The following is a 72,089-nucleotide window of genomic DNA, read 5'->3' as shown; positions in this document are numbered from 1 at the left end:
TTTCTCCTATGTATTCAAACATGAGCAATGCACAAAATTGATTGGTAGGATGTGGGTAATGGTCTGATGTTTTGTGTATACTTCATTCCTCACCTTTGCTTTCTTTAAATTTCCTTATTTTTGGGGTAGGGATAATTAAATTACCAATGGAGGTCATTAAGTTCTTGGATTACACATTGCAAAAAACATATTAAGAACCAAGACTCTTGTACTCAAAAAGGCAGATTTCTAGCTCGATATGAGACCGACAAGTAATAGTAGCTTATGAATTCTTGCTGAAGGTTGTAATAATAACTTAGAAATCTATCTCTAATTCTCACCAACTTCAAAGTTGCTTGGATACCAATTCCTTCCATTTAAGCCAATTCAATTAAGCATTAGTTTCAAAAGCATACAATTGAGTCCCATGAATGAAATTTAGCTTTGGCTAAATCACTGAATCTATTCAACTCAATCTTGAATGAGGCAAACCAATCATGAGTAAGACAACTTTCTTATTTGCAGTGAGTAATATAAAACAAAGACTAGAACTTAAGCTAATTTGTTGAAGATCTACTTAACCTGGTTTTGAGCCTCAATACTCACATTCTCAATCTTACTAAACATTTGAACAACATCAAGACTCAACACCCATTTCCAAGCTCAAGCTCATTTACACACCAAGTTCAGACAAAGTTCATTAAAACTTTACATTTATCTGAAAAAATGTATCAGCCTAATGTAATGTACTAATGTCTTTACCACTGAAACAATTCTAAATGTAAATTCACACCAATAATACTTTAACAACAAGCTCTTAGTTCTTCGTCCCAAACATTAAATCAAGAACTACTACCAGGAAAAAGAAGGGCTTAACAACTTGTGAAGAAGCATTTCACTCACATATATCATATCAATAAACCCATATGAACTGCATGACTAAAATCAATGTTAAAACAAACCAAAGCACCAAAAGGCACAATATAAGCAACTTATGGGCAAAAAATTGAAGCTTTAAGTAAGCAGTAGAAGTAGAATCACATACCTTTGGACCATTTCGAAGCAAACCTAGAAGCCATCTTTGTACTTATCTATTATTCCCCATGAATATAAATTATATTACCATCAAAAGCATTCAATTAAATGATTTCTCATTGAAAAAAAATAGTGATAGATTAACAATGAGCCAAGTGAACCAAACAACCATAAGAACAAATCCAAAGAGAATAAGGAGATGGGACACACACTTCAAGTAGATCGAATCTCAACCAAGCGCAGGCCCTTTTGTTGCACAAGAGTGAGAGGGGAAATTCTTAGCTTGCTGACCTTGTAGATCTCATCGAGCTTGGGCTTGAAGCGTGCAATCTGAGAACTGAAGGAGGAGAGGTGGACTAGGGACAGAGAGTAAGTTCTTGGAGTTTTGAGGCACAATGAAAAATATAATTTGAAAGCTTTGGGATCGTTTGGTACATGTGTTTATACATATGTTTTCAGTATTTAAACAACATTACACGTATTTTTACACATTTTTTCACTCACACGTATTTTCACAAAATACAAATAACGTTACTAGAACAACATTATCAAACGGGCCCTTGAGTTTTGAATTTTGAGACTGAAAGTTTTTACTAACCTGCCCAATTCCCTTCTAAATTTTGAATTTGATATTCAGATTTTGACGGGTTAGGTCCCTTCCATATAAGTGTTTTAAACATTGAAAATTTGTTTAAAAACGTATTTTCATACACTTTTTTATCTATATGTATTTCTATAAAACTTAGAAAACTGTTACTAAAAAATCTCTTACTAAACAAGTGATTACCATCTTCAAACTTTTATATTGACCAGAGATTAGAGAAAAAATAATTGCTTTTACCTTTTAGGGAAAAAATGTCAAGAGAACCCCTAAACTTTGAGGCAAAGGCCATAACACCCTAAACTTTTATTTTGACCCATTTGCTCCTTCAACCATACAAGCCTGCCTAATAGAGCCATCCGTTAGTCTGTCTGTTAAGCGACTAAAGGAACACAACACACACGTGCATTTCATTTAAACCAAAGAAAAAAAATCCACCACATTCTAATACAGAGAGTGTATCGCCTGAGTTTATGGTTTTGCCGTCGTTTGTCGTTTGTAAATCTACAGCCATTATTGCCATCCATGAGGAAGAGGAAAGAAAGTACGCAAGCTTGACAGATAAACCCAAATTAGAGAAATCTATGGATTAATTTTTAGAGAGAGAGAGAGAGAGAGAGAGAGAGAGAGAGAGAGAGAGAGAGAGAGAATGAGATGTGGAGATTAGATTTTAGATTAGTTTTGACTTCTGAGAGGTTAGAGATTGAGAGTTTTTGGCTATGGAGGCTACGGTTTGGCTAGAGAGAGAAAACTGCGAGAGAAAGAAATAAAGAGAAGTTAGAGAAGAGAGATGGCTTGGTCTTAGGAGCCACTGCAGGCAGTGGTGGTAGTGGTCTTGATTTGTGGGTTTAGAGAAATTGCACAAAGAAGCTTTGGTTTAGGCTTTGAGACTTTGCTGAAAACCTAGGATGGTACTTGTCCAACAAGATCCAATGGTGGTGCATACCTCCGGCAATTTCGCAATCTCCCAGATGCTTCTTGTGCTTGCTGATACGGCCATGTCTGGCGCTCACTATTTATGGCCTTAAACAGGATGCTTCTCTTTCTTCTCTTTTCATTCTGGGAAGTGATATAAAGAACATTAAAGTAGCCATGACAGAAGGATTAGAAGCTTGGGACAAGGAAGAGAGTGTTAGAAGTGTACCAAGTGATTTGAGACAAGAAAAGGCCGAAAAACACTTGGGTTGAAGGTTTTGTGAAATTTTTGGGATGGGTTTTGTGTAAATGATCCTAAATGTTCGTGCATTGCATCACAATTGCATTATAACAGTGTTTCATGCATTTTAGATGTGTGTTTACTTTGTTACAATGTTATGTGCTGATAGGTTTGGATTGGGCTGAGCGCATGATGTATTTAAGTTTGCATGCCACATTTTCATGCATTTTTCATGCATATGTACCTTCAATTCTCTATATTCTTATATATTGTCTTGTTTGTACTTTTCTGATTGTCTCTCTCTCTTTCTTGTGTTAGTCTGCACTATGACACCCAAACGCAAATCCACTCCGTCCCAGAACCCTATTCATTCTGGGGCATCCACTTCTTCTTCTAACCCTACACCTTCTCATGTACGGTTTCGTGATGATAAAGCCTGAAAGGACTTTTGGAGAACTTTTCTCGACGAGGCATTCATTTGGAACGCCAAGTCATCCTATCGGATTACCTACCCACTGTCATCTATAATAGGGGTTGGGGGTCACTATGTGACATCCCGATCACTTGTCCTTCGATGATCATATAAGAGTTTTACTCCAATATGCACGGATTCGATACTTTTGTACCTCATTTCTTCTCTCGTGTTCGAGGTATGCGCATAGTAGTTACTCCGGATATTGTATTTGAGGTACTACATGTTCCTAGGGTAACGCATCCTGACTACCCTGGCTGCGTTCATCTGAGGACTGTGTCTAAAGATGAACTCTCGTCTCCTTTTTGTGAGACACCTTCTTTTTGGGGTGACCGTCAAAACACCCCTTGCTCGGGCTTTGCAAAAGGTCTGAGGTTCCTTAACATGGTAATGACATTCAGTCTTCATCCTTTGTCTTACTATAACTCCATTACAGAGTCTCGTGCTCGATTTTTGTTATTCCTTTTAGAGGATATCTCTATTGAATTCCTTTCTCACTTCATTCTATCCCTTATAAATGTCTATAAGGATATGATGACCCATGATAAGCTCATTTTTCCTTCGGCTATCACGTGGATCCTTCGCCATTTTTCTGTCTCCTTTCCAGAGTCTCCTCACTTCACTTTTATGAGTGCCATAGATGAAGCTACCATTCGACGGAGCGAGGCATAGCTTAGACTGAGGCAGCCTTGGACAAAGACAGCGACTCTTTTAGCTTCTACCGCTCCATCCACCTCCACTCCTTCGTCTTTTGCGGGTGGAGTGACATTTGAGGCCATCATGGCATAGCTTGTGTGCATGGATGCTCGCCTTGACATACTCAGTGATGAGTTGTGTCAAGTGAACACTCGTGTTGGTTGTATTGTACAACGACATGCTGTCATAGGTGGTTTCACTGTTGCTTCTTCTCCATCTCCATCGGCCTCCGAGAATGAGAGTGATGATGGCTCCGGCAGTGATGTTGCTGATGAGGATGATGGTGCTAGCTCACCCAGTAATGATGAGATGTCTACTTGATGTACTTACCCTTTGTCACTTATGACAAAAATAGGAAGTAGTATTGATATATGAGAGTAGTCATATACATAGGGGGGGTTAGCATAGGAGATTTTTGTGATAGGGGGAGTGTCTATGAGGGATGTAGTGAGGACTTTTTGTATCTTTTCTCTTTTTTCTCTTTCAGATACATTGTTTTTGTACTTCGATCTTGTGACCACTTAGTGATAGCAAATCTTGTACTTATGTTGATATATATTGAGGTTGTTATTACTTTTTTTCACCTATCTTTACATGTGTTGTTTCTTTTCTCTCTTTATGCACATGATTCTTATATATTGTATGCAATCTATTATTTCTGTTTCACACTAATATGCCGTGATGAGTTTTGTTTAAAGTGTTTTAGAAATACAGGTTGTCAAAGTCTTCTTGCCATAAACTCTCTTCTTGCAAAATTTTTCAAAAGTTTGTATTAGGATAGATTTTATTGTAATTCAACAAGTGAGCATGAATTGAGTGATTTATGACTTCTTTCATATGTTCATTTGTTTGTTGTGATTTTGTCACAGATTGTCAAAAGGGTAGATTGTTAGGACATGTGTGATTTAATGTTAGGAACATATGTCAAATTAGAATTGACTAATCCTTTAACAAAATGCACTTTACTTGTAATTTGGTAGATCTAGGATGTGTTTAATACTTCTAGGAACAAGGTTTCAAGAATAAGTGTTAAAACCATGCAAGTTTATCCAAGAAACAAGTAAAGAAGTGTTGGTTTTTAAAACTCGACAGCTAGTATCTATCGAGATTTAAAAGCTGCTGAAGCCCGATGCTCGACAGCTATCTCGACAAATAAGCTATCTATCTAGGTTTATGAAAAATAGATTTTCAGCTCTAATTTTCATCCAATCCGTGTCTATATGTTTGGGCTTTCTTTTCTCACAACCCTAAACATATATAAGGATTATTTTAAGGGCCGTCAAAGGTTGCGCAAGTGTGAAGTAAAGTTGTGTTCATGCAAATTGTGACAGAAGACAAAATTTGTCCTAGTTCATCTTTCTCTTAAAGAAGTTGTTGTGTTTGTACATCATAGAGTTTTGTAACCAAGGGGATTCGTGATCTTCATCATGTGATGAACTGAAAAACTTTGCAACCAATATCTTTCTCAAGTTAGTGAGTAAGACACGTACCGGGATCCGCGCATTGAATTGGTTAGTCACGTACTAGGAGCCGTGCATTGAAAATGAGAAATTGTCACTATAGAACAAGTCCAATTGGGTATTGGGGTAAAGGTTCAACTGTAAGTTGGTATAAGGTACTAGGATTCCTTTACTTGTAACCGCTTGTTGTGATAATAGTGAATTCTCGGGAGTGGTGACCTTAAAATCATCCGATTGGGTTTTTGCCGTGTTGGTTTTCCCCATTCGTAAACAAATCACTGTGTCAATTTAATTTTCGCTACATTTAGTTAATTGGTGATTTATTTGTGCTACCACGCATATTGCATGCTAATTGAATTAATTAATTAACTTGACTAATTAATTTGTTAATTCATCATAAGGAGTCAATACATTCTTGATCTATTAGTGAGGAACATGTTAGAAGTACAATTGTAGTGTCTTCACAAATGTGCTCATCTTTTGACTTAAACGAAGAAGCCAGTAGTAAAGAAATAATATTGCCAAGGTAGGTGAACTCATATTGAAGATGATGTGATGTGTCTTCTTCATGTTCCTCGTGATACGTGTTGCCATTTTTGAGATCTCTCTCAACCAGTTTGGATAGTTTTTTTTTTTTGGATGGGATAGTTTTCTTTGGAAAATCAACCATCTATTACATCAAATATAAATTTAATTTAACTGTCAATTTGATTTTTAACTTTTTCAATGTCATGTCAATTTAGTCCATATATTTATTTTTAGATAAAAAATGTTGATGTATCAAACAAAATAATAAAAAATTATTTTTCATACCACATTAAGCTAACTGTATATTTATGTCAGATTAAAAGAAAAAACCCAAATTAAAATATGCTCACGTGAGATTGGATTCATCTCACTAAAATTAAAATCCCTAAAAGTTTCGCTCTCTCTCTCTCTCGTCAATATCATCTCCATAGCTGCCGTTATACAAATTTCTCAAAAGTTTAAGTGTTGGTTAACAGTTTGTTTAATTTTCTTCTACAGGCTTGCTTCAGGAGCTTGGGCTATAAAAGAATGCAAAGCACCTTGTGAAACCACTATTTGCAACTCATAAAAAATGGATTCCTTTTTCTTTTTATTTGGCAGGTCTACATGATGATTCTATAAAATCTAGAAAGTAAAAAAGAGTGGTTGCAAATCACTCGTTTGCAAAGGGATCTATGGCACTACATAGTATAGGTTTGATCCTATTGGACTAACTCAGATTTTTTGAGTTGGTTTCTAGACCAGCTTTCTTAAATGGGATTGTTTCTTTTAAACGAGAGAGAGAGAGAGAGAGAGAGAGAGAGAGAGAGAGAGAGAGAGAGAGAGAGAGAGAGAGAGAGAGAGAGAGAGAGAGAGAGAGAGAGAGAGAGAGAGAGAGAGAGAGAGATTATTTTAGAACTATTTAGGGGGTGTTTGGTAGAGTAGTTTGAGAATTATTGTTTGGAGTTTTTTGAAATACGTGTGGGTAAAAAAGTGTGTGAAAATATGTGTAATGTTATTTAAAATGTGAAAATGTGAGTTTTAACTCACTCACCAAATAGGCCCTTAGTGAGAAAAATCATATTTGTGTGCAGATTTTAATTTGGGTTTATTTATTTATTTATTTTTAAATCTAACTAGTCCGAATGGGAAAATTATTAGGTACTCTCAGAAAACTATAAATGCGTACTCCTTTCTCTCACTTGAATGGTAGGTCCCACTACGAATTTAATTAGTGGGACCCACCATTTATGTGAAAGGAGAGAGTACGTATTTATGGTACTCTGGGAGTACACAATAATTTCTCGTCCGGTTGGTAGTTGACTTGGCATTAAAAATGACTTAAATGATTTTTCACTATTCCGTTTGACACATCAGTTTTTTTCATTCAAGAGATAACGGCAACGATTAAATTAACACAATACTAAAAATGTTAGAGACCAAATTGACATAATTAAAAGATTAAGAATCAAATTGACATTTGGTGTAAAGGATAGGGACTAATTTTGTAATTTACTTTTTTTTTAAAAATGAAATACACGTGAGTTTGTTTGTAACTTAACAGACAAACTAACGAATAACTCTATTTGGCAGGCTTGTATAGTTCAATGAGCAACTTGATCAAAATAAAAGTTTATGGGGTGTTTTGGCCACTACTTTAAAGTTTAGGAGATCTCTTGAAATTTTTCTCTACTTTTTATTAATTTACTTTTTAAATACATTTTTCTATGGATTTTCTATCTTCCATCTGTCTCATTTAAAAAATATTATTATTTTTTATTTATTCTTTAACGTTTCCTTATTCTTTTTTAATTTTTTTTGAGAAGATTAATATTTGTTTATTCATTCCTAACTAATATATTTTTAAATTGTTCGACGGTATTTTCTTAGCAAATCTTGTGGAGAACTTGAGGCAACCATAGAGTGGGTTGGTGGTATCATATACTTTTAATTTATTAAATGCTTGATTATTTTTTATATTATACTTTATTATAATTTGAAATTGATCAAATTTACTTAGTCTTGTGCATGTCTTTGAAAATTTCTATCTATCTCATTTAAAAAATATTATTTTTTTATTCATTCTTTAACGTCTCTTTATTCTTTTTTAATTTTTTTTGAGAAGATTAATATTTGTTTATTCATTCATAACTAATATATTTTTAAATGGTTCAATGGTATTTACTTAACAAATCTTGTGGAGCACTTGAGGCAACCATATAGTGGATTGGTGTATTATGTACTTTAATTTATTAAATGCTTGATTATTTTTGTATTATACTTTATTATAATTTGAAATTTATCAAATTTACTTAGTCTTGTGCATGAATTTTAAAATTTCTATCTATCTCATTTAAAAATATTAATTTTTTATTCATTATTTAATGTTTCTTTATTCTTTTTTAATTTTCTTTGAGAAGATTAATATTTGTTTATTCATTCCTAACTAATATATTTTTAAATTGTTTGATGGTATTTTCTTAACAAATATTGTGGAGGACTTGAGACAACCATATAGTGGGTTGGTGTATCATATACTTTTAATTTATTAAATGCTTGCATTATTTTTTATATTATACTTTATTATAATTTGAAATTTATCAAATTTACTTAGTCTTGTGCGTGTCTTTTAAAAATTTTATATAATTTGATATTCATCTCATCTATCTTAGTCTTAAAATTTATCAAAATCTTTGTGATTTGAAATGAATTTAGCCCAACCCAAAAGCGTTTTCTTTTTCTTTTTCTTTTTTATTTTCTTTTTTCCCTCTAGATTTTTTCTCCTCCACATACGTATCCACTCTTCTCCTCTCTATCTTCATCGTATACCCACACACATGCCCCCATTCTTTCTTATTTTTGTTTTGGATAGCTCTATGTTTTACCAAAATTCATTTTAGTCCTCTAACTTTCAAGTTTATTCAATTAAAATTTTTCCATCAATTTTTGTTATATGTTATGGTTAATTTTTCAATTTTTTAAAAATTTTTCTTCAAATTTTTATAGTTAAAAATTTTTTCAATTTTTTTAAAAAAATAAAAGTGACAAAAATGCCTTAATTAAATAAATCTGAAATTTAGAGGACTGAAATGAACAAAAGAAAGTTAGATTACTGAAATAAATTCTGAAGAAACTTAGAGGGTGATTTTTGCATTTTTGCATCTTGTTTTTGTTGTTCTACTTCTACCCCTTCATTTACCAGTAAATTAAATCGTCTCTAGTCTAGAGAGTGAGAGAGATCACTAGCGGAGATCAAAGGCCAGGGAAGAGAGTCATCCGCTTGAGTTTGAGACATTTGAGGGAGAAAGGAGGTGAATTTGATTTGTATCCATTGAAATAAAAGTTGAATATTTTAATTGATTGTGCTAATTTCTTATTTTGTTTTATTCTTTTGCTAATAAACAGTAGCACATTAGGAAAATAGAATGACTGCTCATCAACAAAAAACTTTTTGAATTTTAAAGGGGCTGTTGGAGCACTATTTTATGGTTAGAATCTCCAAAATAGAGATGATTTTGTGTTTGCTGATGCCGATGGAGATGCTCTAACAGATGTTACAATGGGTGGGGTTTATTTAGCTAATGTGGCATACAAATCTATGTAAGCAAATTTGAATGAGGTGTCTTAAGGTTGTGTTTGGAATTATAGTTTAAAGTCAGTTTATTCTACTATTCAACTTATTTTTACTATTGTATAGGGTACGATCCCAGGCCCACTGGACCTTGGGCCTTGGCCTTATTGTACGGGGTACAATCCCAGACCTATTGGTCCTTGGGCCTTGGGCCGAACATTCTTTAAGGCCAAATCTGAGCCCAAGTACTGTAGTAGGTCCTTTTTTTTTTGAACATATGATAAAGAAGCCCATATCGATCAAATTATGACTTGATCGGGAATGTGCTTGCTCGGAATAGCTCATGTCCTCGGCAGCTCAGTATTGCCTTAGGGAGTATTGCTACCGTGTAATCTTTTGGGGGCTGGAACCAGTTCCAATGCCATTACTATTGTTTCCAATAGAGCATATTCCTTATCAGGAATAATCAAATTGGACCTCACACACACGAGTGAGACCAGAGGGTAATCAAGGAACCTTCACCAACCTTAAGCTATAAATAGCAAAAGTGAGTGAAGAGAAAGGGTTGGCAATTCTGGGAAGAAAATAGAGAGTAAAAGGAAGAGAGGGTTGGTATCACCAAGAGAGGGAGCAACTTAAAGAGGAAAAGAGAGAGTATTCGTAAGGGCTGAGAGGTGTCACTAGGGAGCCTAGCGAGGAACTACCCATAGTAGGAAACATTAAACCCATAATACAAATAGATTGTGAGCCCAATTACGAGCCTTGTCCATTAAGGGAATTTTGGGTACGCATAACTACTATTCAGTTTATTTTTGCTACTATTCATGAGTCTCATTACACAGTTTGGTACTATTAATGGGTCTAATTGTACTATTTTAGTTAGTTTTTACCTTTATTTATAGTATTTTCAGTAAAAAGTTTTCAGTTTTAACTAAATAAGTTGTTTCCAAATGAATACTAAATCTATTAGCTGGATCTACAAGGTCAGGAATTCAGAAAGTCAAACGGTGCAATGGAAACGAAGGGGTGGGGTTTGAACAAATTTTAGGGACAGATTAGTCTTTTCATTCGAGTTGGTGGAGTAAGTTGAGGTGGTTTTTTTTTGACAAGTGTCAATCATTTATTGGGATCAAACACCAAACCAAATGCTTGAGGTCTACGAGTTAAAGGTCTCTCTTCAAGGTCTATGCAAAGACATTAAGTATATTTTTTTAATTGCAAACTACACCCTTAAAGTTTGAGAATCATTGGATTATACACCCTTAAGTTTTAGAATTTGGATTTTACCATTTGAAATTTTATTTCGTTTGCATCAGCAACTCCTCCATCCATATCTTTTTGTTAAATGTCACATAAATTTGCCAAACATGTTTAGTTTGTCTAATAAAATAATGCCACATCATTTTTGTAGCATAGAAAATTTTAAATAATTAAAAAGACATGGGAGTGAAAAAGTGGAGGAATAGAAAAAATGAGTTTGAATAAATTTACTCATATACCTTTGTTAAAGAATAATGCCCAATTAAAACAAAAAAGTGATAAATATCCATAAAAAAGCAATCACCGATATTTATTAAAAAATAAAAATTAAGTCCAAAAAAAAATGAATAGAAAAAAAAAAGAGGCAACATTCATCAGATAAAAGAAAAAAAGGCACGCCTAAAAAAAAAAAAAAAAACATAAACAAAGCGTAACATTACTGTCCCAGGGAGAAAGAAAAAAAGAAAATAGAGGGAGGATTTTGTTATTTTTTACGTTTTTACTTGTATTTGATAGAAATGGTCTATACAGTTATAGGCGGGTAGCCTCTACTTTGGCCTCAGTGGCCAGTTTGTAGCTTCTTTTATTGTTTAATATTATGCCTATTAACCCAAAAAAAAAAAAAAAAATATTATGCCATGTGCCTTGTATTTTTGTCAATCAAGTAAAAATTCATTACTACTTAGTTTTCTCTCTATTTTAGAGTGAGAACTTTTTGGTAGGCCCATAGAGAAAATACTTGGGATCCATCATTTTTTTTTTTCCTATCTAACCAAACACACTCTAAAAGGATTTTCTTTCCTATTTTCTTTCTAAAGTTTTTCATCTAGTCTGTTTCACCTCCAAATAAACACAATCTAAATTTTAAAACTGGTGTAAAATTCAAACACTCCTAAACTTTAGAGGTGTAGTTTGTAATTTAACAATTTTTTTTTTTTTTAAGAAACAAGAAGACTTGAAAAGGAGCAGAGACTTGGTGTGTATTTATTTTTATTTTTTATTTATTTAAGAGAAGAAGCTGAGACCTTTGGGGGGGTGTTTGGTAGTGTATTTTGAATAACAGGTTTCAGTGTTTAAATAACATTATACATATTTTCACACATTTTTTTACTCATACATATTTTCAAAAAATACAAACAACATTACCAAACGGACTCTTAAACTAAACTTTTTATTTTTTATTTTAAGAAGTATAGACGTTAACTTGTTCCTGGTCTACGAATAACAACAAAAAAACAAAAAAGAAGCAGAGGCTTGACTTGACCTCTCCAGGTCTATCATTTTTTTTTTTACAAAAAGAAAAAGAAAAAAGAAGGTAGAGACCTTGAGATCTCCAGGTCTATGAATTAAGATCTTTGAAGGGAGAGACTTTGAGGTAGACCTAAACCCTCAAGATATAAAAGAAAAAGGAAGGCAGAGACCTTGACATCTCCAGGTCTACGAATTAAGGTCTATGAAGGGAGAGACTCTGAGGTAGACCTCAACCCTCATGATATATGATACCCCTTGCTCGTGGCTTTTCCAAAATGTCCCTTTTAATTCCACCGTTTATTTTATTTTATTTTATTTTTATTTAATTTAATTTATTTTTATTATTATTATTTTGATAAAGCCTTTCTCCTCTATTTCAGTATTAAAAATTACTAAAAATTATGAGTTTTGTTAATAGCCCCTTCATGTGTGTGTGTGTATATATAAACCCATTTATTAAAGTATTAATTTATTTTTTTAATATTCAGTTTTTTTTGGTCATTTACAACTTATTAATTTTAAAAGCCTTTAAACTATACATTCATTAAATATAAGTAAATCTCTTTAATGAAATTTCTTATAATTTTTTTTTCCTTTTCCTTTTCTTATAAAAACTTGAATTCATTTTTTTTTTTTCATTAAAAAAAGACATCGTTATTTATTTTGTTTATATTAAATTGATCTATGTTAAGACATGTGAACTATAAACACGAAAAATATAATTTAAGGAATAATTATCCTTTGGACTCATGTAATTAATATAATTTAAAGAATACTATCTTTAAACGTTGCATGCTATTTTTTTTTTTTTTTTTTTTTATATGTGAATTATAACAAATCTACTGTTAGATTAAATTTTCTTTTTATGCTTTGCATGTTTGGAAAATTTTAAAGATAATCTAAGATTAATATATAACAATATTATCGATTAAATATTTAAATTTGAAGTATTTGTATTTAAAAATTGTATAAAAGATGACTTTCTATATTGAATAGTAAATAATATCTAATTGACACGATAATTGATATGTTAAACATGTAATTTAACGGCATAATTTTTTAAATATTAATTAAATAAAAATTTATTAAGTAATTGTAAGGACGCAATTTGAGTCCTCTACCCAAGTGATGAATAAACTTAGGTCCAAAAAACTCAATACAATGAATTTGTAGTGAGTGGGTTGGAAAACTGGGCTTTAATAAGTTGGATAATAAATAAAGTGGATTCAGATGACAAGAAAAGGAAGATAAATTGGTTTAAACTAAAGGAAATCGTCCTCGACATAGTTCGAGAAGATCAGTTCTTTATATTTCTCTCAAGTTTGATTAAAAATACAATTCTTGATTGTTATAGTGTTTTTCCCTTCAGTTCTTGATCCCCCTTCTCAGAGTCTCTCTTTCATTTTATACTATCTTTCCCTTTCATCTCTACCTTCCATGTACAAATCAGATTGTAGGTGTTGATCCTTATCCCATCAGCACATTTATAAAGTTTTTAGGTAGTAGTTGTAAGGCTGAAAGTTATTGTTCAGGTATCACTTTCTCATTAATGTGGCCAAAGAGTTAGCTGCAGAGCAATTAATGCGATGGTAGCAGCTTTCTCTTGAGATATTTCATGACTTTCCTCTATCATGTTCCTTCCTGACACTTATCCCCACTCATGGAATGATCCAAAACGTTACTCTTGATGGCAGACCACACCTTCTAACCTCGGCCTTACTTAGCCGAGGAGAGATTCTTTCTCAGACCACCCTTCTGGATGACTTTAATCAGATTTCACTTCTTCACTCACTAACACGGATCCTTATGAAATTGTTTACCCATCCTCGGATTATTTAATGTCCTCGGATTGTGCCCCTGGCCCAATATATACATAAATATGGGCTCCAGGGCCTATCACCCCTACAGTAATGAAATATTATTTAGAGTTATATATAGAATAACTTGAACCAACCATATATATTTATAAAATTTTCAGGATGGTTGCATGTGGCTTAATTAAAGAACGTATGTTTTCTCTTCATGTGGCTTAACTGGCATCCTCTCCATCATCAGAGGAGATGTCGGAGTCGAAGGGGGTTCGCTTTCGCTGTGCATGGCGCAGTTTTCTCTTCAGATGGTCAACCTCCAGTTGCAGGGCTTTGGTATCATCTTGACGAGAGAGATGGCTCTTATCCTAGGGTTGACTCCTATCGGACTGGACGGTATGCACACTCCCCTCCTGAGCCATTCTTCGCTCGAGGTTAACAAAAGGATTTTCATGTTGGGATCTTATGGATTCTGTCTGGTGTGGACTTGAACTTACCATGGTTGAACGCTGCACTCACTATCACCCGAGTAATCTTCCCATAGACGGCACCATTTGTAAGGACCTGGTTTGAACTCCTAGCCCAAAAGGTATATGGACTTAGGCCCAAAAAGCCCAAAACAATAAATTTGTAGAGAATGGGTTGGAAAACTGGGTTTTAATGAATTAAACAGCAAGTACACAGATCTTGATGACAAAGAAAGGAAGATAACAAATTTACACTAAGGAAAAATATCCTCGGTAACGTTTGAGAAGACTGGTTCCTATAAATTGCTCTTGAAGCTCTATTACAAGTTTGATTCCTAATTGCTATAGTGTTTCTCTTCTTTTTTCCGATCCCCTCCTCATGGAGGGTCTCTTACATTATATAGCTCCCTTTGGGCCATCTTGACCCTACTCTTGTTGATCATTTGAGCCTTTACTTAAGTGTCTGTCCCATCAGACACCCTCTTTGGCTTTCTATGAATTGTGGTAGCCAAAACAGTACTGTTCAGGGGTCTTCTCCACATAAATGCGGCCAGAAAAGTAGCTGCAGTGCATTCAATGTGGTGGTAGAAACTTTCCCTTAGATATTTTTGGGTTCCCCTCCTTCTCGTATGTCCATGATGCACGTTCCTATCACTAGAGTTTCTTGGAAGACCACCCTGATTGTTAGGATGCATATTTGAGCTGTATTTATCATTTCCGAGGATAAATTCCTTCTCGGACCACCTTCCACTCATTCCTTACTTATGAGACTCTAAACTAAAATAACCTATAACTATTTATTCCTCCTCAGACTATTATGTTCTCGGTCCAGGCCCAAAACCCAATATATGATTTGGGCCCTTAACCCTACGGTTAACATTTCCCTAATCTATATATATATATAAAACCGAATCCTTTGCTGGCACCACAATTTTCCACGTCAGCACAATATTTAAAAAATAAAAAATAAATAAAAATTATAACCCCTCAAAACCCTAGCAACCTTACCCCTCTCTCAAGTTAAGAAATATAAAGTCACGGTTTCTGCAAACTCTCTCTCTCTCCAGACGTAGGAAGCCCTAAAGCATTCAAGATCTATAAAACTCTAGCAACCTTACCCCCCCTCAAGTTAAGAAATATAAAGCCACGGTTTCTGCAAACTCTCTCTCTCCAGACGTAGGAAGCCCTAAAGCATTCAAGATCTACAATGCACGGTATAGATTTTAGCTTATAAAGTTCAGCTTTTGTAAGGTTAGTTTTGTTTATATATTAATTAATACATAGTACTTTGTTCACCATTGAATACTCATATAATCAATTTCCAATTCAGTGTTCAAGAATTAAACCAAAATTCTAATTACTCTATCATAAAATATTATTATTAGTATGAATTTTATGGAGTTGCGGTGTTCAAGAATTAAACCAAAATTCTTTTAAATTATCTATAATATTTTGTCCTTTGAAAATTTTATCTCTTTGATTTTAGTATATTGTGTTTCTTGAGCTATAGAGAGATTTTCTTTGGTTTCTGCAAATTCTCTCTCTCTCTCTCCAGATGTAGGAAGCCCTAAACGCACGGTATAGCATTCAAGATCTACAACTTACGGTATAGATTTTAGCTTATAAAGTTCAGCTTTTGTAAGGTTAGTTTGTTTATATATTTAGTCCTTACGTTTAGGTTTAGTTTAGGTTTAGGTTTTAAGAGATTTATATATTACTACTATATGGCTGAATTTCCCATGACATCAGTTTTATGTTTTTAACCAAATACATCAGGAAAGCAAGAGAAGGCGCATAAATATTTAGTCCTTAAGTTTAAGTTTAGGTTTAGGTTTAGGTTTAGGTTTTAAGAGATTTATATATTACTACTATGTGGCTGAATTTCCCGTGACATCAGTTTTATGTTTTTTTTTTTTTTTAAATTTGTTTTATGTAAGGTTAGTTTATTTACATCAGTTCTTTGTCTCAAAGATAAGGCTTTTAATATATCCCTTGCAAGTACACATGAACTTAAATTGTCTTTTAATATATGCATACTTTATTATTTTCTAATAGTTTTCTCGTGCATCGCACGGGTTAGCGACTAGTAATAATAATAGTAATAGTCTTGCTGGTTATCTTTATAGTAGTAGCTTATCAAAAAAAGGAAAAAAAAAAATCTTTACGAGAACGGTACGAACGCGGTTATTTGGGCTATAGGGACATTTATCGTCAACACATTCATATTATTAATATAATTATTTTAATATTACGAAGTTACGAAAGAAATTAAACCAAGGCGTAGCCGTATCGAAAAATATAAAGTGTGTAGAGTGGTCGCTCCCGAGGCCTGAAGGCTGAAGCAAAGCACGTCTCCTCAAAGAATGGATGGAAGACGCGCGCATGGAGTCGAACATGGAGAGAATTACCATTGCCGAACGTGATGTTAATATTAGCAACCATGACAGGTTAATACTTAAAATACTCGACCGACGACTGTCTTCATTTTTTATTATTTACTTTTTATATATATATATACACAAACATACACATACATACATACTATCTTCAATATTTTCTTATTAGCTTTAATATATAGTTACTACCCACCGCTCGATATCCTGGTCGGATCAGCCAACACCAACACCTTCCACTAAAAGTTCATCAAGTTTAACTGATATCTACGCGGAGAAGCTAGCTTGCAATAAATGAAGCGCTACTGGAATGGAGGGCTGTGATGATACGTACGCTAGCTCTTAGGAATAAGATGACACGGTGAGAGTTATGTATACCTAGCTAGTACACAAAGTCTGTAGAGATGAGATTTGAGTATCTCACTGGGCGGGGTCAAAACTACGTACGTACCCACACATTTCCTCGAGGACAAGTCAATTTGTTCTTTGATGAAGCACAACAGTTATTCCTCACACCGAAATCCTTTGGAAACCAACCACTTAAATCCCCAGTAAGCTTTGGTGCCCCCCTCCAACCCCGGCACTAATATATATGCTTAAAAAACAAGCTCTGGTAATTTCTTCCGAAGCTTGGCGACAATATCTAATGACGTCGTGGAGATTGGTACTCATGACATGAGAGACTCAACGAGAGCGCGTTGCTGCGGGATTTCCATGGTGTTGCGGCTTCAAACTAGGCCCTCTAGAAACGGTTCAATTCAGAGCTTTTTGTTTTTAAAACATCAGATGCTGACACTTAATTACAGGTTTTTTTCCTAAAACAGAAATAATAGTATCACTTTTGTTATAATTTATTGAGTTACAAGGGGTAGAAGTGTAAACTCCAGTTACAATTTTATTTTTCGCTGCTCCTAATTCACCACGTGACAAACTGTAGTTAAAATGGTGTAAAATATTGTGCTATTAAAATTGCTCTTTACCAAAATATGGATATGGGAATTGAATAGTACTCTTTTTATGGATGGGTATCTAGGGGTGTCAAATGGATAGGTTTGAAGTGGGCATAATTGGGTTGAGTATATAAAATTCATTTACCCATTAAAACTTATTTAACTAATTATTTCTAACCCAAATCCAATCTAACTCAATTATTATAATTAAAACCTAACTCACCCAATTACCCAATTATCAAAATTACCAAAATACCATTAAAGTGAAAACCCTACCACTTTCTTGGATTCCCTTTTCCACTCTCTCTAGTCTCCACTCTACTTTCCCAGGTAAAAGAAAAAACTTTTCTTATATTTAAAATTTCTTTTTCTTTCTCCTCCATTGCCTCCCCCCTTCAATTTTGACCAAAAAACTCTCACTTCTGCTCTCTCTTTCTCTCTCTTTGTTTGATTTACAAGAAACTTTCATTTCATTCATTTTCCCTCTCTAACTTTCTTGAGAAAATTCCAATCTCTCTCTCTCTCTCTCTCTCTCTCTCTCTCTCTCTCTCTCTCTCTCTCTCTCTCTCTCTCTCTTGTTAAAGATTGAATGGTGGGGATGTTGGGATCAGAGGGCGAAGTGTTCTCTGCATTGGATTTGGAGTGTTTGGAGAGAGATAAAAAATAAACAAACTAAAAAAGAGAGCAAAAATGAAAGCAAAGAAGAGAAACCTTAGTAGTCAACTTGTAGTCTCCTTTCTTCCACTTCCCACTCCTCACATACTGATCGCTCTCACACAGCCTCCTCAGCACAGCCAAACATGAGCCTGATGGCGAGGTCAGTGACATCTTCGGTTAACACGTCAGGGGTGTACGTGACCTTAATCCCCTTCTCCTTGTACTTCACGAGGTCGATCTTGTCCACTTTGACGCTGAAGCTCGACACAATCTCCAACCTCTGCAATGCCTCGATCAGCTTGGCATTGGTGCCGGCGAAGGCGTTTTCGATGATGGTGCGGATTGAAGTGGCGTGCTCCTTAATGAACTGCAACTTCTGTGGGGCTGTCCAAAGCTTGAAGAGGTTGTAGTGCCTCTAGAGCTCTTGCTCCAAGTACGAGTTCATCGGGATGAGCATGAGTACTCCAATGGATTCCATGAGTTCTACACGAGAGAGAGAGAGAGAGAGAGAGAGAGAGAGAGAGAGAGAGAGAGAGAGAGAGAGAGAGAGAGAGAGAGAGAGAGAGAGAGAGAGAGAGAAGTGTTTGGAGGCTGAGAAAATGAAGGAAAATGAAAACCTTGAAACTCTGAAACATCTAAGGGCTTTTTTTTTTTTTTTTAAATGGGAAGGACGGGGTTGAATTTGGGTATATTGTTTTTAGGTTAAATGGGCCTCAATGAGTTTTTAGTTAAAACCCAATAATCACTGGGTCTAATTGGATTGATACCCATTTAACCCAACTAATAATTGGGTGGGTTTTGGTTCAATTAGAGTGGATGGGTTTAGGTGGGCAAATGGGTTTGGGATTACTTTGCCACCCCTAACCATATCATTGTACCTAGTCACAAGATCCGGATTTCTTTGCATGGTAATGAACGAATGATTAGGATGAGAAGTTAAAAAATCTAATTATAATCTCAGTCGTTGAATAGAAATATATTTTAACCTATAATTTTTTTAGTTTTGTACCTTTTTCATACTTTTCTTACCATTTTTTTTTTAGAAAGACTTTTCCTACTTTTATATGGATTTTTTAAAATATTTTTTTTGTATTTAGAAACAAGCCCGTACAGAAGAGAGGGGATATAAAAGGGAGGAGATACAAGGTTGTACCGCGGATCTGAATCCCACTTGCTAGTTACTAATTTGTTACGTGTTACACAAAAATAAAATGAATTTAGCTCAACGACAAAAAAAAAAAGCATCATGTGATGATCACAGAAATATCAAATATGTATATAAATAATTAGCTTTTTTAAAAGAAAAAATTACTGCTATTTTTTATTCTAATGATTATTTTTTACCATCAAACTAAAACATTAATTAACTTTTAAAACATTTTATCTGTTGAGCCATATGTAATGATTAACTATTATGCTCTATTTGTTTTGGCGATAATGTTTTCTAAAAAATTATTTATTTTTTCAAAAAATATTTTCTATAAAACTATTTCATTTTCCTATGTTTGGTAACAACCTTAAATGAGATGAAAAATAATCTCTTAACTTCCTTTATTTAGCTTGTTGTGAGATAGAGTTGTTCTCTAAAATAATTTAGTAAAAACAATCTCTTAAAATAAGCCATATATTTTTTGTTAATCAAAAATAATTTTTCTTTAAATTATTTTTTCTAATGCTATTAGAAAACATGAAAAGCTATCTTTCCATAATGTTTTTTTATTGAGACAAACGGAACATTAGTTGGTACATGTATTTAAGCAAAAAATTTTACTATTTTTTTTTTTTTATACAATATAGAAATTTTACTTTAACATAATCTAAGTATATATGTGTGTGAAACTTCTTTTTGGAAACTTGATCCCTGACTCTTACCCCTTATACTCTACAAACACTTATACTTATGAAATGACTATCACGTGTATGGTGGTATTTTACTAATTAAAAGCTGAAAGGATGTCCTATATAGCAGATCCCTTTCATTACATGGGAACATCACACACTAGTGGGCCCACATGTTGACCCTCTACTAGGATTGAGATCAAGTGTAGCACCTAGGGTATTGCACTTGATGTAATTGTAATCAATAACTGAGATTGAAAGTAAAAAAAAAAAAAAAAAAAAAAAAACTTTCAATCATAATCATGAAAGAACAAAGTTTCTCTCCAAATTAGTTGGAAAGAAATCTTACAAACTCATCATATATCTTTATATTGAGTGTGAATTTTAAAAATCTAATCGTTAGATTGCATGTTCTTATTACATACTTAATGATTACAAAATTTCAAAAAGATCAAAGATCAATTGCTATGTCATCAAATAAATGTTATAATTTCAAGTTTTTGTGGTTTAAAGTTGTATATAAAAAATAAGATTATTATCAAATAGTAAATAACATCCGATTTGAACGAAATTTGATATGCATGTTAAGAACATAAAGAATATGAAATTTAACGGTTAGATTTTCAAAATTCACACCTTAAAAAAAAATATACGATAAATTTAAAGAATTTTTCTCTAAATTAGTTTGGAGAAAAACTTTGATCGTCATGAAATAAAATATATTAAGAGGGAGTCAAAAGATAAAAAGTAAAAAGTATAAAAATATTTGTGAGTGAGAATAGGTGAATTGATCTCAATCCCCCTCTACCGTACCTTCTCATTTAAAGGAGATACTCCAGCCTCATTTCATTTTGTTTTTCCTCTGAAAAGGAGATTGTGCTTCCTGTTACCCGTCAAATTGGTGCCACTGTCAACCGTCAAATTTTCCCCCTTTTTAAAAAAAAAAATTTATTTATTATGGCTTCGGCAGCGGACAGAAGCGTTGTGAGCTTCAATGGCGGCGGCAATGTAAGTTTGTCGTTGCAGGTCTGGGATGCGTTAAGAAACGTGGATTTCAGAACACCAAAATCCAGTGATTTCATACAACGACATACGTCGAGCAGCAAAGGTTAGGAATTTATTCCTAACATAGCCCCCTTAACCCATTTAAAAAAAAAACCTCAACCTTAACCCTAACCAAAATTATTCCTAACATAGCTTCCTTCCCGGTCAGTTTCAAGGCATCTATTTCTTTGTTATCCAATTTATATGTTTGATTGATTGTTACTTCGCATCAATTTTTGTAATTTTTTTTTCTTTGAATCAGTTTCAACTCAAATGCGGCCGTGAGCTTAACGATCAGATTGAAAGCTTTAATTTTGAATGTTTTTTATAGCCTACTGAACAGGTTTGGGTTCTAGATTTATTAACCCTAGTCCTTAGTTTTTTAAATTTACAAATTTATTGTCACTTGGATGATTGGATCAATTTTTATTTGATAATTAATTGTATTTTTTTTTTTCCTTCAAGTTTCAGCTTAAATGCGGCTCTGGATTTAGCCATCAAATTGAAGAATTCAATTTTGGAAGCTATTTATCACCGACTGAACGGGTTTGGGTTCTAGCTTCAATCTCTCTATTTCTTCGTCTTTCAAATTTGATTGTTTCTTGGATCAATTTTTGTTTCATAATTGATTTATTGCCTTTTGTTTTCTGTAAGTTTTAACTTCAATGCGGTTGTTAATTTAGTGATCAGATTGAAGGTTTTGATTTTGGAAGCTCTTTATCGCCTATCAAAAAGATTTGGGTTCTGGTATAAATATGTTTGTCTAGATGAATTTATTCTCTATACCCTCACCAACACTACTACAAATTCCCATTCGATAGGAATTATATTAAGGAGCTTGGACTGCCATCTAGCAATCATAGTACGATGGAGAAAAGCGATATTTTGACTAACTTCTGTTAAATCAAGATATTCTTGACCTTTGCTTTTATTAGCTTTCTTCCTGGGACAATAAGTTTAGCCATTCCTATCTCAAATGAGTCCGGTAGGATTGTTCTTCTTCAAGCAAAGGAACAAACTCTTCTTTATGATCCAACTCCCCCTTCAAAATGGTCTTGAGTGCTAGCACCACCGATATTATATGTGAAAATTTCCCTAGATGCCTGAGGTTCCCTATCCTACTACTCCACCCTCACCTAAAATCCGCCAAAGTAATCCTTAGCTGTGGAATCCAAGAGCTTGTGAGGTAGAGAGAGACCTTCCTTAAGTTCTCCTTTTTCACCTCTCTTTCCCATCAAGCCTCTTCAACGAAGCTAGCTCAACACCCTCTAACGTATCAAGACGACTGACAAAAGGGGGGGGGGGGGGAGGACGAATCACCTGCCAATCTGTGATCAAACAAACTATACCTGAAGAATGGGACATAGATTTACCGACCAGGCATCTCTTTCGTTCAATAATGCCTTCACTTCAAGTTGCTATTTACCAATAAAAAAATGAAAAAGACACTACCTTTTCGAATTGAAGAAGCTGAAGGGGTGAATGAGTGCCACAGGACGTTAATGTGCCTGTGTTGCTCATTGTACTTAGGGGTTAGCTCCTGAATATGCATAATTTGGGATTATTTTGAAGGATTAGTGAAGCATTATGTCTATGATACTTATTAATACGATAATTGTTAAAATTATCAGTTGAAGCTGGAAGGCCTGTTTATCTTTAGCGGCTATGGATAATTGATTTTTTTTTTTTTTGGCTTTCCATTTTCATTTTGCATCTGTTTTATGTGAATTGGGTTTCTTAATTCATGATATGTTTTACTTTTAGAGTCACTGGTTTTTTTAGGGATTTGATGCAGCCATAGAAGATGAATTTGTTATTACTTCAAAATTATTCTTAGGGCCTATGTGTGAAAGTCCAATTAAAGTAAAAACCATTTGATTTGAAGGTTTAGTTATATGTGTCCTTAGGTTAAAACGGTTTCAATATGGGTTTTAATTAACATATTATGGTCAATTTTGTATTCAAAGGCAAAACTGTAATGTATACTATGCTTGAACTTTGTCCTTCATTGGCTACATTAAACTCCCAAGATGACTCTAGAGTTGGAATTGATCCATACCAAAGGAAGAGTATACTCACTTCCTAGCTCAGCAAAAGGGAGTTGCTTCTTCCTTTGCTTCCACTTTAGCTCAATCAGGTACTGCATCCTATTGTATTTTATGTTACACTTCATTGGAGTCTAAGAAAATAAAGCGTAAGATATTTAAGATCTCCTAAAAAATCCTGGACTCAACTAAAGTTGTGAAACTACCAAAATATCTTTAATTTATAGGGATTGCAGAAATTATAACTTTGCTCCTAAATACAAAATTGACCATAACTTACAAAATAAAATCCCATATTAAAAACTGTTTTAACCCAAAGACACACAACTGGACCTTTAACATCACATGACTTTTACTTCAACTAGACTTCAAGCATGGCCCCACAAAATAAATCTTGAATATTCGAATTTGTAAAGTAGTAGCATTTTAATGTTCCATGGTTGCAACAGATATGTTGGTTTGGAACTGTCGTGTTGCTTTTCTAATTTCTGGGTTGTGAGGAGTGTGGGTGATTGTCTTTTGGGAATTGTGGACTGCATCTGAGTGTCAGCCATTGTTTTGGTTGCTATTTATTTTTAGTGTTGCTCATGGGTGCTGCGTCTTATTCACTTGTTTACTTTCTTTGTCTTAATTGGGTGCTTATTGGAATCCAAGGAAGGTATACAGCCCAATTTCTTATTCCCATTTAATATGCTTTCTGTTACTTTGATTCTTCTTAAGGGGAGTTATTATGCACAATGGGCCCAGGTTATTGAGGATTTTCTTTTGATAGTAAGAAGTTTACTTATCTAAATGATGATCTGCCTCCTATTATGGACCAGGAGTTGTTTGTAGAAAAGTATGGAATCCAAAGTAAGTTGTAGCCAAGTATTTTTTCCCAGTACCAAACTTGTGCAGGAGCAAGCCTATGAGCTAAATTCTGGTGTCAATTCTGAGCCCTATTAATTTCTATCTTTTTCTTCTTCTATACAACCCCAAGTTAAGCCCTTACTCTTACCTATGAAAACCATAAAACCCTACATAATTTCTCTATCAAATAGTCATAATTTCCTCTTTCAAGGGGAAGGAAGTGTGTGTTGTTTGTTTGGTTGTTTTTGTGGTCTTTGAAGATTTAAGAAAAGAGTTGCCCATTATCATTGTTGGGGCATATTCTGATTATTTTAAAAATTAGCAGCAAGGAAAGGGGAAAAGGTATTTTTCTATATTGGCATTGTTGTATGTTTTCTTTTAAGTTTTCCAAGCTTCTCTGATATTTAAGGCCTATGATAGATGAGATCTGTGCATCCAACGAAAACGTAGTGTGAATGAGATGGAAAAAAGAGGAAGAAGAGATGGGTTTTATTCCTTTTCCAGTTGGGTTTCTTGTTGTGTTTGTTGATTTAAGATAGTCAAGGCTTGAGATTTTGACTAGAGTTTATGCCCCTGTTGAACTCCTAGTTTATTTATTTATTTTTTTTGGGGGGGGGGGGGGGTATCAGATGCTGAATTGTTGAAAACTGGCTAAGTTGATTTATTTGTTTGATTGAATGGTGTTTGTGACAAATTTTTTCTTAAGATTTAACATTTATTTGTATCTTACACATTACAATTATATGTTAATTATGACTTTTTTCACTAGAAAGTTATGTTACTTTAGATTATGTAACCATAAATGGAAATAACGTTTATTTGTTTGTTCTTTGATTAATATGTAACTTTCGCTTCTATTTTTCCCCCTACCGATATAGAAATAAATTCAAATACTTCTAAGCATATAAATGATCCAAAGGGATTAAAAACCCATAAATTGCAAAATAATGATGTCCAAATCCCTTGATTGATTTGAAACCCAAATCCAAATCCAAAATCTAAATCCATGCTCCCAAATGCAGCCTTAAGGGTTGAGATCCTTGAAGATTTTTATGTTAGCAAGGCCTGGTTGTGTTATTAAATTATCATGCATCCATGATGTCAGCCTTCACAAAACTTAGCCTAGAGAGCCCAGGCACTAGGTTTGTGTGTGTCTGTTAACTAGGAGGTTCATCACTTCTAATACAATTTACTTTGAATGCCAAAAGTCATATAGCTTAGTGGCATTGACTAGTTTCCTTTATGAGGAAAACCAAAGAACAAATCTGCCCTCATACATTTTCTTGAGTATTGTTCAAATATACACAGTTTTCCATGAAAATCTCTACTTCAGATCGTCCTTTTGCTTTCAAGATTCTCACAATGAAGAAACTTTCTTCCTATGCTTTCTTCAGATTGCTCTTTATGAGTTTTCCAAAAAAAAAAAAAAAAAGATCGCTCTTTATGACAGCAATGTTCTATGAAGTAATTTTAGTAGAGGTTTTTTTGGGGTAATTACAAATAACCCACTTGAGATTTGGCCTATTTTCACCTTGCCTATCCATGGTTCAAAAGTTAGCACTTTGCCCACTTGAGATTAGCTCTGTTAGGCTTCCGTAAGCTACCTCTCCATTTGCCATTAGGAAAGCACTTCTTAGACAAAAACAAACATAAAACGAATATAAAAAACTAGGGTTTGAAATTTTTACAAAAATGGATGAACATTACAAATGAGGATCCCTATCCAATTCCAAAGTTTTAGGACTAAGGCTTGGTTGTTGTTTTTAACATTTCTACATCAATACTAATGCAAGTTTTAGGAACAGTAAGTCTTATGTCTGACCTATGGCTTATTGAAACTACACAGTCACACACGCATATAAAGACTGAATTTTAAGAATTCTTGATGAGACAAATTGTTAAAGATTATTTCTTGTAGTAAGGATGAATTAATTAGTGGCTTCATCTCTTCACGTTGAATTGCACTCATTGTGGTATGTTTGGGAGAGAAACCTAATAAAGCTTAAGGGATATGCTTCTTTTCTATTCTTTTTTGGAAGTTAAGTGGATTTTGATTTTCTTATGTTTAGAAGAAAAAAAAAATATTAAAGCTGAAGGGTTTCTTGTTTGTGCATGTGCCAGCATTGAAGCACTCTCTTTCATTGAAGCATTTCATGCACTTCTTGGTGACCTCACCTTGTTTCCGATAGCCTTAATTGGTTTACACTTTCAAGTCTTGGACGTCTCAACACTTCATATGCATTTTGCTATCGTCTTGCTTTTCTTCATGGCTACAATTGTCCATCGCATTGCATATACGGAGATAAAACTACGACCTCAAGATGCTAGGTATCTTCCTATATTGAGTTTCATTTGTCTGGTTTCTGGAATTATTGCTATTGAGCTACTCTTCGCAATAATCATCTCCCCCTTTTGGCTATTCATGGTTAATTTATGCCCAATCTTGATCCTAGGGGTACTGCGTCATTTGTACCAACAAATCTATCAGTGTGTTTACTACACAGCTAATTTAGTACTCAATCCAGTATGTAGCTTGTTTAAAAAGATTTGTGAATTAGTTGATCAAATATATGACTGGGGTACAGAAATTCCAGTAAGCGGCTTCTCAACCATTTTCTACAAGGGAACAAGAAAGACAATGGTATGTATTTAGATGGAAGAAAATGTTGAAGTGACATGTAGTTAATTATACTTATTTTAAGAAAAAAAAAGGGATGCTTGTGATTCTTTTACTAGTAATAGAGTCAGCTGGTGTTAGATTTAAGACTGATTGCAGTATTCCTTTATGTCTCATTCCTAATAGTGGCATCTTGGTAATACTTTATTGCCTGATCTGTATTTGCACACATAAGAAGTTGTCATCCATTTATTTCTTTTGGATCCCGCTCCATCTAGCATCAAAATGACTTGCCTCTACAACACTTCCAATTCTGGAACCTTTTTTTTGCTCACACCAGCATTGCATTGTGATTTGTGACTGCATATCCTCACCACATTTATCGTGATTCTCCACTATTTCTGATAAAATAAAGTTAGAAATCCATTTAATCCAAAGGCCTTTAAAACACTCATTTGAGAGGGCATACAGTCTTCTATGATTGATTATTGTCTAGGCACTGCATGTCTCTCAATACTGACTTTCCACATATAGCTTGGTATATCATGTTATTTGTCTTGTGAGAACTGAACTCAATCACAGTCGCACCCACATACAAAATAATCAACTTGCATATTTTGTTTGGAAATGTTGTACTTCTGTCCAAGTGTGCAACAATAGCACCAGTACACCACTGAGAAGGTGACTAGAAATAATAAAGAACGTTTTAAACATTTCTAGGAATTGGAAATCGTGGCCCTTTTTTAAGCTTTTATAAAATCTCCCTCTAGACTCTCCTCCTGGAGGCTCAGATTGTATTGTGAATCACAAATGCTCTAGATAGAAAATAATTTTACATGTTCAGCAACCTTTAAAATTCCTTACTAAAAAAATGGGAATGAAAATGTTTATGTTATGGAAAACAAACATGTGTTGCCTAGTGTTTCTTCTAGGTACAAATCCGTCCTCTCTTAATTATCGAATTATAATACTATTTTTTTTTTTTAATAGATATAATAGAATTTCAACTTATGGTGCTCATTTTGCAAAATTTAGCGGAAGGAAATGAGAATTGGGAAGCGATCCCGTTCCAATTGTGGGGCTTTCTTTCAATAAAAACTTCTTTGCTAAGAAAAAAAAAAAAAGGTTAACATCATCCCCTAAGCACCTAATCAAGGCATTTTGTGAATCAACACTTTAATTAGTCAGCATGTTGAAGACAAATACATTTTGAGTGCGAAATTCTCATAAATAAATAAATACAGCGTTTTGAATTTCTCTAACATGGTACTGTAATAACGCAATGCAACTCATTGTTAAGTGACCATTCCAAAACAATGTAAATGAAAAAACAAGTTGTCCTGTTGCTAAGAAAGTCTCCCCCTGGAAACTTCGCCTAGACAGTGACATTGTTGTCCCTTCCTGGTGAAGGTGAGTTAGTCCCTTGAGATAACAACGTTATCCCAAGGCTTGTGGGCTTTTTCTCAGGGGTCTAGGAAACACCTAGGATAGCTTCTAATCTCTAGAACACCATCAATGGAGGACATTACAAAACATTGGAGCTCGCTTTCCCTCTCTGAAAAAGAAGGATCCGGTCTCTGTCTGCGAAAGGAGCAAGCAATAGAAGAGTTCGCCATTGCAGCGAGATTCCTCACAAAACGCCCACTCAACATTGAAGCCATAGCCAACACATTCACTCCTCTTTGGAGATCCAAGTCAGGATTTAAAATAAAAAATCTAGGTAACCATCGGATGCTTTTCTCCTTCGACAACAGGGGCGACATTGATAGAATCATCAAAACGGAACCTTGGTCTTGTGACAAACACTTAGTGGTGTTAACCCAATATGAAAAAGATACAACCCTCAATCCCATAGAAATGAAGAAGGTAGCTTTCTGGGTACAAATTTTTGATATACCTGTTAGGTTCCGAAACAGAGAAGTAGCAGAGCAGATTTGTGAAGCCATAGGAACCATCTTCCACCCCTCGATGCCCCTGACAGTGACGGTGGCAGCTTCATCAGAGTTAGAGTTTTAGTTGATATTTCTCTACCTCTATGCAGGGGCAGACTCATCACGCTGGAGAATGGTAGAGAGCACTGGGTTTCATTTAAATATGAACGTTTACCCAACTTGTGCTATTGGTGTGGGCTCCTTACCCATGGTGATAAAGACTGCAATAAATGGATTGACAGTGAAGGTTCTCTCCAACAAAAAGATCAACAATATGGCCCCTGGCTAAGGGCCTCGCCTTTTCAAGCTTCAAGGAAGAATGTAATAAATGTTCCAGGTTTTTTTGCAAAGAAAAACAAGGAAAACTCAGGCCATTACTCACCGGATCCGCCCACTCAACCGCCCACAATGGCCACAGGAATGGCCTCGGTGTCCACCCCTCCCCCTTTGTCAACTTTTAATGCAATTGACTTCAAGATGTCCAATCTCGAAAATTCAGGGGCTCAGCAGACCAAGTCAAATTCAAATTTTGACACCAACTTGAAATCTCCCCCCACCAGAGACTTTGAAGAGCTAATCAACGAGATTGACCAAGAGATATCCTGTTTTGACCATGCGGAGGCCCACCAAATGAAAAGTCATGGGCCTCTCTCTAAGTCTGTCCCAGGCCCAGACTCTCTCTCCCCAATACACCAACCCATTACGTCAAAGCCCCTCCAGGACATTACAAACCGTCCTCAGACCACCCCTCAAGCCCATGAAGAGAAAAAATGGTCCCGTATCCAAAGGCCTTCCTTTCTCTCTGAAGATCAGTCTCTAAGCATTTCTCTGGGCAAGCGTCTTCTCCCACCATCCTTTGATGATCTCTCTCCAGCAAAATGCAGAGCCTCTCCATGCAATGGCAAAAATGACAACCTCTCTCCAACGGCGGCAGCTGCTCTCCAGCCCCGCCGAGCCCAATGAGTTGGCTGTGTTGGAACGTGCGCGGGCTTGGGAACCATCGCACCATTCGTGAACTCGGATCCATGGTTCGAAGTCAAGATCCCACTGCTCTTTTCTTAGCCGAGACTTGGGCAGGAGAAGATCGTTTGAAGCGGCTATGTCGAGAACTTCTATTTGATCATTTTTGGATTGTTCCTCAGGTGAATAAAACCGGTTGTCTAGCTCTATTTTGGAAAAAATCGGTCCACATTGAGGTAATTTCTTCCTCCCCCAATCATATTGATACAATTGTTGGTAGTATTCCAGAAACCCAATGGCGTTTTACTGGTATTTATGGGTTTGCGGAAGCAGCAAGAAAACCAGAAACTTGGTCCTTGATCAAGTCCTTACATCTTACTGTTTCCCTTCCCTGGCTGTGCGCAGGGGATTTCAATGAAATTCTGTGGTCACATGAGAAATTGGGTCTCGGTCCAAGACATGAGGGTTGTATGAAGGCTTTCCGCGATACCCTTGACGAATGTGGGCTTAAGGACCTTGGATATCAGGGATATAAATTCACCTGGAAGGGTAGAAGGCAGGGCGGTATGGTGTTTGAAAGGCTTGACAGGGCAGTAGCTAACAACCAATGGTACTTCCTCAACCCGGGCACGGCAATTCACCATCTTAATACCCACTCCTCAGATCATAAACCAATTATTATCTACCCAGAAGGTATAATCCCGAAGCTGAATAGGCCCTTCAAATTCGAAAAGATGTGGCTAAGTGATGGGGGCTGTAGCCGGACTGTGAAGGACGCCTGGGGCCTCTCCTCTCTAGATGCTTAAATGGCCGTGGTTGCAGGTAAATTAAAAAACTGTGGTGATAAACTCCTCTCTTGGAGTCACCTTTCTTTCGGTAACATTAAGAGATCAATTGAGTTGAATTCGAGGAAACTTAACAGAGCCGAATTAGATGCTGCAAAAGGAAGGGGTGATGCAAATTTAATTTGGTCTTTGAAAAGCTGAGCTTAATGACTTGCTGGACAAAGAAAGTCAAATGTGGCACCAACGGTCAAGAACTCTGTTTTTGAAGGAGGGAGACCGTAATACTAGATACTTCCACAGTAAAGCCTCCCAGAGATTTCGTAGAAAGAGGATTTTGGGTTTAAGAAATGAGGCAAATGTCTGGTGTTCGGAGGACTCCCAAATTAAGGAGATTGCTACCCATTACTACCATACTCTGTTCTCCTCTTCACAACCCACAGAATTCGATAATATTCTGGAGGCCGTCCAACCATTAGTTACACAGGAGATGAATGACCAACTCCTTCGTCCCTTCTCTCGGGACGAAATAGAGGCTGCCATGAATCAGATGGAACCTGCCACTGCCCCTGGCCCTGACGGTATGCCCCCTCTATTCTATCAATCTTTTTGGTCTCTTATTGGTGATGAGGTATGCTCTGCAGTCCTAGAATGTTTAAATAATTGCAAAATTCCTGCTGTGATTAATCATACAAATATTACACTGATTCCAAAAGTGAAATCTCCAGAAAACATTACTGAATTCAGGCCAATCAGCCTTTGTAATGTAGTCTATAAACTAGCTTCCAAAGTCCTAGCTAATAGACTTAAGGTGATCTTACCTGCTGTAGTTTCAGAAAATCAAAGCGCTTTCCAGGCTGGGAGAGTCATCACAGATAACGTACTCATGGCCTTTGAAACCCTTCACTATATGAAAAACCACCAGTCCGGCAAGACGGGTTTCATGGCTTTGAAGTTGGATATGAGTAAGGCCTACGACCGTGTTGAATGGCTTTACCTTGAGAAGATCATGAGAAAGATAGGCTTTGCTGAGAATTGGGTAGCTTTAATGATGGAATGTGTTACTACGGTGAGCTACTCCATTCTTATAAATGGAGAACCTTCATCCGTGATTCGACCATCGAGAGGCATCAGACAAAGGGACCCTCTCTCCCCGTATTTGTTTCTACTGTGCACAGAAGGTCTCCACAGCCTTTTACACCAAGCAGAAGCTTTGGGTCATATCCGGGGAATCTCCATTTGCAAAAAAGGCCTAAGGCTCACCCACTTGTTTTTTGCCGACGATAGCTTAATTTTCTGCCGAGCCTCCATGCTTGAATGCCAAAAAATCCAGTCTCTCCTCTCTTGCTACGAGAAAGCTTCGGGGCAGCTCCTTAATATGCACAAAACGAGCCTATTCTTTAGTAAGTCTACCCCCCTGGACACCCTTAACCAAATTAAGGCTTCTCTTGGAGTCCAAGAAGTGAAACAATGTGAGAAATACCTGGGTTTACCAACCTTAATAGGAAAAAACAAGAAGGCAAGTTTCAGGTACATTAAGGAAAGGGTTTGGGCGAAGCTTCAAGGTTGGAAAGAGCAGCTCCTCTCTCAAGCTGGCCGGGAAGTGCTTCTCAAGGCAGTCATCCAAGCAATACTGACCTATGCCATGAGTTGTTTCAAGCTACCAATTACCCTTTGCAATGAAATTGAATCCCTGATTAAGAAATTCTGGTGGGGGCAGCGTGGTGAGCAGAGAAAAATCCACTGGGCCAAGTGGAGCACGCTTTGTGAACCAAAGAGTTTTGGCGGCATGGGTTTTAGGGATCTTCAAAAGTTTAACGATGCGATGCTTTCGAAACAAGTGTGGCGCCTGCTAGCATGCGAGGACTCCCTTTTCTACAGATTTTTCAAAGCCAAATTCTTCCCTACGGGTAGCATTCTTGAGGCAAAAGAAGGGAGTGGGTCCTTTGCTTGGAAAAGCATCCTCAAGGGCAGAAGGATTATCCAACAAGGCATGTTGTGGAGGGTGGGCAACGGTGCATCAATCCAGATCTACCATGATAAGTGGCTGCCTGATCCTAGCCTCAAGTAAATCATCTCTAAACCCCTCTTGTTGGACAGCCGGGAAAAGGTTTCAAGTCTTATCGATAATGTGGGTCAGTGTTGGTCACAGGAGTTAATTGACACAAACTTCCTTCCCTACGAAGCAGCCATAATCAAGGCCATTCCTTTCAGCTTTGGCAATTGTGAAGATGTTAGGTTCTGGCCGCTAAACAGGGATGGTATTTACTCTGTAAGGTCTGGTTATCATTTGCTGGTAAATATGGAACTTGATGAGCTCCCCAGGGCCTCAGACCCCTCCAGTGCTAGGCGGCTGTGGAAAGGCGTTTGGAATTTAAAAGTTCCGAACAGAGTCAAGAACTTAATTTGGAGATCGGGGTCTGACTCATTGCCATCGAAATCAAACCTTAGGAAAAGGAAAATTCCAATTGATGCTACTTGCTCATCTTGTGGCCTGGAATTGGAATCTACGCTCCATGCAATCTGGTCTTGCTCTTCACTAGTACAGGTTTGGAATGTTCACTTTGGTTGGCTTATTAAAGAAGCGGGTAAGGCTTCTAGCTTTCTTGATGTTCTGCAAATGGGATTTGATAGGAGTCACCATATGGATTTATTTGCCATGATTGTTTCTCAGATTTGGACTAGGCGCAACAAGCTCCGTGTGGGTGATGCAGTCGCTCCGCTAGCTTTGCTCAACCAGCTGGCGTCTGCCAGCCTTCTAGAATTCCAACAATCCTCCCTTAACCATCCAAAATCTCCCTCCCATCCAAAGGTCACTAAATGGTTGCCTCCTCCCCCGAACTGGGTTAAAGTTAACTTCGACGGAGCAACTTTCGGCGACTCTAGCTCTGCTGGTTTGGGAGCAATAATTCACAATGACATGGGTCTAGTTATGGCTGCTTTTACACAACACATTCCACTGCCTACATCTGTAGAGATGGTGGAAGTATTGGCAGCTTGGGGTGCCCTCTGCTTTGCAAAGGATCTCGGCTTCAACAAGGTAATTGTGGAAGGTGACTCTGAGATTATCATTAAAGCCCTTAGCAGTAATGGTCTCTCTGCTTCCAGCTTTGGACACATTTTGCAGGATATCAAGTCAGTGTCCTCATCGCTTGGAGGTGTTCTCTTTAATCATACTCGTAGACAAGGCAATAGAGTTGCCCACGGGCTTGCTAGAATGGCATGTAACTTTGTAAATTTCCAATCCTGGATGGAGGATGTTCCTCCAGAAGTGATAGACGTGTATGTTTCTGAAGTTATAAAATGATCCCCCCTCTTTCTACGAGGGTGGTTTCTCAAAAAAAAAATAACGCAATGCAACTTTCAACAGTGGAAGTAAAGCAGATTAATATTATCCATCCAACTTGATTAGATTATATAGTGGACCTTGACTCAAAATTAACACTGGCCAATCTTAAGAATGGCTTCTTTGATCAGATTAAATTGACTGACACATATAAGCAAACCAACAAATTGGTGGGTCCGATTCCAGTTTATTTGAAAACCAATAATTTTCTGTATAAAAAAAAAAGAAAAAAAGAAAATCAATAATTTTCCAATGTATTCCTGGAAATATATTGAGAAAATACCTTATAAGCATTTCTATTTCATAACTCATTCACCAAGTTTGGCCAATCAAAAGGGTGAACCACTTTTTCAATAGTCAGTCATTATTTTCCATGGTAAATTAGTTCAAGGCACCTCTAGCAGGGCCTATAAGTATTGTCTTCTATTCATCAATCAGGGTACACACCTGAATAAAACAAGAAAAATGAGCAACCGAAAAGGTCAGTTGTTGTGCGCACTTATCCTGCCGAAGGACACATAAACCCACTCCTCCAGTTTTGCCATACGTTTGGCCTCCAAAGGTCTCAAGGCCACTCTAGCCACAACCCATTACACTGTCAAGTCCATTCATGCAACCACTGTTGGTGTTGAGCCCATCTCAGATGGCTATGATGAAGGTGGATATAAGCAAACTCCTAGTACAGAAGCCTACTTACAGTCGTTAAAATCAGTTGGTTCAAAAACTCTATCAGAGCTCATACCAAAATTCAAAGATTCAGACTCACCAGTAAACTGTATTGTGTATGACTCTTTGCTTCCATGGGCTCTTGATGTGGCCAGGCAATTTGGCATTTATGGAGCAGTATTCTTGACAAACTCAGCTTCTATGCTCCATGTAATGGCATATCGATCATTGTCGCCTGACTTAATTTGCCAGTGAAGCAAGAAACTGGGCCTGTGTTGTTGCCTGGACTACCTTCACTCGGCCTTTCTTACTGGCCTAGTTTTCTTGCGCAACCTTCAAGTAATTAGGCTTTTTTTGGCAGTGATCATGGAAAATTTTGGCAGTTTGGATAAAAATGACTGGATGTTATGTAACAGTTCTTAAGAGTTGGAAAGTGAGGTAATTTTCTTATATTTTACTCATAACCCTTATAGTTAAACCTTATATTTAACTAAATTACTCACATTTTCCTATAAAAAAAAAAAAAAAAAAAAAAACTCACATCAAATGGTGGTTTTTTTTTTTTTTTGGGGGGGGGGGGGGGGGGGGGGTGGGGGCGGCGTAGCATAGGTAGTTTTCTGTTGTTGAGAATGGATGCTAGGAAGAAACATATTTTGGAAACATTGATTTATATGAACATGGTTAAATAAATCATCAGTGGCATAGCATTATTAAGTAATTTGCTATAAATAAATTGAAGCCGAGAGCCAATCGCGGGAATTGAGAAAACAAATGAGGTTTAAGAGGAATAGGAAGAAATATATGTTTGTGTGTGTGTATATATATATATATATATTTTTTTTTTTTGAATTTTTAATATAAGATGAGATCAGAAGACCCAAGGAATTTCCAATGAATTTAGAGCTTCTCAATATATTCAGGCCAGACAGTGGATAAGTATGAAATAAATAATATAGATTAAAAATTTGGATATAATGTGTTTTACGCCTTTATTGAAGTCAGAAATGAACAAAATTTGGAGTCAAATCTATAAAATTCTACATTCTTAGCTTTATATGCTGAGTAGTAAGAACTGTATATATAGTTGTATATCATTCTCATTTTGTTAATTGAATGTTGAAGAACTAGTGAAGGCTATGTCGGGACTCTGGCCCTTGGTGATGGTTGGTCCAATGGTGCTATCAGCCTACCAAAACCACCAAAGTCAGTGATATATGTATTATTTGAAAGCATGACAAACATAACAGCTAAACAGGCTAAAGAAATTGCACATGGTTTGATAGCAAGCAACGTGCATTTCTTATTGGTTGCAAAAGATTCCAGAAACAAGTGGCCGATAGAATTAATTTGGAATTGAATTTGCCAAAGTTATGGCCTTCACATGGTGTAAAAGTGGAAAATGTTCAAACATTCACAAGTTGTCTAGTGCTACTTAATAGGTCCCGCAACTTTATTCAGAGAACAATGAAAATTAGACAAGTTTCACTGAATAAAAATTCTGAAAAGTATCCACAGACAATCATTACTTAAATTAAAATGACATAAGCCATAAAAAAAGAAAAAAAAAGTGAAGGTCAACCCCTTTTTTTTTGTGTGGAGAAAAATGTGAAGGCTAACCTAACAAAGAGCAAACACGATATGAAATTAAGTAGTAATTAAACACAAAGAGGCAAGATAAACACGCACGCTCCACTTCACCAAAATGCAAAGGAAGAGGTAAAAAATACTTGAGAATGGTGGTTGTGTTCTTGTGTGTGGGTTTGGAGATGTAGGCTTTTTTTTACCAAGAAAGAGTGACACAGAAAAATAACGGTCTTTCAAAAATAAATGAACAAGCTTGTAGCAAAATCCCAAAACCCACTCATCACTCCCTGGGGACGTGTATTTTGAAGGAGGTAGCCTTTTTCTTTTATGCTTTTTGTGTGTGAATGGAAAGTGAAAAAGGATCAAGTGAGAAAAATGGAGGTCTACGCAAGGAAAAGAGAGTAAAGCCGAGTCAGATGAAACGTATAAAGCCAAGAAAAGTGGAGTCTTAGACCTGTATCCCAGACTTGCCAGGCCATAAAGAGGGCAGAGTGGGAGGGAGAGTGGCAGACAACTTGGCATCGCTTGACTTGTACGGTTGTACCTCGCAAAGCTTCTTGGAGAAGCTACTGGGAAAAGCTACCTCTTTATTTGCGTGACTGCTCACTTTTGACGCGCATTCTGCGACTGGCTGTTGGACTTTCAAATTTCAATCTCCAATTTGAGCATTCTTTGGAATCGTTGGAAAGATAGGGTTAATATTGAAAAAGTCAAAAAAATAGTTTAGGTGCATGTCCCAATCTATTTAGGATTTCACACTATCTCTGCTCATTTTTAAGTTTTTTCTTTTTTTAGGCCTATATCTTGTGAGAGAGAAACACTTTAAGAAGTTTTCTTGAATAATTAATATAACACATAGAGACATATTTTAATTTAAAAGGTCTAAGTTCAATAAGTATATGTTTAATTATGTTATATTAACTACTCATTTTTTAATGTGGAACTTTACTCACACATGTATACTCAATAATCTCCTCCTCACGTGAGTCTTTGTCTCTTTGTGAACTTCAAGACCTCTTCGTGGGTCATGAACAAGTCTTACTCACTCTCTCTTACCTAATGAGTTTTTTCCTTCACTAATGCATTATTCATGGGCCTCCACGTGTCAACTCCACATGTCTTTCATGCATGGGAAACTCGCATCTCACCGTTGTCTAGCACCATTGACAATAATCTTACTTTATTGGGTATTTCTTCACGATCGTTTGTGTGGGCTTTTATGTGCCTTATATGGTTCAATATATCATCTTCGTTCTAACTGCAAAAGAGACCTATCCTTGCTCCATTTGTGAAAAAGCTACAAATACACACATCCTGTTCCCACTCCAATTGTGAAAAGAACCTTGATAATCTTGCCACATTTACTCCGCACTAACATGGGCTCTGATACCATTTGTTGAGGAGATAAATATTTTTGAAAGTTTTCTTGAAAAATTAATATAACACATAGAGACATATTTTCACCCAAAATGCCTAAACTCCAAATGGTATGTGCTTAATTATACTATATTAACTACTCATTCTTCTCATCATTATTCTATATAAGATTTCACTCACATGTGTATTTCTAACAATCTCTCCCTCACATGTCAATCTCTACCTCTCTGTGAGCTTTAAGACCTCTTCATAGGTCATGAACAAGTCTTACTCGCTCCCTCTAGCCTAATGAGCTATTTCCTTCACTAGTGTATCATCAATGGGCTCCATGTGTCAACCCCGCTTGTCTTTTATCCTTTATGGGTACCTTGCATCTCACTGTTGTCTAGCACCATTAGCAATAATACTCATTTGTTAGGCCCTTTTATCCAAGATCATTTGAGTGAGCTTTATGAGCTTATTTGGTGCAATATATTTTCCTTGCTCCATTTGCGAAAGGGTTCTAAGTACACACACCATGTTCCCACTCAAACTGCAAAAGGAACTTTGATAATCTTGCCACATTTGCACACCACCATGGGCTCTAATACCATTTGTTGGGAGAGATAAACACCTTGCAAAGCTTCCTTGAATAATTAATATAATATATAGAGATACACTTTAACCCAAAAGGCCTAAGTCCAATGGGTATGTGCTCAATTATGTTATATTGACCACTCATTCTTCTCATCATTATTCAATGTGGGACTTCATCACAGGTGTACATCTAATAATCTCCTTATCATATGTGAGTCTTTGCCTCTCTGTGGGCTTCAAGACCTATCTATGGGTCATGAACAAGTCCTACTCATTTCCCCTTGCCTAATGAGCTTTTTCCTTCACTATTGCATCATCCATAGCCCTCCACGTGTCAACCCCACATGTCTTTCACCCATGGGAACCTCGCACCTTACCATTGTCTAGCACCATGTACAATAATCCTCCTTTGTTGGGCATTTTTGGAGACTCCTTGGGTAATTGATATAGCATATAAAGACACTTTAACCCAAAAGGCCTAAACCCAAAAAATTATGTTATATTAACCATTCATTCTTCTCATCATTATTTAATATGAGACTTCACTCACACGTGTACATTCAACAATCTCCACATCAAGAGTGAGCTGCTTTGTGGGTTATGAACAAATCCTACTTACCCTCTTGTCTAAAGGGTTTTTTTCCTTCACTAATGCATCATCCATCTGCCTCCACACATCCCCGCACCTCTTTTATCCATGGAAACCTTGCACCTCACTGTTGTCTAGCACCATTGACAATAATCTTCATTTGTTTGGCATTTTTTCAAGATTGTTTGTGTGGGCTTTTATTTATCTTGCTTCATACAATATACCGTGTTTGATTTAACTGCAAAAGAGACCTGTGCCTACTCCATTTGTGAAAGGGCTCTAAGTACACACATCCTATTCCTGCTCCAACTACGAAAGGAACCTTGATAATCTTTCCACCTTTACCCCAGACAACCGTGAGCTTTGATACCATTTGTTGGGGAGATAAACACAATTCTCCCCAACAAGTGGTATCAAAGCTCATGGTTATATTAACCACAATTCTTCTTATCATTATTCAATGTAGGATTTTACTCATACGTGTAAGCCAACAATCTCTCTCTCACATCTGAGTCTTTACCTCTTTGTGGGTTTCAAGACCTCTTTGTGGGTTTCAAGACCTCTTCATGGGTCATGAAAAAGTCATACTTACTCTCCCTTGCCAAATGAGTTTTTCCTTCACTAGTGCATCATCCATTGGCCTCCACCTGTCAACTTCACATGTCTTTTATCCGTGGAAACCTCACACTTCACCATTGTCTAGCACCATTGGCGGTAATACTTCTTTGTTGTGCCTTTTTTCAAGGTAGTTTGTGTAGGCTTTTATGGGCTTTGCTTTGTGTAGTATACCGTCTCTATTCCAACTATGAAATAGACCCGTCCTTGCTCCATTTGCAAAAAGGCTCCAAGTACACACTCCATATTCCCGCTCTAACTTCGAAAGGAACCTTGATAATTTAGCCACCTCTTTTGCCTCACACCACCATTGGCTTTGCTAACACTTGTTGGGGAGATAAATACATTGGGGAGAGTCTTTGAGTTATTAATATAACATATAGAGACACACTTTAACCAAAAGGTCTTAGCCCAAAAAAATATGTTATATTAACCACTCATTCTTCTCATTATTATTCAATGTGGAATTTTACTCACACCTATTGCCCAACTCTGTGAGCATTTGTTGAAAAGGAAATTTCACCATTTTCCTATTGGTGTTCAATTTAATCTAATTGAATGGTCAGATCTTTGGCTAACTTAGAACTTGTTGCAACTAATTAGGGTTTAAACCAATCAAAGCAGGCCCAAGCTAGAGTTGTGTTTTCTACTTTGTTCTTGACCATTCAATTAGTTTAAATTGACTCCATTATCAATATCTCACTAATGATTTTAAAATTGGATTCCAAGCTTTTTTGGGGTTAAGGCAATTGTTTTTTGGAAAAATTGGCAACAGACAAAATTCGAGATTAATCGTAAGAACTAGGGGTGTTCACCAAACTGCACAACCGCATCCAAATTGACCAAAACCCGCTTGCAAAATGGAGTAAGCACATCGCACTGCAATTGCCAATGACCCACATTGCACTGCACTCATATATATATATATATATATATATTAATAATTTAATATTATATGAAATAAGTGGTCAATTTAGCGTTAGTTTGTTCCAATTTCACGTTAAAAACAACTTCATTTTGGTTAAATACAAAATCAAAAGGTAAAAACCTCATTCACTTCTCCATCTCACTCTCACTCTTCTCTCGCAATGCCCTCTCACTCTCAGTAGGTATGACTAGCAGCGTATATGGTACACTATTATATATGGATCTTATGGTTGTTGCTTGTTAAGCATTTTTGTATTACATGTTATATTTGTTTAATATAATTGTGTATGGTTTACTGTCATGAATTATTATTTTGTTTTGTATGTATTTGTTGGTTTTATTTTTGTTAAACATGTTATATATTTTTTTAAACTTTTTGATATATTGTCATGGACCTCATGGTTATTAATAGTAAACTAATAATTGGCCATGACATCTTGAAAAATATATCAACTCAAAACTGACCAAATTGCACCTTATACATTACACTAAACCGCACCGCACTGCACATATGCTTGCAAAATTGATGTGCAGTGTGGTTATAGTTTTGGCTAAATCATACTACAAAGTGTGGTGCTAAAAATGACAAAAAACTGCACCAAACCGTACCGCGAATACCCTTAGTAAGAACATTGCCAATAATGGAATGCAAAGATGCCAATTATTGGCAAACTCCATTGTAAGAATGTAGCTACAAGAATACAATGTTAACATACGAAAGTAAATAAGAATGTTGCCATCAATGGAATGCAAAATCACAAAATGAAGGCGAACGTCACTTTGAGAACATTGTTGCAAGAAGAAAATACTATCATATGAAGGCAAACATCACTGTAAGAACATTGCTATCAATGGAATGCAAAGTCACCAAATGAAGGAGAACATTATTATGAGAATGTTATTGCACGAAGATAATGCCACTATATAAAAGCAAACATTGTAAGAATGTTTCTATTAATGGAATGCATAGCGACCAGATGAAGGCAAATATCATAGTGAGAACATCGCTACACAAAGAAGATGGCATCATATGAAGGCAACATCATTGTATGAACGTTGTTATCAATGGAACACAAAGCCACCAAATGAAGGTGAATGTCACCACGGGAACGTCACTGCAAGAAGACAATGCTACCATACGAAGGCAAATGTTACCGTAAGAATATTGCTATCTGTTAAATATTAGCATTGATACACCATGTTGAATATGCTAGTATAGATGCGGAAGTAAAAGCATAAAGTATAAAACACAGTAACACACGAGGGTTACGAGGTTCAGCCTAACGACCTATATCCACGGAGGAAACCCTAAAGGGTTATATCAATAATATAATATAGTGTAATACAAATCCTGTGTTACAATGAATTATAACATGTGTATATATAGTAGACTAAACCCTAGACTAATAGACTTCTAGTACAAGTAGGAGACTTGGCTTGCACACAAAGTAGAATTAGACTTGGGCCTATGCTAATGGGCTAATATATCTTTAACACCCCCTCTCAAACTCAAGAAGGAAGCTTGATGAAATCTTGAGAATTGATAAGGTTGAGAAGATCTCTTGAATGAAGTTTGGCTCTGTGACAGTAGTTTAAGGAAGGCAATGGTCTTGTAGTGTTGATGCGACTTCTAACAGTGGCTTGACTATACCGGAGAGTTTTGACGGTAGTAGTAGGAAACCAAAGAAGATGAACACAGCGAAAAAAAAACACCGAGGAAGACAAAGATTGCTTTTAAGTATACCGTAAGGACAGAAAACCATGGCCACAGGAAGGTGGCTCTGATACCATGTTAAATATTAGCATTGATACACCATGTTGAATATGCTAGTATAGATGCGGAAGTAAAAACATAAAGTATAAAACACAGTAACACACGAGGGTTACGTGGTTCAGCCTAACGGCCTATATCCATGGAGGAAACCCTAAAGGGTTATATCAATAATATAATATAGTGTAATACAAATCCTGTGTTACAATGAATTATAACATGTGTATATATAGTAGACTAAACCCTAGACTAATAGACTTCTAGTACAAGTAGGAGACTTGGCTTGCACACAAAGTAGAATTAGACTCGGGCCTATGCTAATGGGCTAATATATCTTTAACACTATCAATAAAAGGTAATGTCACAATATGACCTGATAAAAAAATGCAAGGCAAATCAACAAAAAAGGAACAATTAAAAAAAAAGCATAAGTGATAAAGCTTCATACAAGAATGTACCACCCTAAGGAGTTGTGTGGCTAAAATCTTGTGAAACTTGGTGCTAAATTCTTCAAAGAAATATTAACACTTGTTGAAGGCTATTTTTTGTCATTTTTCAAGCCCATATTCTAGTCGTAAGACTTGGGCTCTTCATGTCCTAAGTAGAGTTATAAGTGGATTTGGATTTGATTCCATCGCAGAAAATAGATCAATTCTACATAATTAACCTATGCACAAACAACAACATAACAAGTATAAACAATAATATTCAACAGTGCATTAGCTTTTACTTAGACCCATAACCATATGTAGTTCACTCGAACCAGATCCAATTATGAATCTACTAGAACTTAAGTTCACTGGGATTGAAAATAGAGATGCTTGAAGTTTTATTATTTATCCATGGCACCCAAAATATTGGTAGCCATAAGGTCTTTAATCTGTGAAACCCAAAATACTAGTTTCGAGAGCCACAAGACCTTTAACCTAGGGAACCAAAAATACTGGTTCCCAGGTGTTAAGGTCCAAAATATCACAATATTGTATCAAAGCCCAATGCAATATAAAAAAAATTGAAATTTAAGAACCGTTTGGGCTTTCAAGGAAAGGGTAAGGCCCAAATTCATTAAAAATTAGTAGAAAGGGGCCCAAATCCATGAATGGGTAAGCTTTGGGCCTTATGAAACAAAGAAAAAGAGAAGAGAAGCTCAGCCCAGCCCTTAAGGGAGAACATCGTTGGGGAACCCAGAGAGAAAGCTGAACCAGGATACTTGGGGATTTTCAGAAACTTGGGATTCTCGGGATATGTAGCAGGGCCAAGTTGGGATTGAGACAACTCAAGGGAGCATGCCTAGGAACACAAAGAACAAGAGCAGATATATCCCATCAGCCACCCAATGATGTAGAAAAGGGCAGAAGACTTGGGAACTAGCACTTCATGAAAAAAGGTCTGGTACCTCGAGAAACCCAGGGAGATGGACCATGAAGGAAGATGGCTGGAGGACCTTTTAGCTTGATAGAAAGGAATCTGCCCATTTAGAGAAAAAGATAAAAGGTAAAACAGTCGAAAAAGTGGATCTAAAAGGTAGTATCTAAGCTTTGGGAAAAGAAGAATTAGAAGTCAGCTCTTAGGACCTCCCAGAAGAGGAAGGTTAACCAGGGACTTTTGGAGAGGAACCTCAAAAGGGAAAAATAGTAAGAAAATAAGGAAGGGACCAGTTACCAATGCTGCTGACACAACATTGGTTCTGGTACCCAGGGCAGCAAATAGAGGGAATCATTGATACACCAAAAACCCTAAGAGGGCACTATAAAAGGAGGGGGAGCCAACAGTAAAAATCATTCAGTAATAGTGAATCAGAGAGAAAAGATCTTTTAGAAAACTCCTTCAGAATTTAAAAAGAGAGAAGAGAGGGAAAACACCGTCTGGGATCCTGAGATAGACACTAGAGAATACACTTGGATTCAAAGAGATTCAAACTTCACAAGTCTTAGAAGCCTAAAAGAGCTATCTAAGTCTGTGATTTTTGAACTTATTTGGATCTTGTGATATATCCTAGTGCAATGAGAGCATAATGTATTGAAAACTTAAGAAAATAATGAAGCATTTCTTATTATCCTGAGGATCCCTATGTTTTACTTCATTTTCCCTTTATTTATATCATTCTTTACTATTCCTTACTGCATAATACGTATGTATTTTCTATGTGTTAGTATGTATGTATTGTAGGATTCACGTTTTGTGCACAACCTGATTTGAAATCAGCCCAACTTAGCTGTGGTGAACCACGCTCAATCCCTAAAACTTAAGCACAAGGCCTAGGATCCTTGTTTCTACTTGGGCCTGTGTGTTGTCAAAAAAAAAAAAAAAAAAAAAAAAAGAACCCACACCAGGGAAAGAGCCACAAGACCTTTAAATCCCAAGTTCCATGAACTTCAATAGACCCTTTAGGGTCCACAAGACTTGTGAGACTAGAATCGTAGATCAATGTGATTTTCCCAAGTACACGTTCTTTAAGTATGAATTTTCCTTTCTACAATGTTTCTCTTTCTTAGAGAGTCTTTATAAACTATATTTGTTAACTGTGGAACTCAAGCATAATTTCCTTCAAGAGAAAAAGCCACAAAGCTTATAAATCCCAAGCTTCACAAATATAAGTAGGTCCTTGAGACTCTACAAGACTTGTGAGATCTAGGACCTTAGATCAATGAAGAGATGGAAGAGAAAGATTAGTAGATGTGGTAAAGTTTCTTTTAGCAATAAATCTAAAGTCACCATTATTTTTCACATTCATTAAGGTGGAGAGTTGTAAATGGTAAACAATAAAATAACATCAGTTGTATGCCTAGACAATAACATTCTTTGTGAAAAATACTATGTACTTAGAGTAGTAACATTAGATGTGCTAAATGTTAAATCTATAGCATTTAGTAGACCAAACGCAAAAATCTCCTCCATTGAATGTGTCAAATGCTAAAAAAATTTGGCATGAACTACTATGTCCTTCTACTAGTAGAAGGGCAACGTATCAATGCCATTAACTAAAAAATCATTATTAATTCAACTTTCTCTTTCCTCATTTGTTTGCGGTTGTGTTTTGAGTTAATATTATTTTAATGTGTTATATAAATATATATTATTTAAAAGTGTTATATGGAATAATATAAAATAAGATGTAGGGTATATAATGTTAAATGTTATGTTAAAATAGATAAATTAACTTTTTAGTGTATTAAAGTATGATATTTTTTAGAACATACAATGTTGGATCCAATGTATATAAAGACATATAGGAGGTTTTTTATTTAAAAAAAAAAAAAAAAACCATGGCATCTGCTATTCACTCTTGCTTCTTGAGTCCTTGACTTGTTTTCAGGAAAGTGAATATGTGATCAATCAGTGCAAGGTGCAAACTGCAAACTACTTTCAAGTTTCAACCATGATAAACAACCATTATTATACATGAATTTTTGGCCCTCTACGATCCGCCATTGATTGATACCATGCAATGGGATTATCAATTTATCATGCGAATATTTAGCCAAAACAGAAGAAGAAGACTTATCATAGCAATACTCACTACAAAAAACGAGGGTTATAGCCGTGTTTGAAAAGAAGAAGAAGACTTATCATAGTAATACTTACTACAAAAAATGAGGGCTATAGCTGTGTTTGAAAAACGCAGCTATAGACCCTAAAAACACAACTATAGGCTATAGCTGCGTTTCCAAATGCGGCCTATCTTGCACGACAATAGCCCCCTGCAGGGACCTATAGCTGTGTTTTTAAATCCTATAGCTACGTTTTCCCACCCTCCTATAAGATAAGACCTATAGCTGCGTTTAAAGCGCGGGTATAGGCTAAGACCTATAGCTGTGTTTTTAAAAACACAGCTGTAGGCTCAGAGTTATAGCTGCGTTTTTTAAAACGCGGCTATAGGCTGCCTATAGCTACGTTTTCCAAGCGGTGCTACAACCCTCTATATGGGTTTTGTCTATAGCTGCGTTTATAAACGAGGCTATAGACAAAATTTTTCCCCTTTTTATCTCCTTGCTAAATCACGAATTCTTGCCCAAATTGCATGAAGAAATACAAAACAATTTCCGAACAGATACAAACCAACAATTGAGGTGTGATGTAAACCAACAAAAATTACTCTTGGGAAAAAATTAAAACCAAATTAGCATCTTACAAACTTGCTATTAGAGAAAGGAAAATTAAATGATTCTTTGATACTCAATTCATATTCAATAAAACAACAAATTGTACCTATCAATATTTACTTTACTGGAAGTATAAGGAGTTTCTTAAGAGGAAAAAGATGACATAATTGTTGAGAGAACAAATCTGAAGTACTTCAGATTTGTTCTCTCAACAGTGACAGTTTTACTGATGCCATTTTACAAAATAATTTCCTCTCATATTCTGGTAGGTAATAGCTCCAGGAAAATTATAGAATTCTCTGATAATACAATAAATAAATACATACAATAACTCCAAACCTCTGATAATCCGCTGCTTTCCTCCAAGATTTTGCCTCAATAGCCATTATGCAATTGTCACTACAAGCATGAAGAAAAAAAAAAAAAAAAAAAAGATCACCACTTTAGCTATTCCCACCAAAAATATATCAAGATCAATATTGGATGTGGCTCCAACCAAAACAGCACTAACATTGGGACGGATGCTAAATTTTTTTGGGTTTTTGTTTTAACCTTATCAATCATAAAGTTCAGTGTTAAGATTTTTAGTGTCAGGGCTTATTCCATGCCAAATATTTCGATTATAAATTGCAAATTTTATGTTTTGAATTTCATTTTTGTAATTTCACTGAGTCAAAAGAATCATAGACTATAGTTGAAATTGCAACAGCAAAAATCTCGCTTGAGCGAAATTGTCAAGACAGGCAAGTTTATCAGAACTTCAAAAAATAGTTAGGAAAAAAGTTTTGCCTCAAACTCGCTCAATGAAATTTTTTACTTTTTTTCTATGCTATTCCCCATCCATGTGAGCTGTTTGAGTGTCTTAAACCATAAAATCTCACCCTAATTGGGAGAAGAGAAGGTTGAGACCACCCATTCCCTACCTTAGAAAGAAAAGTCGTAGTAGCCTTTATATCTTCACCCTCTTCAAATTGCCATACCCATTGAGAGAAGATCAAACTAAAAGGAGGAGGGTGGATTTGAATTTGAATGTCATGAGCACACGAAGAGGTGTTGACCAGTTAAGTTACAAGGCTGTTGGAACCCACAAATTTAATCAAAAGCAATTGTTAACATAAAATCACAATTCAAAATTAATATACTAAAAATTTGTGTTTGAAATGTACGTTGTATTTTTCACAAAGATATGTAATATCAATTCACAGTTAAGACAAATAAATCACGAGACGTACGCAATGGAGCAATGACCATGCCCACTGAGAGCAGCACCAATTTTCTCATGGAGTGAAGGTCATCTAAACAAAGCCTTCCGCCCCAACTACTTGAGATTGGTTGCACATAATCTTAAGTCTTTAGCACCCTCATTTTTAGGTGAAAGCTTCTATGATTAAAAACTTTTGTTTTGTATTAAGCTTCTTGTTCACTAGCAGGAAAATTTTTATGTCAACCCAGTGCACACATTAATCCTCCCATGTTCAAAGCCAACTATATGAAAAAGAAAATTTCAAGACATACGCTATACAGCTAAAGATCTAAACTATCAATTCTTACAAAAACTTCTACACTCTGTCCATAATTTATGCAAATTATTGCTGGCTATGCCATTTTTTCCATATTAAAAAGAGACAAAACATCATCATCTAGCTAGACAACTAAACAAATTTCAATTTATTTGTTGCAATATGAGCTGCGAAATTTCTATTCATACAACCCAAGAGCATCACTTCAAAAAGAAGGGTAAAATTGAAACACACACACACGAGCATGAACAATATCTTTGATGCCTTAGAAGGGGACATAAGCCATATAGTTCAATAAAAAAAATAAAAAAAAATAAAAAAAACCCAAAATAGGACCCATTACATGGATCCGAAAACAAGCCATTTGTAATAAGCAAAAATCAGCTTTCAACAAAAACTAAAGGAAAAATAAAAATCATACTTACCCACAAATCTGAGACCCAAGACAAAACTTCAAGAATCCATTAAACGGAACCCAAGTTATCAGCAACCCAGAGAAATTTTTCAAAACAAACAAAATATAGTGACCCATTCACCTGAAAAAAAATTCTAAAGAAATACGAAGAGAAAAGGGCAATATGAAAGTTAGAAACCAACCTGCCACTGGTAGCCCTTTTGGGAACTTCAGGTTCAAACCCAACAGGCAAACGAAGAAAGCCAAGGAAGCAGAGATCAAAGGTGAAGATTAATGAAATCACGCCATCACCTCCTCCATTGGACACTGTAGAAGTGGAAACCTAGCCATAGCTTCGATTAATGGACATGATTCAAATGAAGGTGGAAAAGAGAGAGAATCGGCGAAACACAAAATCGAAGAGAGAATAGGCCATGAATAATTGGGTTGTTTTTTTCACTCAATTATTATTAGTGAGTTTGGTTACCGAAAGAAAAAAAAAAAAAAAAAAAAAAAAAAAAAAAAAGCATGGGGTTTGAGTGGAAAAGCGGGTTTTGACCGTTGAAAGTGTTAACAGTTTCTTTGTGAAGCAAAAGCACATTGCGAAGCTGCTAGGAAGTTGCCCTAAAGATACTTAAAACGACTACAGCCGATAGATTATAGAGCTTTAAGTTTAGATTGATAAGAAGAGTGGACTAGTAATATATTCAGCAAAAAAGAGTGGAATAGAGCTGCTGTTGTCAACCTAGATAGTGGCTAAAGGAAGCTGGGACTCAGAGTGGTACTCTTCGCAGTAGTATGAAAGGTCAGTACTCTATAGTATTCATTTATATTTTCTAGAAGTTTTCATCCGATGAGCTAAGTTTTATCATTATATTTGCCGCTACCACCATGCCAGTAGGCAGTAGCCAAAAAAACAAGCTCCGGTAAATTCTTATTTAAGCTTGGGTCATTTATGGAGTTGCTGGAACATTTCAATGACACGATGACGTCGAGGCGCCCTTCTTTACCACCATGAAGAAGGCGTAGCTAGTAGCCAAAATAATCTGGTGATTTCACGTCATGACATGAAGTCACCATAGCTTGTTATTTTGGCGAAAAGATGTGAAATTTTGTAGAGCTGTGGTGATTCCATGACATAACATGGAGTCACCATATATAGCTTGTTATTTTGGCGGAACCTATGACAAATTTTGCAGAGCTCTGGTGATTTCACGTGGAGTCACCATAGCTTGTTATTTTGGCCGAACCAATGTGAAATTTTGCAGAGCTCTGGTGATTTCATGTCATAACATGGAGTCACCACAGCTTGTTATTTTGGTGGAACCGATGTGAAATTTTGAACAGCTCTGGTGATTTCATGTAATGACATGGAGTCACTATATATATATATAACTTGTTATTTTGGCGGAACTATGTGAAATTTTGCGCTGGTTTGGTGGGTATTTAGGTTTAGCCCTCGGAGAGGGACGTGGTTAGGACTTTTGCTTTCTCGATGTCAACAACATAGTATCGCTGGGCAGATGCACGCCCGATTATTCTTCAAGAAAGATATATTTTCACGTACACATTTGATTGTTACTTGAATCTATTTGAACATGATTTTCTTTCCTTTTTTTTTTTTTTCATCAGTTTAACCTCAAATGAGGCTGGGAGCTTAGTGATCAGATTGAAAGTTATAATTTTGAAAGCTGTTTTTGGTCTATTGAACAGGTTTGGAATACAAGTTAATCTCTCTATTCCTATGTTTTCAATTTTCAAATTTAATTGTTACTTGTGTTAGGATTTTAATTGGCCAATATATATATATATGTGAGAGAGAGAGAGAGAGAGAGAGAGAGAGACAATGTATTGCAAGTTCAATTACTGTTCACATATAAATTTTGCATAAGTGCTGCTGAAGCATTTGAGGCAGCCTCCTTGCAAAGGGGTATATCATGCATTGGATGCATGGTGTGTATGTATATATATATATATATATATATATATTTCCCCTTGCTAGAGCATTTCTCAGGCAAGCTTGTAAGATTTTGAAACCCATGCAAAACTTCTTAAGGAAGTTGCTGGAAATGTCTTATTTCATGTGCCAAATCAGATTGAAGAGTGAGAGCATTTAGGGTCCATTTGGATACAACTGAAAATTGAAAACACTGTAGCAAAATAATTTTTAAATATGTGAATAGTACCGTGGGATCCATTTTTAATGAAAAAATTGCTAAAAAGTGAAATTTGTGGGTTCCATGAATGGTTTACGGGACCCACTGGCGTGTTGAAAAGTGGTCGAAAAGTCGAATATTACGGCTATTGTTCACTCTTTTTTAATGTTCATATGCCTTGGTGCACTGTTCATGTCCCATGAACAGTGCACCAGGCGCTGGTCTTAAAAAAAAAAAAAAAAGTCGCAAACATGAATGCGCAAAACGTGAAAACGTTGAATCCAAACCGCACTTTAATTTCTGCAGAGCTTAAGTAGAGAGTGAATTGTGGCAACAAAAAAGGAGGTTGGGAATTTTATGTAGGTGTGTTGTGAGAACTTAAAAGAAGAAAAGCAAAATTGAGAGAGGCTGGGTTTTTGGGGCATGGGGCTTGTTAGAAACACTGAATGATTGTATTGTATTTCACACAATAATAGAATATACATGAGTGCCTTTATATAGGAGGCAGAATGTGCAGTAAAAGTAATAAGTGTGCTATACAAGTAAACAAAGTGGACTTAAAGCCCATATACCCTAATACATGTTAACAGGCCCTCTCAAACTCAAGGTGGATGTGAGACTAACTTAAAGTTGTCAACCAAAGTACAAAGGCATCCTTTAGGATGTGACTTGGTGAAGATATCTATAAGTTGATTTCTAGAGGAAACTGAGATCAGGTTGAGAGCACCATGGACAAGATGATAATGGATGAAACGACAATCGATCTCGATGTGTTTAGTCTGTTCATGGAAGACATCATTGTGAGTAATATGAATGGCACTCTGGTTGTCACAATAAAGAGGAGTAGCAGAGGATGTGGACACACCTAAGTCTTTGAGAAGTTATCGTAGTCAAAGGAGCTCAGATGTGGTATCAACAAGGGCACGATATTTAGTTTCAGTACTGGAGCGGGTCACTTTGTTTATTGTTTCGCCAAGAAATCAGAGAAGAACCAAGAAGAAAGCAATAACCAGTGGTGGACCTGCGATCAATGGGATTTCCTACCTAATCAGCATCAGAAAATGCATGGAGAATAAGAGGAGATTAAGCAGAGTAGAAAAGACCATGGAAGAGAGTGTCATTTAGGCGTCGAAGAATGCACAAAACAGCAGTATAGTGAGTTGATTGTGGAGTAGATAGATATTGGCTCACTTGGTGAGCAGTATAGAAAATATCTGGATGAGTGACAGTGAAATAAATTAGGCTGCCAACCAAGCGTCTGTGAAGAGAGGGATTAGACAATGGTTTCCCCCCTAAGGGAGTCAGATGCACATTAAGCTCAACTGGAGTGTTAAAAGTCTTGCTATCAGTTAGTCCAAGTCGAGACAAGAGTTCAGAGGCATACTTGGCTTGAGTAATATAAAGTCCATCTATAGAATGAGTGATTTCAAGACCAAGAAGTAGTTGAGATGTCCAAGATCTTTTATCTCAAACTGCTAACTAAGAAAATTCTTGAGTTCTTGAATGTCACTGAGGTCATCACTAGTTATGATCATATCATCTACATATAGGAGAAGTAAAATAGTGCATTTGTCAGTGTGACAAAGAAATAAGGCAGAATCATAATGATTGGCCATGTAACCCAAGTAAGAGATGGTAGAGTTGAATTTGGCAAACCAAGCTCGTGGAGTTGAAGATGACAAACCTTTTTTGATTCAACAGAGAAACTAGGAGGAGGTTGCATATAAACTTCTTTACTTAAGTCCCTATTAAGGAATGCATTTTTGACATCCATTTGAAAAAGGTCTCATTTACTGGTAGCAGCAACAATTAAGAGGGCACGAACAATTGAGATATGAGTAACTGGAGTAAAGGTCTTTTCATAATTAATTCCATACTCCTGTGTAAAACCTTTCCCAATAAGACGAGTTTTGTAACGCTCAATGGACTCATCAGAGCGAGTCTTAATCTTATAGATCCACTTACAGCCAACCACATATTTCCCAGGGGGGAGAGTCACCAAATCCCAAGTATGATTTTTAGATAATGCATCAAGTTCCTCTTTCATTGCAATTTGCCATAAAGGGTCAGTGGAAGCTTCACGATAGGTGTGAGGCCCGTGCAGTGTAGCAAGGGCAGTGTAACAATGATAGTAAATTAAATGTGCAAGAATGGATCTTACCCGAGTTGAGTGACGAGATCTTCAGGTAGAGCAGGAGTAGGGGACCCAAGCTCAAGGTTGGGTAGCTCGTTTTCGACTTGTTTATCTTCCACCTGTTCATTAAAGGGTGAACTAGGAAAGGGATCAGATATATCTGGTGGTTAGACAGAGAAGTTTGTAGAAGAATCAGGAGCAATTACAGGAGGATCAAAAGCAGCTACAGAAGGAATATATACCTCATTTGGAAAAAGATCTAAGACAGATGAGGAAGATAGGGAGGTACAGAAGTGAGAGAGCTTGACAAATGAGCGATGTTCCTAAAAGATAACATTGTGGGAGATACGAAGTCGATGAGAGACAAGATCATACACTGATACCCCTTTTGAGTTTCACCATAACCAAGAAAACAACAAAGACTTGACCGAGGCTCAAGTTTGTTATGCTCATGTGGTTGAAGAAGAACGAAACAGGGAGAACCGAAGGAGCGAAGGTGATGATAATCTAGAGGTGACCCAAAAAGATGCTCATATGGAGTTTGATTATGGATGATAGGACTGTGAATGCGATTGGTAGCATGAACATCATGAAGTGTAGCTTCGCTCCAAAAAGGAGCAGGAACTTTGGCAGAGAGAAGGAGAGCACGAATAGTGTCAAGAATATGACGAAGTTTTCATTCGGCTCTACCATTTTGCTGAAAGGTACCTGGACAAGTTAGTTGATGAACAGTGCCATAGGAATGTAAAACAGTTTCGATATCATATTGAGTGTACTCAAGAGCATTATCAAATCGAAGGTTTTTGATATGTTTGGAAAATTGAGTTTAAACCATTTTTGCAAAATTAGAATATACTTGCAATAATTCAGAATGATGTTTCATATGAAAAATCCAACTATAGCGGGAATAATCATCAACAGAGACAACAAAATATCGAGATACACCAATACTAGAGACAGAGGAAGGCCTCCAGATATTTGAATGAATTAGGTCAAAGATATCAGTAGACATTGATTCACTAGTATTGAAAGGCAAAACTGGTTGTTTTCCTAACTGACATGAAGCACAATCAAAATTTTCTGTGGACATTGAACTTAACAAACCTCTAGAAGCCAAGTTTTGTACTTGAGAGGAAGATGCGTGACCAAGTTAGGCATGTCAAAGTGCAAGGGAAGGAATAGAAGAAATTGTAGCAACTACAATAATAGAAACAAGAGCAATAAGTGGAAGACGAAGGTTGTCTATAGGAAACATACGCCTAACTTTGGGACCCGTCCCAAGCTCTTGTCCTATCCTCGGATTCTGCACAATACATCCAGAATAATTAAATATAATGCGATAACCCAACTCAGCTAATTGTCCCACAGAAAATAAATTGTAAGAAAGGTTGGAACATTAAAGACCCCAGGAATCAAGAGGTTGGAGGTCGAAACAGAACCTATATTATGACCAAACATTGTGGAACTATTTGCTGTGCGAATATTAAGAGGGTGTGGTGTAGGTTTGAGTTCAGAAAATAAGGACGAGTGAGGTGTCATGTGATTGCAACAAGCGGAATTCATAAGCCAAGATGAAGGATACATACCAGATAAAACTAAGAGAGAAGAAGAATAAATGTATTAGCAACCATACGAATGACATTGGCGATGATGTTTTTAAGGTCATCTGTGGACATGGTAAAAGTGCATCTTGAAGACTTAGACTGCGCAGAGACGGGAGCCATTGGTTGGACACTCTTAGTGTTAGCAGCAGTAGTAGCAGAAATTGAAACAATTGATTTGTTGCGATGATAGCAAGTCTCAATATTGTGGCCAAAACATTTGCAATAATTGCAAAAACGTTTGCTGGATTGTCGGCGACGATTATTGCAACAAGAAGAAGACTTGTCCTTATTCTTCATTTAGAAGCAAAATATGCAAAAATGAAATATACGCGAAAAACTAGATAAGGAGCACCTGGACTGCAAAAAGTCAACTGTCAAACCTGGTCAAAGTCAACTGTCAACACCGAAAGTCAACGGCCAACGAAGGAAGGTCAATGGATGACGTCAGCAGGTTGATTGGACAATGACGTCAGTAGCAACCTGGAAGATGATGTTAGCTAGGGCTGACGTGGCAGAGTGATGTCATAGATGATGTTAGCAACAATAGGGGCGGTGGTGCGTGTAGTGCGTGAGGCGCGTAGACAACGTGACAAAATTCTTCAACAGTGTGTGAGAGCGTGTGGGCAATCCGATAAGGCCAATTCTTTTCCGATGATGTAGATCTTAGAAAGACAATTCCAATGACGGCGGCGGTGAGATGATCAGAGCAATACGGAAGGCACGTGAGGCGCGTGGAAGAAACTGCTGAATCTTTGATTGGCATGTAGTGGCGCGTGGAGGGTCAGATGATGATGATTCTAACAGCGTTGTGTAGATTGGTTGAAAATCTACACGGTGATATGTCTTATGTCCTAATCGGAGGTCCAATGTGGAAGATCCAACGAAGGTAGTGATCTTGGTGGCGATGATCGAGCTTTTGGCGGTGAAGATTCAACCTTGGGCACCTCTGACGGCGGTGGAGCAGTCAGGAGAGGGCACGAAAAAGGTTTACTGACTGAAGAAGTTGAGGCAGCAGAAAATACCAACAAAGACAAGATTACAAGACACAAGAAAATTAGAGCAATGGCTCTGATACCATGTTATAAACACTGAATGATTGTATTGTATTTCACACAATAATAGAATATACATGAGAGCCTTTATATAGGAGGTAGATTGTGCAGTACAGGTAAGTGTGCTATAAAAGTAAACAAGGTGGGCCTAAAGGCCACATACCCTAATACACGTTAACAGAGCTGAGGTTGTGAAGCCTAGTATTGAGAAGAGCTTAGTGTTTGGTAGAGAGTTCTTCTCTCCATCGGAACAATAGGCTCGTTATGCTCATTACCAACTTATCGACATTGTTGTAGAGAGCAACAAGAAAAAGTTTCTTGTTCAGGTTCTCGAAAGTCAAATGAAAAATGAAGGAGCTTTTATTGAGCTCCTGTACTTTGAAAATCAACAAGAGTGAGCCATTTTTTAGTCTTAAGCCAAGCGTCCTCTCTCTCTCATATATATATATATATATATATTTTTTTTTTTTTAATCTTGTGCCTTAGTTTATTTCTGTATCACCATGATAAACCAAGATCGTTAAAAGAACCCATGCCCATTGCGTCATTGAAAATATACCCCATTTATTATCCCGACTCATATTTTTAATTAGTCCCATTGTTATGGTTCAAAGGGGATCACTAAAAAAGGATTTCAGAGGTTCTAGAATTACTGTGCCAGGAAGGCAAGCGAGATGATTGTACAGATTTTGTAAGTTTAAGCTATGAAGGTTTTGTAAGTCTTTGAATTTGTAATTGTTTTTCTTTAGTGATTTTCTATCGGAATGTCTTTGTCTCTATAGTGATTTTTCCATTGGAAATATTTTCCTTTGGTTTTCTACTCTCTGAACATTCTCTGTCTAACAATAGTTTTTACTGCTTTGGTTTATTGTCTATGATATATATATATATATATATCTGAGTTATATTTTTATTATTTTGATTATAATGTGTGATTAACTGTATTTATTTATTTCACATTGTTAATTAATAAGGTGTCTAAACTATTCTATATATATATAAAAAATAGTGTCTAAACTATAAAATCCAATATAGGAATTTTGTTTTCAACTTGGATTAATTTTTGTTTAAAATTTGTATTTTTTTTTCTTTTTTCTTCTTTTGTTTTCTATCAGTTTCAACTCAAATGCGATGGTGAATTTAGCAATCAGACTGAAGGATTCAATTTTGGAAGTTCTCTATCATCTATTGGCCAGGTTTGGGTTCTTGTATAAATATGTTTACATATGTACGTATATGTGCTTGTATAGCTGATCGAACTTAGGTGTCAGCTTCTGGATATGCATAGGAAACTATTTATAAAGCATATTTGGTCTATGATATTTATTAATATGTAATTGTTACTTTTTTTTATGAGAGTAATAGATTATCATTGACTCTATTTTCTGCTTTTGTTCTGGGGTGTCCATTTCATTTTTGCATTTTATTTATATGAACTGGGTTTCTTTATTATCTCTAGTCTTTATGTTACCAGAATTTTTATTTATCTATGGATTCCGAGTGTTTCCATTAGAAAAGACAAAAGGCAAAGATGACCAATGATAGAAGTGACTTGTGAATCAAACAAAAAAGTTGTGGGGATGAGATGGAAAAAAGGAGGACGAAAGAGATGGGTTTAATTAATTTAATTCCTCTTTTCCTTTGTAACGTAGAGGTTAATGAAATCCACCATTTGAGGTGTATTTCGCTATATTTTGAGGTCATTTATGGACTAAGAAATATTTTCGCCAAATATATATGAGGTACTGCCCGTAAGGGTGGTTGCAGAAAAGAAGTTGCTGTCTAAAAGTCTCTGCTATCCTGTGAGTAATTTCATTGCCACATAAAAAAAACCATAATTACTGTGATTAGTTGTGTATTATTTTTATATAAACCTTTTATTTTTTTTTACTATTCACAGTTTGTCACAAAAACAATTGTGACAAAAGTGATTTTATTTTATTTTATTTTTTTATGTGGTACTAGATTTTTGGCAATGGAATTTGTGAGACTCCTAAGGTTCACTTCAAAGCTAGCAGAATATGAGATGGTATTAGAGATAAAATAAAAAAATAATAAAAAAGGCTGGTGGGTGAGAGAAACTTTGGTAGGAGGAGTTGAAAAATGGAAAGATAAAAAATAGGGAGATGGTAGAAGAAATTTAGAACCTGTTTGGTCATCGATTTTAAACACCAGTGTTTAGTGTTTAAACACTGAACATTAATGTAAAAAAAAAAAAAATTGTATTTGATAGGATATCTATGTTCAGTGTTGTTTGAACAATTTTGTTAAAAATATGGTTTTTAAACCATGTTTTTGAAATTACCTGAGATGTATTTTTAAACAACAAACAATGCTTTTCAGTGAACTTCAAACCCGTGGGTCTCACCTGATGTGACAAGTCTTCTCTCTTTACCCGTGGGTCCCACCTATAAAGAAGGAATACTGATGAGAAAAAAAAAAGGCAACGGTATAAAATGGATTTCTCCACTCTCCTCAATTAAAAAAATTATTTTGTACAATGTCAACTTTTTTTTTTTTTTAAATCAAACACACACACCTCCCAAACACATTTTCTGTTTTTCAAACACTGAAACATATCATTTAAACTATGGTGTCATATACATTTTTTGTTTTACGAAAACTAAAAACATATTTTAACTGTACTTTTTAAATCACAATTTTCGTATTATTTTAAACAATGATGTTTGAAACCTACTACCAAACCGCCCTTAATGTTTTTTAAAAAATTATTGACGAAGGGTAAACATCTTATTTGAGGGAAAATTTGAGGAGTTCATGTTAAAATATACTAAAAAGAGTTTGGAAGCATTTTTTCAATCAAAGCCTAAAAACTTCTCCACTCTCTTCTCTCACAATACTTATCTTCCTCCTCTCTACCTCCTTCGCTCTCCGTTTAGGGATATGGTTATTAGTCAAGTACCACCTAAGTTTCCGACAAGGAGAGCTTGTACTTCCTTTGTTTCGAGCAAGTTTGCCATGGGTGTCAACCGTCAAATTCTAATAATATTTGATGTGTATGGCTTCGACAGCGGATAGAAGCGTTGTGAGCAGCTTCGTTGCTGCGAAATTGGTGTCAACCGTTTTGTTGTTTGAGGTCTGGGATGCCATAAAATGGCATCTTAAGAAACGTGAATTTAAGAGTTTGGATCCAAACCCAAATCCCACGTTTGAATGCTTTTTATGGCCAATTGAACAGGTTTGGCTTCTAGGTTTATTAGCTCTATTCCTTTGTTTTTTTTTTTTTTCCTAATTTATTCTTACTTGGATGATTGGATCAATTTATATTTAATAATTAATTTTTTTGTCTTCTGTTTTCTACAAGTTTCAGCCTAAATGCGGCTCTGTACTTAGCCATCAGACTGAAGCATTCAATTTTGGAAGCTATTTATAACCGACTGAACAGGTTGGGGTTCTAGCTTTAAGCTCTCTCTTCCTTCGTTTTTCAATTTTGCAAATTTGATTGTTACTTGGATCAATTTTTGTTTCATAATAATTGATTTATTGCCTTTTGTTTTTTATGAGTTTCAACTTTAATTCCGCTTTTAATTTAGTGATCAGATTGAAGGTTTCAATTTTGGTAGCTCTTTTTTCGCCTATCAAACAAATTTGGGTTCTTGTATAAATATGTTTGTTTATGTGCCTGTAAAGCTCATTGTGCTTAGACATGGCAAAACGGGTGGGTCGGGTTCGGGTCGGGTCAAACGGGTCACGGGTCAAAAACGGGTCATTTTAAGCGGGTTGAAAATAGGGATGGCAATGGGGCGGGGTAGGGCCGAAAGATGGGGTCTTCGTCCCCGCCCCGCATTGTTTTATCTTGCCCCATCCCCGCCCCGCCCCGCATGACGGGGAATGCTTTCTCACCCCATCCCCGCCCCATGGGGCCCCACGAAACCCCGCCCCACCCCGTAAAACTCTACTTTTTGTTAATTTGCCCTACAACTAGTACAATTTTTTTAATGAAACCTATTTCATTAATAAAAATATACTTGAAATTACAACTAAATTTATCCCATAAAATCAAATCAATTTTTAGAAAAAATTGAATAATATATCCAAGTGTTTATCAAGACAATCATTAAAAAAAAAAATTAAAAAAAAATCTCATAGTATAACACAACAAAATAAAGGCATAGAATCACATTAAATAGAATAAAATATGCTAATATTAATATGTTTGTTTAAATAGTAGGGTTTTAGGTATGAAAATTTTACAATTATAACCTTTAGTAAAGCGGGGCGGGGCGGGGACAGGGAGGGGCGGGGCAGGGTGGGTCTAAAAAGCCTAAACCCATCCCCGCCCCGCCCCGTGGTGCGGGGCTAAAATCTTGCCCCATCCCCGTCCCACTGCCTTTGCGGGGTGGGGAAAACCCGCGCGGGGCGAAGCAGGGAGGGGCGGGTTAAGCGGGGCGGGGGAAAATTGCCATCCCTAGTTGAAAACGGGTTCGGGTCAATCGGGTTGCAGGTCGGGTCGGGTTGACCCGTATTTTTCACATGAAATTTTTTATTTTTTTATTTTTTTATTTATAAAAAAACAATATGTATTTGTCATTTAGATAGTTATGCAACATATTACTTGATGTAAAATGCATTATTTTGAATTCACTACTTATATCAAGAATAAACTCAGTTAAACTTATTAATACTCATTCAATAATTTTAAAATTATACAAATCCTAACATTGCTATCTAAACCAAAACAACACAAAGATAAGTAAAACAAATATACAAGTTTTATTTTTACATAATATCAACATTCCAAAAAAAAAAAATTACAAATGACTTATTGGATAACTCATTTGATAAAGAATAAAAACATATAAGAAAGTTACAATTTTAAAAATTAATTTTATAATCTATTATCAATTGTGATTGACACTCTATTTCAATTTGAGATATACATTAAAGTTTGATTGCTTACTTATTTATACCTAGTCTTTTTTATGAAGATCATATCATTGTTAAGCAGTACACACTCTAGGAAATATCATAATTTATTTTGAAAAACCGTTTATTTTGAATATAAATTGTTAAAAAATAGATCTAAGCATTCATAATTTACGCTAATTTAATACTTTGACTTTACTATTTTTACACTTGTGAATGTGTCTCACACATATCTACAATTTTAAATCTGTTTTTAATTTTACTGTAACCAGATTATCTTGGCATGTACTTTGTTATTTGATATCTGAAAATCTTTACTCATTATAGAATGCTCAACCATTTATTTTTCAATTAATTTGCATGCAGTTATGTAAATGTATCAATTGTTTCCTTAAAACTCACAATAAACAATTAAACCAATATTTTCTTAATTTCACTTTTTTTTTTTACCAAAAAAAAAGTTTTAAAAAAATGGTTTGGGTTCGGGTCGGGTCGGGTTGACCCGCAAAAAACACGGGTCGGGTCACGGGTCAACCCGTTTTTGCTTCGGGTAAAAAAAAAATCGGGTTCGGGTTGGGTATTTTTCAGGTCGGGTCGGGTCGGGTCAGAAAATTCTGACCCGTTTTGCCATGTCTAATTGTGCTTAGGGGTTAGCTTCAGTTCTGGATATGCATAATTTTGGATTATTTAGAAGGGTTAGTTAAACATCTTAGGTCTATGATATTTATTGATGCGTAATTGTTAAACTTATTGGTTTGGTTGAAGATGGAAGGCATGTTTATCTTTAGAGGCTATGAATAATTGAAATTTTCTTTTTTGGGCTGTCCATTTTCATTTTGCATTTGTTTTATATGAATTGGGTTTCTTAATTATTGCTCAATTAATGGTATGTTTTACTTATAGAGTCACTTTTCTTTAGGGGTTTGATGCAGCCATAGAAGAGGAATTTTTTATTACTTCAAAATTCAAAATAAGTTGTAGCCAAGTAGCTTAGTTCTCACCTTTTTTGTAATTAATTTTCTTCTTTGTTCTTTCTCTCTTCTTTGTAATTTCTGGTCTGCTTTGTGCTTTTCATGCATAAAGTAGCTTTTTGAATATGCATCTTTCTTACTTATCCCAAAAAAAAAAAAAAAAAAAGTATTTTTGCCCACTACAAACTTTGTGCGGGAACAAGCCTACGAGCTAAATTTTGGTGTCAATTTTGAGCACTGTTAATATCTATCTTTTTCTTCTTCTAAACAACCCCAAGTTAAGCCCTAACTCTTAACTATGAAAACCATAAAACCCCACATAATTTCTCTATCAAATAGTCACAATTTCCCCTTTCAAGGGGAAGGGGGTATGTGTTGTTTTGCTTGGTTGTTTTTGTGCTCTTTGAAGATTTAAGAAAAGAGTTGCCCATTATCATTGTTGGGGCATATTCAGATTAGTATAAAAATTAGCAGGAAGGAAAGGGGAAGAGGTTTTTTTTCTTTACTGGCATGGTTTTATGTTTTCTTTTAAGTTTTTCAAGCTTCTCTGATATTTAAGGCCAATGATAGACGAGATTTGTGCATCCAACAAAAACATAGTGTGAATGAGATGCAAAAAAGAGGAAGAAGAGATGGGTTTTATTCCTTTGCCAGTTGGGTTTCTTGTTATGATTGTTGGTTAAGATAGTCAATGCTTGAGATTTTGACTAGAGTTTATGCCTCTGATGTTGAACTTCTAGTTTTTGTTTTTGGGGAGGAGGGGGGATCAGATGCTGAATTATTGAAAATTGGCTAGGTTGATTTATTTGTTTGATTGAATGGTGTTTGTGACAAATTTTTTCTTAAGAATTAACATTTATTTGTATCTTACACATTACAATTATATGTTAATTGTGACTTTTTTCACTAGAAAGTTATGTTACTTGATTATGTAACCATAAATGGAAATAGCATTTATTTGTTTGTTCTTTGATTAATATGTAACTTTTGCTTCTATTTTTTCACCCACTAATGGAAATAAATTCAAATACTTCTAACCATATAAATGATCCAAAACAAGGGATTAAAAACCCATGAATTGCAAAATAATGATTTCCAAATCCCTTGATTGATTTGAAATCCAAATCCTAAATCTAAATACATGTTCCCAAATGCAGCCCAGGGGTTGGGCTCTGTTAAGATTTTTATGTTAGCAAGGCCTGGTTGTGTTATTAAATTATCATATATCCATGATGTTAGCCCTCACTAAACTTAGCCTAGAAAGCCCAAGCTCTAGGTTTGTGCATATAGGAGGTTCATCACTTCTAATACAATTTACTTTGAATGCTAAGAGTTTTGTAGCTTAGTGACATTGACTGGTCTCCTTTATGAGGAAAACCATAGTTCAAATCTACCTCCATACATTTTCTTTAGTTTCTTTCAAATATACCTGCAATTTTCAATGGAAATCTCTAATTCTAATCTTCCTTTTGCTTTCAAGATTCTCACAACCAAGAAAATTTCTTTTTATGCTTTCTTCAGATTGCCCTTTATGACAGCAATGTTCTATGAAGTAATTTTAGTAGAGGTATTTTTGGGGTAGTTACAAGTAACCCACTTGAGATTAGGCCTATTTTCACCTTGCCTGCCCATGGTTCTGAAGTTATAGCACTTTGCCCAACTGAGATTAGCTCCATTAGGCTTTGGTAAGCTACCTGTCCATTTTCCATTAGGAAAGCACTTTTTAGATGAAAAAAACATCAAATGAATATAAAAAAAACTAGGGTTTGAAATTTTTACAAAACTGAATGAATATCACAAATAAGGATCCCTGATTAATTTGTTGAGGATACCTAGCCAACTCCAAAGTTTTGGGACTAAGGCTTGGTTGTTGTTTTTTAGATTTCAACATCAACACTAATTCATAGATGAGGAACAGTAAGTCTTATATTAGACCTATGGCTTATTGAATGACTTCAATTATTACAAAATCACAATTGCACAGTCACACATACATATAAATACTGAATTTTATGAATTCTTGATGAGACAAATTGTTAAAGATTAATTTTTGTAGTAAGGGTGAATGAAATAATATTGTTAGTGGCTTCTTCATCTCTTCACCTTGAATTGTACTCATTGCAGTAGGTTTGGGAGGGAAACCTAATAAAGCTGAAGGAATTTATTTATTTTTATTTTTTTGAAAGTTAAGTGGATTCTGTTCTCTTATGTTTGGGTGAAAAAGTAATATTAAAGCTAAAGGGTTTCTTGTTTGTGTATGTGCCAGTGATGAAGCACTATCTTTCATTGAAGCATTTCACTCGCTTCTTGGTGAACTCGCCTTGTTTCCAACTGCATTAATTGGTTTACACTTCCAAGTCTTGGGTGTCTCGCCACTTCATACACATTTTCCTATCATCTTGCTTTTCTTCATGGCTACAATCGTCCATCACATTGCATATATGGGGATAAAACTACAACCTCAAGATGCTGGATACCTTCCCATATTGAGGTTCATTTGTTTGGTTTCTGGAATTATTGCTATTGAGCTACTCTTTGCAATAATCATCTCTCCCTTTTGGCTATTCATGGTTAATTTATGCCCAATCCTGATCCTAGGGGTACATCATTTGTACCAACTAATTTATCAGTGTGTTTACTACACAGCTAATTTAGGACTTGATGCAGTCTGTAGCTTGTTTAAAAAGATTTGTCAATTAGTTGAACAGATATATGATTGGGTCCAACAAAAATTCTAGCAAGCAGCTTCTCAAGCATTTTCTTAAAGGGAACAGGAAGACAATGGTACGTATTAGATGGAAAAAAATTGTCTCAATGACATGTTATTGTTAATTAGACATAAAGTAAGCAAAATTTTCTCTTTCACAGTTTTCTGTTTGTGGAAGTTTGAATTTGTTTACATTTTATCTAAAGTAAGGTTATTAATACTATATTCAGCATATGTTTTTATACTTTACTGAAGATTCACATCCAACTGCTTAGATAATAAAATTTGCAATGCAAATTTTCAGCAACTCAACTTTTAAGGTTCAAAGGTTATATGGAATGTGAAATTTCTATCTTATTTTATTTTTGTGACAACGCCAAAATTCCGTAGTAAGAGAAACAAAACCAAACAGAAGCCAAAATTAGGACACCGAATCTCACCCAACCATGCAGCCATATGAAAATACTGCAAATTGACAAAACAGATGCTAAAGCTTAGACCAAAAAACGTGAATATGCATTCATGGTGCCACTTTAGCCATATTGATTGTGTTTCTCAAGGATAGGGGTGGCGATTAGGCGGGTTTGGTAGATTTTGGATTGGGTCCTAAATAAGTCGGGTATATAATTACCCATTAACTCATTTATTACCTGTTTAAATTTATATTATTTACCCATTACTCATCCAACTCATTTTAAATTTATATTATTCACCCATTACTCATCTAACTCATTTAATAATCCAATGCATCCATTTAACCCATTAAAATCAAAGACTTGGAATTTCCTATCTATCTCAAGTTTCTCAACATCCAAGCAAAATTTTAAAAAATTCAACAACTCAAAATTTCTCAACCTCATACTAAAAACAAAATAATCAAGTCTAAGCATGCGTTTGTTTCAGCTTTTAAAAGCTAAAACGCGCTTTTTGAGAGCAAAAAGTGAAAGTCAGATGTTTGATAATATTTCAAAACGTGCTTTCTTAAAAAAGCTATGTTTTGAAATGCAAAGAATTGAGCCAAAATGCGCGGACAGGTTTGACGAGCTCTTGCAAACGCAAAAGCGCTTTTGATCAATGTTACTGTTGGATCTAAAGGTTAAGTACTAAATTGCCCACATGTTTTTATTAAAAACCCAATTTTACCCTTTGATAAATCAAGGTAGATTGCCATTTGCAACCCCAGAACCCTTTGATAAATTAATTGCTACCACACAAAAAATAGCGTCTAGCCAAGGTTCAATTCAATAACAAATTTCCAAATCCAAACACAAAAAAATATATAACAAATTCCCAAATCAGCTAAAGAAAAAAAAAATCAATCCCTTGCAAATTAGGATTCCTCAAAATGCAAAACAAAAAAACATCGAAATATAGCGAAATCTTCCCTTATGTAGTATCTCCCTTTTGTTTGCTTTGCTTTGATCCAATCTTTAGTCAATGACTAGCGACAGGCATGCGTGAACCCTGATTTAAAAGGTTGTCTCTCTTGCCTTTGTCATCTGTCGGCGATCTTTGTGTGTGTGTGTGTGAGAGAGAGAGAGAGAGAAAGAAAGAGTGAGAGCTTTTGGCTTTTGGTATGTCCTGGAAGATAGAGAAGAAAAAAGAAAAGCAAAATGAAAAGTCAAAAGTGAAGATAGAGAGAAGGTAAAGAATACGTGTGTGGAGGAGAAAAAGAGAGGAAAAAATATAAATAAACGTGTGGATGAAAGAAAAAGAGATAAAGAGAAAAATAAAATAAAGAAAAAGAAATTAAAACTAAGAAATGCTACTATAATATTTTCACAATATTTTTACAATAAATTTTAAGTGGTGGGTTGTTACTAACTAATACTAGTGAAGAAAAATAATTTAAGTGGTGTGTTCAAATTAAAATTAGTAACAACTTAATATATATAATTTGTTGTGAAAATATTATAAAAATATTTTTACAACAAATTTTAGTTAACAATATTTTTACAAAAAATTTTAGTTAATAATAAATCATTATTGTTATTATTATTATTATTTATTTTTTTAGTAAGTATTATTAAGTAGTTGATTTAAGAATGAAACAAATTTCCTTATATATACATGTCATTTTTGGTAATTTACAACTCAAACCGTCACTTTTATAAGTGCCAGCCAAACACTTAGTTTTTTCAAAATGTACTTTTTAACAATTTTTATCAAACACTCAACTTTTTAAAAAAACCCAATTTCATACTGCACTTTTTAAAACCTCCACTTTTTCAAAAAGTTTGAAAACCCGTTTGGTACGTGTATTTAAACAACAATTTTCAATTTTTTTGAAAATACGTATGGATAAAAATGTGTATAATATTATTTAAAAACTGAAAATATGTGTTTAAAATTATGCACCAATAATACATAAGTGAGTTTTAAGAGAAAAAAATACTACAGTCTTTGTCTTAGAAATTGCTAAAATAAGCAAAAATTAAAAATTAAAACAAAAAATGGCATGAAAAATACTGAAAGTGAAGAACATCTTCCTCCATATCATTTCTTATATTTTCTTTTCCTAAACCTAGGTTTTCGCAGCAACCAAACACAACTTTTACCCAAAAAAAAAAAAAAATGGATACAATTTTTATAAAGACGAACAAGACTGTCATGATCTGTGGCTTAATTGATCTCCACAAATACAAAGCCTCCATCTAGTGAGTCCATCAAGAAAGCCGCCGCCGAGCCAGTTCGATGACAAGTGAAGGAGATGATGCCCACTCAAAGAAATAGAAGAAGAAGAACGACCACAAGGCCAAGTCGTGGAGCTCGTTTTCTGGTACAATCTGAGAGGTTAAGCAGTGTTTGGAGGAAAATAAAATTTTGGTAGGAAAATGAAGGAGGAAGAAATAGAGAAATTGAGAGAGAGGGAGAAAGAATGTGGAGCGGTTGTGAGGGAGAAAGAGTGTTAGGGTTTAGATTTTTCCTTTTTTCTTTTAGAATTTAGATTATAAAAGTTTTTAAAAAATAAAAAATAAATGGATATAATTGATAACCTATGGATTTACTTATTAAGACTTGTTTAACTAAATAACCAAATGATTTTTATCCATTTAATCCAAATATTTAATTGGGCAGGTCATGACTTATTCAAATCAGGTGGATCATGAATGAATTAACGAGTTTGGTTAAAAATGGCCACCCTAATCAAGATCTAGGAATTGCTTCTAACTGATGTTTGCACACCTTGTGATTGCCTAGAGTTAAACTGATTGCAGTATCCTTACGTCTCATTCCCAATAGTGGCATAGTAATACTTTATTGCCTGGTCTGTATTTGCACACATAAACAGTTGCCATCCATTTGTTTCTTTTGGTTCCCGCTCCATCTAGCATCAAAATGACTTGCCTCTACAGCACTTGCCAATTCTTGATCCAACTTTTGCCAACACCAGCATTGCATTGTGTCTGCATATCCCCACCACATTTATCTTGATTCTCCAATATTTATGATAAAATCATGTTTGAAATACATTTAATCCAAATGCCTTTAAAACACTCATTTGACAGGGCATACAGTCGTCTGCGATTGATTAGTGTGTAGGCGCTGCATGTCTCTCAATATTGACTTCCAACAATGGGTGGCTTCACATTGCGTCCAGGGTGGTCACAACATTACTCTGACTTGGAAAAAAAAAAATTTTAAAAATTTTTTGATTTTTTTTATCTTTAAAAAAATTGTGACCACCCTAAATTTTTTTTAGGCCCAACATAATTAAACTTTGAACAAAATTTAATAACAAATTTGATTGTAGTCTTATAGGCTGAGGTTATAACTCAACTCAATAATTTTTTTATTGGATGTGAATTTTGACAAATTTACTATTGGATTACATTTTTTTTCTTATATCCCCATACATGCAAAATTTCAAGAAAATCAAAGATTAATAACTATGTCATCAATCAAATGTTTAAATTTCAAGTTTTTGTAGTCTAAAATTATACATAAAAAATAATTTTTGGATCAAATAGTAAATAATATTCGATTAACATAAAATTTGGCATGTGTTTTAAGAACATAAAGAGCATACAATTTAATGATTAGATTTTTAAAATATGTAGCCATGTTAATTTGTTTGGTGGGAGTTGTAGCCTTAATTTGTTTAGGCAACAACTAAGTTTGTAGCCAAACTTTGATCCCTTTAACAATATATTAGGTCTTTACAAACAAAAAGAAAAGACCTAAGAAAAATTTTATGTAACTAAAATTTTGAAAGAGATGTAGTTAGTAGCATTGACAATAAGACTATTAAGGAACGATTTCAAAATAAGAAAATTCGTAGAAGGAAATTGTAAAACTTTATATATTTATTTGTTTACGTTTTTGTTTTTTGTTTTTTGTTTTTTGTTTTTTTTTTTTGTTTTTTTTGTCAATATATGAAATTTTCTTTTTATTAGATTTTATATAATTTAAGTTTCATAATGATCTCCTTAGAAAAAATTTCTTGAGCTAACACTTTTTAGGTGGAAGCTCAGATAAGAACATTGATGAATTTGTAGCGAAGTTGGTGAAAGGAGGGGAAGAAAGCTTGATTTTGGATGACACTTGATGAACAAAATTAACTCCTTTGGATGATAATATGTGTGATTCAATAGCTGGAAAGAGACTTGAAACCTGAAAAGGCTAGACTTAGTACAACAAATACCCTTTTCAGGGTGTATTTTGATCTTTCAATGTTTTATAAGAATTGTAGTTAAGTGTTCAATAAGAACATGGCTATGCATTGCAATCTTTTCATCTGAGCAAATTAATCTATACTTTTATTTTTCAGGAACATCACTTTAACCATGCAAAACATCTAATTTAAGTTGAGATGCCGCAGCATTTTTATAATAAATTTTATGTGCCCAACCAAAATCAATTTCAAAGTAGAGGGCTTGCATTACAGCAAGTAATTCTGCTGATGTAGGATTCATAGTCAGTCCCCCTCTGCTTGCCTTTGCTGCCATTGGTTCACCTCGAAAATTCCGTATCACTATGCCAACGCCAATGAACCGCAACCGCTAAAACATGACCCATCAAAATTGACTTTGTAGATATCCTCGCCGGGTTCACTCCATTGAACTCTAGCCAACTGTCATGAAATATTGATACAAGCTTAAGCCCAAATCAGATTCAATCTTAGTTTGCTTTAAAAAAAATGGAATTATTCAATATCAGACCCAATCCATCATGGTTATGAATTTTAGTCCCAACCCACTTCTCCGGCCCAAATGAATCTAACCGATTGCACCAGCAAGTCCATAGCACACCTTGGGATATGTATAATGTTTCTATGTTAACAAAAAAACAAAAAACAAAAAGATCCACCACTCCTAAAAAAAAAAAGAAAAAAAAGAAAGAAGAAGAAGAAGAAAAAAGATCCACCACTTGGGGTATATATAATGTTTTCTTTTTAGGTCAAATATATTGAATTGCAAATGTTAAAAGAGTTTCCCAACTAATCTCGTAAACTATCAAGTTATTATAATAAAAAAAATTAAAACAAAAAAAAAAAGTAATCTTTTGAAATTTGAAGTTTGAAATGCACACTTGTTATTTGGGTTTTGGACAAATAATATTATGTATTTATAATTTTTAAAACTAACGGTAAAAATATTTTGGAGAATAGCCTCTCTTTGAAAATCAAAACATGATTTTAATTATTGAAATTTCAAATTTTTGCTTTGAAATAATGTTTCCAAAACATAATTTTAATGAAAAATGTATTTGCTCTGAAATTGTGTTTTCAAAATATGATTTCAATACAAAATTTGAAATTTCGTTGTTTAAAATTGTAGGAAGGGGAATGATTTTCTAAAAGGATCTCTCAAAGGCCAAGCTCCCACAATGTCCTTCGTCCAACCCATGCTCATTCATCCAACATCTCCTATACCCTACATGCTATGATGGACATGCCCACCCATGAACACCATTCGCCTGATAGAAGCCTCTCCTCCAACCGACAATGTCACTTGTCTGACATGCGACCTCATCCGTCCAACCCCCAAGACAATCACCTTACATGGCTCCACTATTGGTGTATTCATGGAAATTCTTGGGTATGAACCCACATTCTCCAATTATGGGCATGAACCCTAAGAATCTTGCTACCATTAACTCCACTCCTTCCATCATGCCTCTCATAAGGAAAATGGCAAAGATCATGGAAGAGAGTAGTCACTAATCAGCCCAAGGCTAACCCTCTTCATTCTAAGGTATGAGTGAAAAAAATTTAACTCTTCCATTATCAGAATTTTTTTGGGTTCTTATAAGTTTATGACTTAAGCATTGGAAAGTCTTTGGTTGACATCACATTGCTACTTTCTTAGAGTGTGTTCTTTGATTGTAGGTCTTTTAACACCCCTCATTTGGATAGTTGGCTCACTAATTTTCTTTGCATCATCATCGAGTTTGAATAAAGGCTATTCTCATATAAAATTTGACCATAACTTTGTTTTTAATAATTAATAATAATATAATATTAATTTTTCAAAAAAAAAAAAAAAAAAACTCCTTGTTATCTGACTTCATACATACCAATCCGCTTTGAACTTAAAAAAGAAAAAAATATTAAAAAAATTAAAAGTTGGGCAAGTAAAGTTGAATCATTGATGTATTTTTTAAAAAAACATATCAAAATGTGCCAACCAATCAAACTACAAAATTATTAGTGATCCTATTTCTCTAAGTAATCAGATTTTACTACATCCACTTGGACCAAATAACTCAACACTTTTTTATCATAATTTCATCCTTGATTTGTTAGAGATATTACTTTTCTATAATAGTGAGACTCCATTTCCGCTGCCAGATTAACTTGTGTGGTTGAAAGTTCTATAAAAAATTCTCTTGAAAAAAAAGAAGAAATTTTATTAAAAAAAATTTGTGTCGTTGAAGGGGCAAATAATTTTATAAAAATATCTTCTTACATATTACTTATAAGTGAACTTCGCACTCATCTAGGAGCCATTAATTCAGATCATGCTCCTATTCTCCTAGAAACAAATATAGAAGATACCTTTGCCCACAGACCTTTCAGATTTAAAGCAGTGTGGATTAGAGATGATAGATGCGCCGCAGTGGTAGAAAAGGCTTGGAATGAAGAAGTCAGAGGATCAGATTTTGTCAAGCTGTATAAAAAACAAGCTGGCACTAGAGACGCTCTCCGCAAGTGGAACAAAGAAGTTTTTGGCAACTGCCAATCTAGAATTAACTTGCTGTTTCAAAAAATCAAAGACATCCAAAGTAATGATGATTCTGCGGATAATGGATTATCTGAAGCTACTTTGCAATCTGAGCTATCTGAGTGGCTCCTTAGAAGCGAGATTTTGTGGCGGCAAAAATCTAGGGAATTGAGGCTAAAAGAAGGAGACAAAAATTCAAAATTTTTCCACCTCTTAACCATAATCCGCAGAAGACATTATCATATTGATGCAGTTAAAGGAGAGAATGGAAATTGGGTCACAGGGTCCAACAGAATCCACGAGAAGTTTTTGCAGCATTTCAAGGAGTTATACAAAGAAGAAGAGGTCTCCTTCCCTGACCACCTAGACAATCTTATCAGGCCATGTATAACAGATGATGAGAATTCCGACCTGTGTTGCACTCCCACACCAGAAGAGATCAGATTAACACTGTTCAATATGCAAGACCTTAAAGCGCCTGGTCCTGACGGTTTCCCTGTTCTTTTCTATAAGGAATACTGGCCAACTGTAGGGAATGATGTTATCAAAGCAGTCACCTCCTTTTTCAACTTCGGTAGTATGCCAAAAGAGGTAAACAACTCTCTCATTATCCTCATCCCAAAGATTTCTAACCCATAATCTATGGGTCATTACAGGCCCATAAGCTTATGCAACGTCATATATAAAATCATATCCAAGCTTTTGGTAAACAAGATACGGCCTCTTCTTCACAAGATCATCTCTCCATGTCAATCAGCTTTTGTCCCTGATCATTGGATCGTCGAAAATCAAGTCATTGTCCAAGAGATGTTACATAGCTTCAAGACTAGGAAAGTAAAAATTGGTCTTATGGCCATTAAATTAGACCTCCAAAAAGCCTACGACAAGGTCAACTGGAAGTTCATCCAATCTGTCCTGCGTCGCTTTGGGTTCAGGGATATTTTCATCAGTTGGATCACAACATGTCTCTCATTTGTGTCTTTTGAAGTCATTGTAAGTGGGGGCAAATCAGAGCAATTCAAACCGAGTAGAGGGTTGCATCAAGGGGACCCTTTATCATCATATCTTTTCATCTTGGGCCAAGAGGTTTTATCCAGAATACTAGATCATGAGCTTGCAGTCAACAACATAAGCGGGTTCAAAGCTAGCATAAGAAGCCCATCAATCACCCATGTCATGTATGCGGATGATATAATGCTTTTTGTGAAGGTGAACAGGAAGGAGGCAATAAATATTAATCAGTGTATCGAAAAATATTGCTCCTGGTCAGGTCAGCAGCTAAATAGGGGCAAATCCGGTGTGTTTTTCTCAAAAAACACCCCATCTTAAAGCCGCAGGCTGGTTAAAAGCGTGCTCCATATGAAAAGTCTGAAGAAGGATGCAATATATTTAGGAGCCCCTCTACATCTATCTAATTCCCCCTCCAAGGACTTCAAGTTCCTTCTTGACAAACTTGAATCAAAGCTTTCTGGATGGAGGAGTAAGTGCTTATCATGGGCAGGTAGGAGCACTCTCATCAAATCGGTTGCCCAAGCAATCCCCAACTACACTCTGTCTTCTTTTAATGTGCCTAACATAATATGTGATAAAATGGATGCTATAACCAGAAGATTT

General features: G+C 35.5%; 1 protein-coding gene, 2 long non-coding RNA genes and 1 pseudogene across 9 annotated transcripts; 3 read left to right on the top strand and 1 right to left on the bottom strand.

Annotated features, from left to right (window-relative positions):
* Positions 1 to 20,889: 20,889 nt before the first annotated feature.
* Positions 20,890 to 26,943, top strand: LOC126703420 (uncharacterized). 6 transcript variants are annotated; one of them, XR_007648061.1, is made up of 4 exons: positions 20,890 to 21,210; positions 21,409 to 21,489; positions 21,612 to 21,692; positions 26,162 to 26,943. XR_007648061.1 is itself a non-coding variant. In XM_050402378.1 (4 exons), the coding sequence occupies exons 1-4, from the start codon at positions 21,097 to 21,099 to the stop codon at positions 26,691 to 26,693; spliced, it is 708 nt and encodes a 235-aa protein (XP_050258335.1). In that variant the 5' UTR covers positions 20,894 to 21,096; the 3' UTR covers positions 26,694 to 26,943. The 6 variants fall into 6 exon arrangements, 2 of the variants coding, with proteins under 2 accessions (XP_050258335.1, XP_050258336.1); XR_007648060.1 differs by having other exon boundaries at positions 20,890 to 21,310; XM_050402378.1 differs by having other exon boundaries at positions 20,894 to 21,110.
* A 3,622-nt stretch (positions 26,944 to 30,565) lies between these two features.
* LOC126704223 (uncharacterized) lies at positions 30,566 to 34,765 on the top strand (annotated as a pseudogene).
* A 6,187-nt stretch (positions 34,766 to 40,952) lies between these two features.
* On the bottom strand, positions 40,953 to 48,299 carry LOC126703423 (uncharacterized). 2 transcript variants are annotated; one of them, XR_007648063.1, is made up of 5 exons: positions 48,002 to 48,299; positions 47,830 to 47,940; positions 46,808 to 46,958; positions 46,224 to 46,283; positions 40,953 to 41,141 (listed from the first exon to the last, which is right to left on the bottom strand). It is a non-coding gene; the product is annotated as an uncharacterized LOC126703423 (long non-coding RNA). The 2 variants fall into 2 exon arrangements; XR_007648064.1 differs by having other exon boundaries at positions 40,953 to 41,125.
* Positions 48,300 to 57,575: 9,276 nt separating this feature from the next.
* On the top strand, positions 57,576 to 63,469 carry LOC126703422 (uncharacterized). The gene is made up of 3 exons (XR_007648062.1): positions 57,576 to 57,943; positions 58,076 to 58,150; positions 62,869 to 63,469. It is a non-coding gene; the product is annotated as an uncharacterized LOC126703422 (long non-coding RNA).
* The last annotated feature ends 8,620 nt before the right edge of the window (positions 63,470 to 72,089 follow it).

Source organism: Quercus robur, chromosome 10 (assembly GCF_932294415.1).
Source record: "Quercus robur chromosome 10, dhQueRobu3.1, whole genome shotgun sequence".
NCBI classification, from domain to species: domain Eukaryota; kingdom Viridiplantae; phylum Streptophyta; class Magnoliopsida; order Fagales; family Fagaceae; genus Quercus; species Quercus robur.
This window is presented reverse-complemented; position numbering and strand designations above follow the sequence as displayed.

What these genes read in the sequence shown, in the direction of transcription:
- LOC126703420 (XM_050402378.1), top strand. An exon ending in TTTTATAGCCTACTGAACAG is followed by an intron (nt 21,490 to 21,611) that starts GTTTGGGTTCTA and finishes TTTTCCTTCAAG; the next exon opens with TTTCAGCTTAAATGCGGCTC. An exon ending in ATTTATCACCGACTGAACGG is followed by an intron (nt 21,693 to 26,161) that starts GTTTGGGTTCTA and finishes TGCATGTGCCAG; the next exon opens with CATTGAAGCACTCTCTTTCA.